We start from the raw sequence: 72,089 nt of genomic DNA, 5'->3' as shown, positions 1-72,089 counted from the left end.
TAGGTCGATCCTCGCTTGTACTTGGGCGGAAGTGGTAGTTGATGCTGTGTCTACTGTTAAATGACAACCTGTTTTATAGGGATAGACAAGATTGGTTTTTTTTTTTTCCAATAAGCGACTTTTTTTCTGGCACTTATGACAAATTATAAATATTGTGCAAAATATATGCGAAATGGGCCTTATCTCATGTAAAAATCCAACTCAGTGGCAAACCTCACATACCCTGTGCCTGGTCATGAAGGACACTGAACAAACAGAGATTAATGCCACAAAATGTCCAAGGCGCACCCCTGTCCTGTGGAATCCCCGTGTCTGATGATTTGAGAGAGTGTACACTGGGAGGGAACTGAGGTTCACACTTTCACCACTGTGACAATCAACTATCAACGGCATAATGCAAGTAATTCTAGAATACAAACGGTTTTTGAATTAAGCATTTACCTTTTACGATGGGAATGCATTCTGTGAAATCTGAAGCCAGAGATTTTTCTCAAACTTCTCATGATGTTTAACATGTTTACTTCATTTGTTTTTGTGTTCACCCATGACAAAATGAAGTCTCTTTTTTTCAGCTCATCTAGGTATATTTTTATACTTGAACAAGAAGAATATAATTGGGAATGCCACAAGTCTGGCAGTACCCAAAAATTAATTGTGCTTTCAGTCTTCACAACTACCTATTTGATAATTTCACGTGACAAAATTACATATACTAAATCATGGGTACTCGCAAATATTTTCCCTGTTAATCTGTGGTGTGACAGAGAGCCGCATTGATGCACCATGGTGGCGGTCGGGGGCTTGGTAGGAGTAAGGTGGGCGTATGGGAAGCAACACATGTACATCTAGTGGAATAGTTGCACCTGGGATCAATCCTAGCTTCCACACTTGACAAAACTGTGTGATTCTGGACAATTGTTTTATTTCACTTTGCCTGTTGACATTGTGTCAGGGTAGAGGGGGGAGACATGAATGCTTCTAAATTCATGCTTGAAAACTGTCACGCATTGCACTTTTATAATTTGATGTACTATGGTGAAACGCTTCTGTAGGTTAACAAAATACACTTTTTGTATTTCTGAAGGGACTTTACCTTATTTTTATACGTTTGTTGCAAGATGTCTTTAAAAATGAACGTTTTCTTAAAGTTAAATATGGCATGACAGCAGGACAGCTTCTGTACTTCTTTTGTTTTACTTAATTTCAAATGTAAATAAATGCTTCCTATATATTTTATATCTTTATGAGTATTAGTGATTTGTAAAGTAAACAGCAGTCTAGTGCTGCTGTTCAACGAGGGGCCACATGTAAAGGTCAGGAGGGCCATATGCAGCCCCCGGGCCGTGGCTTCGGTATCACTCTACTAAAAGATCAAACCTTGAGATTGGTGGAAACATGTTAGCATCATATATTATATAACTGTTTACCCCTGAGGTTTCAGTTAGTGTGAATAAAGCCAACTTCTTGATTGCCAGGCCCTTCTTCTGGATTGCCTGGCCAGGGAATTGGATTGTATAACTGTTTTCTTGACATTTCCCCTAATGCTATTTACAACACAAAAATCTGATGGCCCGAATTCAGACAGTCCTCTGTTTAAGGCTTATCATAATGTTCGACAGGATAATCTTTTACATTTTAGAGGAGACACCTCACTCATCGTTTGATGGTATGCTTCGTCATAGGTGTCTTCTCTTATTCGGGTAGGTGAGTACCATCTGCATGGGCTCAACCAAAATTGGGAGCTCGTGATACACATTCTTTTGGACATGTGCAGGGTTCTATCAAAATCGACTATGGGTAACTCATGGATTTCTCTATATTTAGCGGGTACCCATGTCACTATTAAAACCAAGTCTAGATGTAAAATGAAACACAATAGTTTGTTCATCCACAAATTATGTCACCTACATGTTTCAGCTGAAAACAACGTGCCCATATGGGTCACTGAGCTTTCATCAGGGCTAAACCTCCCTGTCTACCTACCCCTCATTCTAGAAGTGCACCTAAAAAGGAGGCATTACGCTATCCTATCTGTCAAAGACTCATTATAGATCCCTATTTGGTTTCTGGTCCAACCTCATCGGTTAAGAGGGAGTGGGTATTTTCCTGTAGTCAATCTTGCGTCAGGGTATAATACCTTCCTTGCCACACCTATGTTAGAGCTCATCTGCTACGCTTCAAACAGTGTTCTGTAAAGTGGCTGTGCTCTGCGAGGTGTAGAGCACCTGCAGGGGTTGGGTGCAGGGTCTGGCTGAAGGCCATGCACATTGGGTGGTTGAACACCAGTGGGGGGTTGGCTGCAGGCTCTGCCCCCAATCCCAAGCGCACACAGCAATGGATATCTTACCTTACATCAAAAAAAGACATTCACTGAATAAGCAAATGTTAAAGTGATCTGCTGTGGGAAATTGTAATTATATCTGACTTTAAAATAAGACAATCTTAGAAACTCACTGAAAAAACAGAGGTTAAAGGGAATGTTACACCTGTCAGCCTTAGCTTCCCCCAAACATTTTGCCTTTACTCCTCCTGTGTTGCTGAAATCATATTGTAGTAGTCAAGTGCATTTAGTAGTAGTCAAGTTAGGATTCACTTTAATACTACTTAAAGCTTTTTGTGAATACCTTAAGTTGTAAAGTTAGGATTTTGTCTCAGTTTAGTAGTAGTAAAGTTAGGAGTCCTAACTTTACTACTACTAAATGCCTTCTGTGAATACCAAAAGTAGTACGTTTAGGATTTTATCTCAGATTCGTTCTGTGAATCGGCCCCAAAAACTGTGGATGTTGGATGATGAACGATGTGTTCTTATCCACCTATATTTCTTTTTTTATATATATAGGTAGCTAAGATATTTCAGCCTTATTGTTGCCCCCATGGATCAAAATGGCTTCTTCAGGGCTTTAATGTATGCTCCATGTCTAACACACTCAGACAATGCTGCTAGCCAAGGCAAAGGCTCTCATACCATAATATTTTTTGAATAGATAACTGTAAAGATAAAACCAGTAAAAATTGTAGATAAAATGTATTTAAGGACCACACCCCGTATTCTTGTGGACACAGCAATCTTATATCATGCTGTAAAAGTGCTGTAAGTGCTTAATCGAGCATGACACACTGCAAAATTATTGGAAATCCAGAGAAGATTTTCATGCAGGTGTTACAATCATTTACTCTCTCAACAGACTCACCCATAATTTGAGTTAACCAGGTGTCTGGGCCATGGCATGATGAAAAAAACAGCATCATACTAATTATTAGTTGGAATGTGACATATATGGATCATTTCTCAAAAGGAACAAAGTTCTCTGTTGCCTATTCGCTGCCGAACCCCCACAGACTGACTATGTGATGTTGCAATATAAAAGGTGTTATTTTAATGAAGGCAAACTTACTGACTAAAGGGCCGTGGCACAAAACAAATGTCGGCCTTTTAGCTTTATCAAGTAGTGAGCATATCAACTTATATAAAGGAGATCTAGCATCTTTAGCCAAAAACACCAATAACTATAACAAAATATATATTTCACACAATGCAATGCTTAATAAAAGTGATTGTGGCAAGAAATGTTAAATAAAGTTTTATTTTAAAAAAATCAACATGTATCTGAGTCGGTTTTAAAACATTTTTTCAGCCCAAAAATGCAGTCATAAAGGACCCTATGCTCCAGCTGAATAACATAGAACTCCAGCTGGGATTGTTTTAGAAAAATATGATAAGCTCTCTTGGGGTAATGTTTTTAATGACCCGGGAGACGTACTTTTTTTTAATGCTGCTGAAGGGCTGCCACACTCCCTGCAGCCCCCCTCAACATTAGGAAATGTTTGGGGATGTACCTGACTCCTCTAGGGGCACCACCAGCAAGAAAGTATTTAGTAATAAAAGCCCTTGGGAATTATGGGCCTCTCCTTGCGGGAGCAGTGAATAATAAATCAGTGGCAAAGGCAATGAAAGAAATATGCAGAGACACAAGCCTCAAGCAGGAGAAAAAAATCACTAAGCAGAAAAAAGTACATAGCTAATGTATAATCAGAAAATACAGTAGAAAATAAAAATAAGATAAAGAAAGTGAAGAGGTTGTGAGTAGCAATCAAAAGATGGCCTTTTCATTATATTTATTCATTATGGGGCCTATGCATCAACAATGCCATTTGCGATTCCTTATTAGCGAAAAATAAGGAATCGCTAATAAGGAATAGCAAAAGGCTATGCATGTAGGAATCGCTATTCAAATAGCGATTCCTTAATATTCCTTATTACCGAATCGGTAATACCGAATCGGTAATAAGGAATACCTACCCATTCATTCCTATGGGCTTGGAGGCCCATAGGAATGAATGTAAAGCCAGTCTGTATTAGCGATTCGGTATTACCGAATCGCTAATAGCGGGAGCACTTTCAAGGGTGCCAGGGTGTCAAAAGGACACCCTGTTGCACCCCTGAAAATGATATGTGCACATATGTTGCACACACACATGCTCTAAGGGCATGTGTGTGCGCAACATGAAACTTTGAAAAATGCACAAAAGTGCATTTTTCAAAGTTTTTGCAAATTACCATGCAGTTCATCTTCATGGTAATTTGCTCCCCCTATTAGCGAAATCGCTAATTTTTTAACTTTGATGCATTGCATTTAAGGAATCTCACTTTGGGATTCCTTAAATGCAATCGCTATTTAAGGAATCGGTATTTAAGGAATCCCTATTTAAAGAATCGCTATTTAAGGATTCCTTAAATAGCGATTTCTGCTTTTGGGTTGATGCATTGGGATTGGGTATTTTTTACTTAATACCGGGAGCTATTACCGAATCGGTATTTTACCGACTGGATTTTGGGTTGATGCATGAGGCTGTAAGTTCCCTGACATCACTGCCTGTTTTGTGATGTCACATGCTGCTGGAACAGCAATTAAAGCAGTGATTAAAGTCTACTGTTAGGTACTGAGTTTCTGTAATTTAATATAAAAGGAAGCGTGCCAGCACTTCTCAGTAGGGCTTTAACAGTTAATGAGAGAGCATAAACACTTCTCTATGGTAAAAATGTACGCTGGGAAACTGAGTACCAGAGTTTTTATATTTCTGTTTCAAGCAGTGAATTAAAGGCGATATTGCAGCAAAATAATACCTCCTTGCATTGCCATAACATTTCCAAAATGTGACATGTATTTTCGCAGTCCCTCAAACACAAAATAATTAGAGGTGAGATGTGTCTACATATTTATTGTAGTAATTCGACTTATTTGGGGAATATCAGGGTTTTTCTCTCATGATATTTTATGAAATTCAATGCTAGATCTATTTCTGCACACCCTTGGTGTCGATACATATATGGATGAATGTCCTTCTCTGATTGTCTGTCAGGATTTCTCAGAAACAATTGAGTGGTATACTAATGGGCGAGTCTCCTGACTATTGAGTCCAGGATATCATGGCACATTAATATCATGGATAAAATATCGAGGGACAAAATATTGAAAGATAGATATGGATGTAAGAATAAGAAACCTATACTTCCCTCTGTGCTCTTACCTTTTGACATTTATATCTATAATATTAGTGTGCCACAATATTCTTATACTTGATTTTCAAGGGTACAATCATAGCATTGGAATATAATTGACAAAGTATCATTCAACAAAAATAGTGTTGCCAAAATATTGACTCTCAAAATATCATAAATATAAGTATATATAGGTAAGTATAGGTTTCCTATTCTTAACTCCACATAGATGTACTTTGATAATATATATACATAACTTCAAGGTACATGGATATTAAGTTAAAGAATAGTAACTCTATACTCACTTATTCAGAATATGTTGGTTCACAATATGTAGGCTATGAGATTATTTGGAAATATGTTAGTGCTTGGTGTTCAGACTTGCAGCCATATTAGTTTCATCACATTCAACCTAGCTCTAGGCTCATGCTGGTACAATAGCTTCAATGTGACAGGGAGTGCTAATGGAGTGTGAGTATATTACTAGTGGCAGGGGATGTGAAACATGTTAAACGGAAAACAGCATCAGACAGACAAACGATTAGGAAGAAAGGGAAATAGGGAGGTATATATTTCAGAGATTGAGATGCGAGCTGGAAATAGTCCACAGATATTAATTAGTTCAGAGAAAGCTAAGGGAATTATCAGTTGAAAGACAAAGTAAGAGACCAAAGAGCAGGGAGAGTGGAGAATGGAGACAGAGAAGCATTGAGCCAGAGGAAGGGAGAGACAGGTTAGAAGGAACACAGAGGACCAAGAGGTCAGGAAAGGGATAAAAAGGTGCAGTAAGACTGAAGGGACACAAGAAAGAGACATGAGAAGAAATAATCTCGTATTAGCTATAAAAAGGAGAGATAACACAAGGCAGGATAACAAAGGAGGAGGCTCATTGGGGTGGACAGAAAGAAGAGCAATGTGAAAGACAAAAGACATTAGAGACAGGATTGGGGATAAGGTGAATTAACACAACAAATCAGATACATTAGTGCTCAGGATGAAGTGTTTGAGGTGACAGGAGCACTAGGCTACAAGAGGGTTTTGGCAAAGAGGTGACAAGTTAGTAGAGTAGCAAAGAGTGGAAAGTGACATCAACACCCAGAGAAAGTGACAATATAATTCTGCTGTGTGGACTGAAGATAGATGGAATATTATTTACTGTACTATTCTTATGATGCTGTTGGGATCTTCTCCTGGAAGACGTTGGGCCCGATTCACAGAACTAACTTAAGACAAAATCCTAAACTTACTACCATTTTGGTATTCACAGAAGGCACTTACTCATTTTGGTATTCACAGAAGGCACTTACTCATTTCGTTATTCACAGAAGTTAGAAGTCCTAACTTTAGGACTCCTAAATGCCTTCTGTGAATACCGAAAATCTTAAAGTTAGGATTTTTCTCAGTTTAAGAGTAGTAAAGTTAGGACTCCTATTTTTAGGACTCCTAAACTGACTGAGAAAAATCCTAAATGTAAGACTTTCGGTAAAGGCATGCATTGTAAAATACTCAATGTAGAGGCATGCATGTTAAAAGTATGCTTTGTAATGTCAAACATTTCTCCAGGACAAATGGACTGGGCATGGGAGGTCACCTACCTAGTTGACCCTGGTACACTAAGACACCCCCACATGGTGATGTGATCCATGTCAACTGGGTAAACTCTCACTGTGACAGGGCAGATATGACTATGCTCAAGGTTACTGATGGAGGAGTGGAAGAGGAAAGTGAGCCTCTCCCAGGTTTCCTATCCCATAATGTCAAATATGATTCAGTGGAGGGAGTGGCCCTTGCTCAAAACTGACCGAACAACAACAGAAAGACTGTTTCCAGTTACTGGAGCAGATTGCTGGACTATTTTCACTGACACCTGGCATGACCAATTGGTGTGTCTGTGACATAGACTCTGGTGACAAATTATCTGTAAAAAAAAAAATCTATAAGAAGTCAGACAAAGTCAAGGCTATCATGCAGGCAGAATCTGCCACAGTTATAGACATTGGGGTGATTAAACTCCCCAGATGTCACTGGGCCAGGCCAATGGTACTAGTGCCCAAGGCCAACTCGAAAGGGAGGAACCCAGAGCTCAATTTCTATGTGGACTAGAGAGGGCTCAATGTCATCATGAAGACTGACACATACCCAGTCCCCAGAGCTGATGAGCTCATTAGCAGAATAGGGGCTGCCAAGTATTTTAGTACTTTTGATCTCACTTCTGGGTGCTAGCAGATTACCATAAGTAGGGGCGTCAAAGAGAGGTCAGTATTCTATACCACTTTTATATTAAAGTGATGGCCTTTGCTCTGAAGAATGTCCCTGACGCCTTTCACATGATGGTACTACCTGGGTTAAAGACCTTTAATGCAGCATATCAATTCAATTCAATTCAAAAACCTTTATTTCGATTGTTTAAAATCATAAAAGTACATAAATGAAACAATTCATAGTAATATATTCAATCAGTACAATACCCATGATAGAAATAAAGGTGACTAACTATTTTATCAACAAATAAAACCCCCCATTGAATTTATAGCAATCGATCAATCTGTATTGTTACATATCAGTTTCCTACGGATTAGCCACATTGCAAGTAGAAACCTGGAAACTGTTACCACGACAAGTGGATTTAGATCACTTCGCAAGACCCTGAAAAAGTCAAGGTAGCTCCTAATACCCAGATTCAAGCAAAGCTGAATAATCCATTTCTTCCGAATTCTAGCGTATGCTGGGCAAAAAAGCATAACATGAATCATAGTTTCCTGTTCAGATGAGCACCCCGGACAATTGTGCTCAAGGACACCCACCCATTTATCAGTAAATGAATATAAAGGAAGGGTCCCATATCTGAACTGTAGGAACAGCTTCTTTGCTAGGGTGGGCTGGATAACGTCGAGGTCAGATACAAAGGCGTAATTACACTTAACGTCCAAGAACTGATCAGTCAGGCTAGAAGGCCTAACTAGACGGTAAGCTTTAATGAGAAAGTAGTCTTTGAGTGTTAGGGCAAGACTTTTTTTGGAAATGCCTAAACAATTCTCTGGATTAGTCCAGAGATGGGCAAGGCCAATGTTGGATAGTGACTGCCTAACATACTGGAGCCAGGGAATCTTATCGGCCCCAAGTAAACCCAAGATTACCTTCAATTCGTCTCTGTAACATGCCAACTCTGGTGTGCTCCAAAGCCTTTTCCAATACATCACCGGACGTATGGCAATGACCTCAGAAATAGGACGGATATTAAGATCCAACCGCAATGGCATGAGCGGAGTATTGATTGGGAGTGATAATAGTTTCCGCAAAAAATTATTTTCAGTAATAGTCAGATCATTTGTGCTACTAGAACCCCATAGCTCAACCCCGTACAGTGTAGAGGATCTGGATTGGACACAGTAAATTTCTAGAGGGGCACTTATAATTTTTAAACAACAGTTCTTATGAACTTTAAGGATGCCCCCCACCGCCTGGTTGAGTTTTAAATTGGCTTTAGAAATTTGTGGGGACCAACCCATCTTGTCATTTAGGGTCAAGCCTAAATACTCAAAGATAGAAACCCGATCCAAAGCGACTCCTCCCATTTTAGGATGTGGGTAATTAGAGGATTTTACATTGAAGGCCATATACTTTGTTTTGCCAATATTGACCACCAAGTTCCTTTGTTTGCAAAAGCTTGTGAACTGGTCCAACACCCTCTGCATGCCCATCGGGGATTTGGACAGCAGCAGGGTGTCGTCAGCGAACATAAGGGCAGGGAATTTTCTGGAGGCCAATTTCGGTGCATCAATGTCAATAGCATCTAAAAGATCGGCAATAAGGCCATTGAGGAAGAGAGAAAACAAGGTTGGGGCAAGTACACAGCCTTGTCGAACTCCCTTAGCAACAGGAAATGGGCCAGTCAGATTTCCAACTTTTCCGTAGCGGACTCTAGCATAGGTCACGTCATGGAGAATCTTCAATTGATGACATAAATAAGGCGGGACTCCCATATCCAGCAGTAGGTGCCATAGCTGGTTACAATCCACCATATCAAAGGCGGATTTCAAATCCACAAAGGTCATATATAGGCTACCCCCGTCCAGAATAACATGTTTCCAATGGAGCAACTGGAGCCTAAATAGTTGGTCCATAGTGGACGTTTTGGCCCTGAATCCAGCTTGAAGTGGGGTTAGTATATTATTCTCTTCTATCCAACTCTGTAGGCGTTGGAGAAGAAGCCTAGAGTAGATTTTTTGGCTCACATCTATTAGGCTTATAGGCCTATAATTACCTGGATCAAGGGGGGATCCCTTTTTGTAAATAGGGATCATTTCCGCGCCCGTCCAGGTAGATGGAATCGGTGAGCCTTGTAGGATGGAATTGAAGAGAATTTGGAAATAAGGGGCCCAAACCTTTGGTTCGTCTTTGTAAAGGACCCCTGGAATACGATCCAACCCCGGAGCTTTATTAGCTTGAAGCAGGTCCAAAGCCAAGTCCACTTCTGATGGGGTCCAGGGGGGTGCCAGCCAGGAAGGATCCTTTGACATTATGGTGGCTGGGGGATCGATGCACCTACTAGTGTTAATCGAATATAGTTTTTCGAAATGGGAAGCCCAAGCATCCTCGGAAACATTTGGATCAATCATGGTGTTGCCCTCAGGGCTTCCAGAGTGGACAAGATTCCAGAATGTTCTTGGGTCCTTTGCCACGAGGGCTTGCCTCATTGCGACCCATCTTTGCTCTTCCCACTCAGACTTAGCTGCAGAAATTAGCTTTTTATAAACTCGCCTGGCTTCCCTGATAAGTAGAGGGTTACCTCCTCTAATGGCCTGAAGTAGTTCCTGTTTGGCTAACCTACATTTCTTGGTAAACCAAGAATTAGACTTGCCTGACATCTTTGTATTGGGCGGACCTGAGGTGTAAAAGGAACCGCCCAATATAGCTACTAGATCTTTATGAATTTTGTCCATATCTAGGATTTCATCATCTGCACTGCTATTAGTCTCACCCTTAAACACCCTATCAAGTAGGGGGAGAATATCGGAGTACAAGCTGGCTATTGCTGTTTCGGACTGTTTTATGGTTTGCCAGCGAATCCTCTTCCCCCCTTGTATAATTCTTAAATTACCCACTGGAGGAATAGCTGTATCTAGCCCTGAGTTCAATAAATAAAAGTTTAAAGCAACTGTCAGGGGGTCATGGTCACTCTCTGTGCGTCTAATTACTTTAAAATCCAGGATATTGGGCCATAAATCTAGGCTCACCAAAACGTAGTCGATCACAGATTCATGTCCCATTCCCCTATAAGTTGGTTGTCCTGGGGTATCACCGCCAAATCGACCATTACATGCTCTCATAGAGAAAGCATAAGTAAGGGAAGTTAGCTGAAGGGCCTTCGGAGTCCAGTTTTTAGCTGGATACATATTAAGGGGAGGTATAAGTCTAGCCTCATCTTCTACATTTGTCAGTGAAGTCACTCCGGACAAAGGCTCAAAGTGACAATTAAAATCCCCGCCAATCATCAACGCTACCTCGTCATGGAATGATTCCAAAAGTTGTGACAGGGAATCTATAGTGGTAGAACGACCACCTCCTTGGGTACTTCGCGAATAGATATTAATAAGTGCAATCTTAGGAATCTTTTTATGTAACAAAAGAATGCACAGTATATCGGAGCTTATTATATCAACCCTCTTGATATTAAAACCAAGATGAGTGCCTACCCAGACACACAAGCCCCCCGAAGGCCTCCCTCGATGTCCCTTTACAGCAGGAAGCATATAAGTTGTATAACCTAATCGATGGATGGGTTCAGTTGACCAGGTTTCCTGAAAGAGACAAATTCCAAAGGGGTCAATAAAGGAGCACCATTCTGGATTGCCAATGTTAGTAGCAAGACCCGCAATATTCCAGCTAAGAACTTTAAACTGGTTATCGAAATTTGGAACAGACTCTTCATAATTAAGATGGGCGGGTGGGGGGGCTATAAGAATTGGTTGTGTCTCAGTAACACCCCTCAGAGCTAAGGGTTCAGTACAAGCATCCCGCATAGGACCATTAGAATTAATGTAGTTGACTTCTGCTTCCAGGGAAGCTGGGCCCTCAACAGACATCACCAGTTGTTCACCATGATCTCTCTTGGCGTCAACATCATCATGAACAATGGAGGTGTCACGTTCAAAAGGGGGAACAAGACCAGCTACTTGTTTGCTGGGAGGATCAAAGCATAGTGGCTTCCCACTGATCACGCCCCCATCCTGGAGAGTCCTCAAACCCCTCGACTGCTGTAAACTTCAGTCGCACCCTTCCATGTCTGTTAACACATCGAACCTATTTACAGTCTCCAGCGGTGTAAATGGTCTTAGATGCTCCATTCCCCTTATGATGTTTAGATTGTGCCTGGGGGCAACAATATTCCACCCAAAGGGATCGGCAACAGATACTGGATGTTGAATCTGTGCAGGGCAACCCATATCAAGAGGAGCTAGGTAGTTCTGGTAAATAGGTCCTTGGCCTCTTGCATAAGATGTAGGGAAGACCAGTGATCTTGGATAGAAGTACGTAAGTGCACGGGGTATGATGGAATTCATTCCATTGCCCGAGGGCCAATTTAAAATATGGTCCACCACTCGAGGGTCTCTAAAGTTCACTACAACTACATCACCCTCAAGATCTTTGCTCCTACCACCCAGCCATGAGAGTCGTCTGACATGCACTATTCCTCCATTAATATTACTTTTAATAGGTCTAAAAATATTAAGCCAGTGCATGATTTTATTTTTTAGTTGGACGAACCCTTCCCTTTTATGATCTGTCAATGAGGGAACCCCAGTCAAAACAACCACATAAGGCACGGCTTCAGGGGGGAGTTCAACCATTGGACCTTTGTTCAATGGCATCCTTTTATATCTGGGGCTCCCCACCCCCTCCTGCTGTTTATTTGCAAATACGTTATCCGTTCCTCTCTTCGATTCATTATCAGATGTAGCTGCTGGTTTGTTTGCCACCTTAGGAGGAGGTAGCCTCTGTTGAAGGGGTTCTCCTAGATTAAAAGGTACTGATGCAGCTTTAGGGGTTTGACTATTCGATTGTGCACCCAGGTGTGGAGAGGGCATCACCGTGTTCGCAACATCCCTTATTGCAGCGTCCTTGCTCCTAATAGCACACTCAATGGTTTCGAGACGTTTCTCCACCCTCTTAAGCTCCTCTATGATTGGAGAAACAAGGGACCTAAATAGATGTTCTATACTGTCTAGTAGAGGAGAGGGGGGGCTATTTTCAATCCCAAATCAACAGAAGGGGCGGCAGGTACAGTAGTACTAACTTCCTTGTCTAGGAGAGTGGATTTGGGAAAATTAGCTGAAACAGCAGTAGTCGCCTGGTGTGGTCTAATGTCCAATTTGGCATGCCTACCAAAATCTTTATAACTAGTCTTACATTTTTGGTATTCGCCCCCTTTTCGCCTTCTTTTACCTGGAGGGGGGCCATGAGCCTTAGGCGGGATTGTTTTAATCACCTTGTGACGGACAGATTTACTCCTATTGGTAATAGGACTAGTTAGATTAGCAGTTATTATACTAGGGCTAGGAGGCATGTGGTGGCTGCCAATCTGGTCAGTTAGCGGGGTAGGAGTACATGTAGAGTCTCGTAGCAGAAAAGGGACGCTCGCAGAAGGTGTAAGGTCATCGATATCATTATGGCTGTCGCCACTCGGGAGAAGAGTCTGAGAAATCAGATCTGTAAGAAGCCGATTTCTCAGACTTTCGACCGAGCGACGACGCTCCAACCTTCGCTCTTCCAAGATTGACTCCCTGTCTAGTTCAGTGGGGACCCTTATAAAATAGCTGTCAATTGTACCATTGAGGACCCCCCCGACTTTTCTCCGATAACATTGGCCACACTCTGAGCCATAGCAGCAGCGCACAAGCACAGATCAGTACAACACAATGGGGGCGTTGGGGAATAGGCCCTGCCCGGCCTCTTGCGGCCTCTGAGGGCCTAAGAGGGCCCGCCCTTTGCCCGGGCTTCGCCCCGGGGTGCGCCCCGCACGCGTCCCGCTAGCGCGTGTGGGCGGAAGTTCATATAGCAATAGGCGTTACCGTGAGGAGGCGGGGCCGAGAAGAGCAACCAGGTGTGCTCAATGAAGTCCGCACAAGGAACCCTGGTCCTCGCAGTCCCGGCAGTCAAGCCCCCACAGCGTCCAGCGCAGTCCCAGCCTTCCCGCTGGTTTAGGTATTCCGGCAGGGGACAGTCCTCCTCCGATCAGCACAGAGTCTCAGCACACGAGCGGCACCCCGCGAAGCGGGGGCCGCGAGTCGTTTTGTTGTGGAGGGAGGCGGGGCCGAGAAGAGCAACCAGGTGTGCTCAATGAAGTCCGCACAAGGAACCCTGGTCCTCGCAGTCCCGGCAGTCAAGCCCCCACAGCGTCCAGCGCAGTCCCAGCCTTCCCGCTGGTTTAGGTATTCCGGCAGGGGACAGTCCTCCTCCGATCAGCACAGAGTCTCAGCACACGAGCGGCCCCCGTGAAGCGGGGGCCGCGAGTCGTTTTGTTGTGGAGGGAGGCGGGGCCGAGAAGAGCAACCAGGTGTGCTCAATGAAGTCCGCACAAGGAACCCTGGTCCTCGCAGTCCCGGTAGTCAAGCCCCCACAGCGTCCAGCGCAGTCCCAGCCTTCCCGCTGGTTTAGGTATTCCGGCAGGGGACAGTCCTCCTCCGATCAGCACAGAGTCTCAGCACACGAGCGGCACCCCGCGAAGCGGGGGCCGCGAGTCGTTTTGTTGTGGAGGGAGGCGGGGCCGAGAAGAGCAACCAGGTGTGCTCAATGAAGTCCGCACAAGGAACCCTGGTCCTCGCAGTCCCGGCAGTCAAGCCCCCACAGCGTCCAGCGCAGTCCCAGCCTTCCCGCTGGTTTAGGTATTCCGGCAGGGGACAGTCCTCCTCCGATCAGCAAAGAGTCTCAGCACACGAGCGGCACCCCGCGAAGCGGGGGCCGCGAGTCGTTTTGTTGTGGAGGGAGGCGGGGCCGAGAAGAGCAACCAGGTGTGCTCAATGAAGTCCGCACAAGGAACCCTGGTCCTCGCAGTCCCGGCAGTCAAGCCCCCACAGCGTCCAGCGCAGTCCCAGCCTTCCTGCTGGTTTAGGTATTCCGGCAGGGGACAGTCCTCCTCCGATCAGCACAGAGTCTCAGCACACGAGCGGCTTGTTTCCGGTCCAGGGAAGGCATGGCTTGGCAGTTCGGGCTGGACTGTCCCCATGAGGCACAGGGTCAGACTGATTTGCATTTGGCCATGTCTGAACTGGGGTGGCAGAGTGGGCTAAAGAACGGTGATGGATCAAACCCAGATCTGTTGACTGGGTGTGAGTGTTTGATTGATTCTGATGCTCCGTCCATCACCACCCCCTTTTGTACCGCCTTGCTCGCCATAAGTTGGCAGGGTATGCTCAGACGTGAGTCCCTTGCTCACTTTGCCACTGGATTCAAGCAAGCCTGGCTGAAGACGGCTGAAATGCCAGAAACCGGTCCTAGGAAGCTTGTTTCTGGTCCAGGGAAGGCATGGCTTGGCAGTTCAGGCTGGACTGTTCCCATGAGGCACAGGGTCAGACTGATTTGCACATGGCCATGTCTGAACTGGGGTGGAAGAGTGGGCTAAAGAACGGTGATGGATCACACCCAGATCTGTTGACTGGGTGTGAGTGTTTGATTGATTCTGATGCTCCGCCCATCACCACCCCCTTTTGTACCGCCTTGCTCGCCATAAGTTGGCAGGGTATGCTCAGACGTGAGTCCCTTGCTCACTTTGCCACTGGATTCAAGCAAGCCTGGCTAAAGACGGCTGAAATGCCAGAAACCGGTCCTAGGAAGCTTGTTTCCGGTCCAGGGAAGGCATGGCTTGGCAGTTCGGGCTGGACTGTTCCCATGAGGCACAGGGTCAGACTGATTTGCATATGGGCATGTCTGAACTGGGGTGGCAGAGTGGGCTAAAGAACGGTGATGGATCAAACCCAGATCTGTTGACTGGGTGTGAGTGTTTGATTGATTCTGATGCTCCGTCCATCACCACCCCCTTTTGTACCGCTTTGCTCGCCATAAGTTGGCAGGGTATGCTCAGACGTGAGTCCCTTGCTCACTTTGCCACTGGATTCAAGCAAGCCTGGCTGAAGACGGCTGAAATGCCAGAAACCGGTCCTAGGAAGCTTGTTTCCGGTCCAGGGAAGGCATGGCTTGGCAGTTCGGGCTGGACTGTTCCCATGAGGCACAGGGTCAGACTGATTTGCATATGGCCATGTCTGAACTGGGGTGGCAGAGTGGGCTAAAGAACGGTGATGGATCAAACCCAGATCTGTTGACTGGGTGTGAGTGTTTGATTGATTCTGATGCTCCGTCCATCACCACCCCCTTTTGTACCGCTTTGCTCGCCATAAGTTGGCAGGGTATGCTCAGACGTGAGTCCCTTGCTCACTTTGCCACTGGATTCAAGCAAGCCTGGCTGAAGACGGCTGAAATGCCAGAAACCGGTCCTAGGAAGCTTGTTTCCGGTCCAGGGAAGGCATGGCTTGGCAGTTCGGGCTGGACTGTTCCCATGAGGCACAGGGTCAGACTGATTTGCATATGGCCATGTCTGAACTGGGGTGGCAGAGTGGGCTAAAGAACGGTGATGGATCCCTTGCTCTGAACTGCTAAGAATAGAAAGACAGAAATGCCGCAATCTAGAAAGGCGCTGGCGAGTTAAATATGACAACAACGACACAGAAAGATACAAACAGGCGCTATCAGGCTACAGGAAGATGCTAAGACTTGAAAAAAGCAAATATTTCTGTGAACAGATAGAAAAAGCACAGAACTCCAGTAAGCAACTATACCAGGTAGTGGCTACACTAACAACTATACCAACAGCCAATACTACTGAGACTACCCAAGACTTCTGTAATCAAATGGCTGACTTTTTCAGAACCAAGGTCACAGAGATCTTTGATAAATTTAATAACATCAAGACTGGGGAACTTTCAGATAGCACCAAGAACGTACAACTCACATCCTCCTCTCTGAATGAATTTCTCCCTCCATCTCTATCAGAAATAAAAGATCTCATTAAAACAACTATGTCAGGTTCCCCTCTGGATCCTTGCCCACCAACCATCATCAAATTAACATCTGATGTGGTAGCACCAATCTTGGAGAACATCTGCAGTACCATCTGTGAATCAGGAAACTATCCTCAAAGTTGGAAAACTGCTATAATAAAGCCACTTCTAAAGAAACCAACCCTTAACACCATGGAATTAAAAAGTTATCGCCCTATAGCAGCCCTTCCTTATCCATCAAAAATACTTGAAAAAGTTATAAACAAACAGTTGGCTAGCTATATTGATCATAACAACCTGTTAGATAACACCCAGTTTGGGTTCAGGAAAGGACATGGAACGGAGACGGCGCTCATCAAGGCTTCTGAAGAGATCAGACAGATCATGGACCAGGGTGGCTCGGCTGTTCTGATCTTGCTTGATCTCTCGGCAGCCTTTGACACGGTCGATCATAACATCTTGATCGACCGTGTCACAGCCATGGGCATAAAGGGCAAGGCTGCGGAGCTTCTGGCTTCTTTCCTGGCTAACAGAGAACAGTCAGTAAAGATGGGGAATTTCTATTCACCAACGTTTGTGCTGCCTTGCGGAGTCCCCCAGGGATCCTCGCTGAGTCCGACACTTTTTAACATCTATGTGTCGGACTTGGCGAGGGTCATTAAAACCCACGGAATGGGAGTGACTTCGTACGCCGACGATACCCAGTTGGTGTTGGCAGTGCATAAAAACGGGACCGAAGTGGCAGCCAACTTTCAGACGGGCATGAGAGCCATCAGTCATTGGATGGACAGTAATTGTATAAAGCTGAACACCGATAAGACCGAGGTAATGGTGTTTGGAGACCTAAAACCATCTTGGTCTCCGATCTGGTGGCCACCGGAAATGGGCAACCCACCTATCCCAGTCTCAAAGGTCAGAAACCTAGGAGTGTTGTTTGACAACAAACTAAGTTTCACTAATCATGCCAATGCAGTAGTCTCCTCTTCCTTTTTTACGCTACGGAAAGTGAAAAAGTTACTACCTTACCTTCCCCTGTCTGCAGGGAAAACCCTGATGTCCTCCTTGGTGCTATCCAAGGTGGACTACTGTAATGGGATTCTGCTGAATGCTCAGGAGCAGGTCTTCAAAAAGTTACAAATGGTGCAGAACGCCGCTGCACGAATCTTGACCAAAACTCCCAAGTTCGCGCCTATTTCATCCGTCGTCTACCAACTGCACTGGCTCCCAGTAAAAAAAAGAACAAAATTCAAGGCTTTGTGTATTATATACAAGGCACTGAATAGCCAAGGACCCGACTTTTTTAGGGAATCACTGCAGCTGTATGTTCCCAAGAGAGCGTTAAGATCTGCCTCATCCGCATCCCTATGCATTCAACGAGTGAGAACAGTCACTTGGGGAGACAGACGTTTCTTGGTAGCTGCCTCGAGGCTCTGGAACTCCTTGCCCCATCACATAAAAAACAGTTCTTCACTGCTGCTCTTCAGAAAGCAAGTGAAGACTTGGTTATTCACTCAATAATGCACAGGAAGTGCCTCTCTGTCTGCCCAGCGCCGAGACACCATTCGTGGTATTTGTTCGCGCTCTAAAAGTTTAGAAAATAAATAAATAAATAAATAAACCCAGATCTGTTGACTGGGTGTGAGTGTTTGATTGATTCTGATGCTCCGTCCATCACCACCCCCTTTTGTACCGCTTTGCTCGCCATAAGTTGGCAGGGTATGCTCAAACGTGAGTCCCTTGCTCACTTTGCCACTGGATTCAAGCAAGCCTGGCTGAAGACGGCTGAAATGCCAGAAACCGGTCCTAGGAAGCTTGTTTCCGGTCCAGGGAAGGCATGGTTTGGCAGTTCGGGCTGGACTGTTCCCATGAGGCACAGGGTCAGATTGATTTGCATATGGCCATGTCTGAACTGGGGTGGCAGAGTGGGCTAAAGAACGGTGATGGATCAAACCCAGATCTGTTGACTGGGTGTGAGTGTTTGATTGATTCTGATGCTCCGTCCATCACCACCCCCTTTTGTACCGCTTTGCTCGCCATAAGTTGGCAGGGTATGCTCAGACGTGAGTCCCTTGCTCACTTTGCCACTGGATTCAAGCAAGCCTGGCTGAAGACGGCTGAAATGCCAGAAACCGGTCCTAGGAAGCTTGTTTCCGGTCCAGGGAAGGCATGGTTTGGCAGTTTGGGCTGGACTGTTCCCATGAGGCACAGGGTCAGACTGATTTGCATATGGCCATGTCTGAACTGGGGTGGCAGAGTGGGCTAAAGAACGGTGATGGATCAAACCCAGATCTGTTGACTGGGTGTGAGTGTTTGATTGATTCTGATGCTCCGTCCATCACCACCCCCTTTTGTACCGCTTTGCTCGCCATAAGTTGGCAGGGTATGCTCAGACGTGAGTCCCTTGCTCACTTTGCCACTGGATTCAAGCAAGCCTGGCTGAAGACGGCTGAAATGCCAGAAACCGGTCCTAGGAAGCTTGTTTCCGGTCCAGGGAAGGCATGGCTTGGCAGTTCGGGCTGGACTGTTCCCATGAGGCCCAGGGTCAGACTGATTTGCATATGGCCATGTCTGAACTGGGGTGGCAGAGTGGGCTAAAGAACGGTGATGGATCAAACCCAGATCTGTTGACTGGGTGTGAGTGTTTGATTGATTCTGATGCTCCGTCCATCACCACCCCCTTTTGTACCGCTTAGTAGGAACACCTGGCCCACCTCAGAGAAATAATTCAGGCCCTGCAACAGGAAAGGTGGACTATGAAGGCCAGCAAGTGCCAGATAGGGCAGGGATCCCTGGTGTACCTGGGCCACTTTGTTGGGAGAGGACATGTACAGCATCTCCAACTCAAGACCATAACCATCATAGCTTGAGAGCCTCCGAAAACGCAGACTCAGGCCAGAACTCCAGGCTTCCATCTGCCGACTGCGAGGCAAAAGAGGCGCAAGCGGCCACAGCGAGCAGAACGAGTGGAAGCTGAGCTGAGCCAGAGCCAGAACCAGAGCCCACACGGAGCCCGCAGTTGTTGCTGAGGTCGTCCGGTTCGGTTCGGCGGCTTAGTAGATTGGTGGCTTTGGCTCGGGCAGTGGCCTGGGCAGGAGACTGGGTGAGTTCAAAACCCTAGGTTGTGTTCCTGCACTCTTCCTGCTCTCTGGCGACAATTTTTTTTAACCAAGGCGCCTAGGCACGTCAGGCACCTCCCTAACAGCTTCACCCCCAGCCTCAGTCTAACCCACAGCCTAACCCACAGCTTACTGCTAATAGCCCAACCCACAGAGAGCTGCGCCAGCGGGAGGCGACAGCAGATTGCTCTCAGGACTGCTGCTGTGCTGGTCTGCCTTAGCCGGCGAGTGCAGTTGGACCTGTTGGACCTGTTAATCTGCTTGCTTTGTTTACCTTGACACAGTTGCAAGAAAGCAGCAGGCGGAGCAGGGGGTGCCACAGGAGCCACAAGCGAGCAGCGGGGGGCACGAGCAGGAACGAGTTGAATGAACACTGCCGAAACACACCGAAACACGGATTAGAGATCAAAAGGTGAGTGGTGAGGGGTCAGCGCCCAGGGAGTGAGAGCAGAGAATACCTGCGGAGCAAAACGCCAACCGCTAACCGCCGCCCCCTCCCCTCGTATTCCGACCCCATCTCCATTACGCTCTGTTAACCAATGCCAACCCCCTCCACCCCTTGCCAAAACACTCTCACTTGGTTACTTTGGAGAGGGTAGACTCTCGCCGGAAAGACTCTCGCCGGGGGTCACAGGGGATCACAGGAGCCTGCTACAGGGCATCTGGCCTTTTGGCATCTGGCTTCCCAGGGTGAGCTCAGTGGGTGCAAAAGCAACGAGACAACGGAGGGTGGTGGCAGGGGGGACTGCGGTTTGAGGCACACCACTTTTTGGCACAAGGTCTGTGGGGAGAGGAGAACAGCCCGAGCAGCACACATAGAAGAGAGTGCACAGGGACGGATTAAAAAGCAAAGGGAGCCAATTTCCCAATTCATTAATTCCCTAACACCCTCCTTTTGGCGTGGAATGAAAATGCTCAAGGTAAATCCGACCAATTTAAAGAGAATGGATCCTGATGAAAATATCCACAAATATCAAACAACAGAACTTATGACAAGAGTCAAACACAGCGAGCTCCCCTCTACAGCCCCTCCCAACAAGGACTCATTACTCATTAGTTTCGGGCACCGGGCTGCTTTCCACCCGAAGGACCGATGAGCCCACAGCGAGTAACCCCCAAACAATGGGGCCCGGCCAAGCACACATCGACCTACTACACAGTGAAAATCCCCCTCCTGGGGAAGGAAATCTCCTGCTGCCTGATGAAGGGGACCAGAACCTGGCACAGGAAGCATGGGTACAGAAAGGACTGAAACTGCCCCTTTCTAGTGAGTGTAAAGTGGGGGAGGTAGGGGATGTAGGGGAGAACAGTAAACTACATAAAGAAAGGATCGGTGATACTGACCACGGGAGGCACATAGCAGTCGCAGGAACCATTAGGGAGCCCACTGACGCGATATACAGCCTTTTACCGATCAAAGTATTGATTCAATGGCATCAGGAGGAGGACATGGTTACTGAGGGCAAAGTTCTGGCGCGTTCCAGCCCGCAAGTTATCTCGCGGTTAACAACAATGGCCTCATCAATTGAACGCGGACAATTTGATTCGTCAGAGACAGGAGACCTCACCAACTCCTTTCTACAAAAACTCAGAGCAAACAATAGAAAGGACTCTGGAGCTCCCCACCAACCTCATTGGGAGAAGGGGCATGGTAAAAACAGCAGGGATGCCACCATAAACAGGCCTAAAAGATCAAGTTGAGCAAGAAGACACCCCCCATTTGATAACCATCAGGGAAGCACAAAAGTCAACAGCTAAGGCTCTGATATGGCAATCAACCAAAATGGAGGTCCAAGTTGATATTCTTCAATCAATAGCCCAATGCCTAGTGGACCAGGGCCATAAGCTGGAAGAATTGGAGGCAACAATCAACTACAATCAGGTCATGATAGCTAGTACAAGCTCATGTGCCGATATAATAGAAAAGTGGGCTGAGATGCCGGAAATACTATGGGACATAGGGGCTATAACCAAGAGTAGAGGCGACTCATCAAAGACATCTGAAACAATTGAATCGCTGGCAAAGGCAAAGCACACAGTTGCGACCAATGGACAACACAGCCGAGCGAGGGACATGGAATCAAAAGCCAGAGAAAATGAGCGCAATAGCCCAGAGACTCTGGCATCCCCAACAAACGGTGGCATCAAGTAAACTCCGGCAGTCCCAGACACAAGGGAAGCCGGAGAGCAGAAAATGACCATGGAGGGAAAAGTAGGAGCCAGATCAGAAGCACCCCTGACAAGGAGGGTGAAGAAAAAGCTGACGAAACAGCTGAAAAGATCAAAAATGAAAGGAAGATCAATCCTGCCGGCAATACTGAACAGTCACAGAACCGGAGAGAAAAGCAACTCACTGCCACTTTACCCAATTTTCAATTTCAAACAGAAGATTCAGAGCCAGGGCACACCGGCAGACAAAGAAAAGGCTGAAGAAAGAGAAAGAGATGGTGTGATGCAACAGGGCAGGGACCATGTGGATCAGGCTGACCAGTTGGACCTACTACAACCAGCAGGGTCAACATCAATGACTGCCCAGGTGACAACAAACAGGGTAAGCGTGGGTAAAGAGGACGCCTCCACACAAATAAGGCTCTATGACCTACTAGAACTGGAGGGTCATAAAGGCCCAATGGAGCACACTACATCTCCTCTGATGGAGCAGAAACAAAAAGAAAGCTGGATGGGAAACAACAATAGGGCTGAAGGTGAACAACACTGGCAGATCTCGAACAACCCCTCCAAGTCTAAGATCAGGCATCCAGTGCATTGGGGGGGCTACGCAAACAAAATATCTTGAGGAAACACCCACATTATACGAGGTGGTGCTCTCCCCTAGGTACCACATGAAAGGCCCCCACAACATCCTAAACAGAACTGATATCCTCCGACGTTTTGGCCACGTCACGTCCCAGTCACAGATCCCTTCAGAAAACATACAGTGGGTAAAGTTCAAAAGATTACAAGGAGATAGCCATGGCGACTCAACCCTCCTGGGCTTTAGCGAACATTCTCTCCAACGGGCAGTCCTTGGAGAAGCCCAACAACTAGCAAGTTGGGGCATAGAAGTGACAGAACCCATTCAACCTAAATATCCCTCCATCCTCATACTTCAATAAGAGGGCCCTGGGGCTACATCAATCTTGAAAGGCACTAACCACAACAGAAATCGAGGGGAAAATATCAATGTTATCCCAATAAATATCTCTATCTTTCAAAGAGACAATCTGTGAAGAGTGCAAATAGGTCAAACTAAGCAGGCTAAAAGAGGCAAGATTTGGCAACAGCACCCCTAGCCAAAGTCAACTCTCTGTTAGAGCAGGAAGGGAAATGTCGGTGGGGGAAGATCAACACCAAGGTCACAACTCCAACCTCCATCAAGAACTAGTTCTCATATCATGGAACATTGCAGGGTTAAACAAAAGAGCAGGGAACAAGGAAGTACAGGACTACCTCGCAAAAGGGGATTTTATATGCTGTCAAGAAACCTGGTCAATGACATCAACACCCATAGCGGGCTTCCATGAACATCGGATAAATGCAACAAAAAAAACAATCACCGGACGTCCCTCCGGGGGTCTTTCAATTTTCATAAGCCATGTGCGCAAACTCAAATCTACTGAAATAAGAGTAAACTCCCCAGACCTGTAAGTAATGATAATTGCTGGGTTAAGGGAGGGCCGCCAGCCATTTAAGTTGCTGCTCATAAATTGCTATATCAACCCGGCACAGACTGCAGCTAGCATGGAATTATTCACCACCACGCTGGAAGAAATATTAATTAAACATGAGCATTACAATTTAATAATTGCAGGTGATTTTAATTTGAGAGGTTTGGAAAGGGCCCCTGGCAAGCAAAATAAAGGGCACAAGGCGGGCCCATTGCTCTCTCTTTTTGAAAATGCTAAACTTTACTCAACTCACTTCATGAAGAAACTACGACCACCATTGTGGAGCCCCAAGCCATCATTTAGGAACATATCTACTATCGACTATGTTTTAATCAATGAGAAATCGGCAGATAAGTTGAAAGACTTTACGGTCGACGATAGAGGGGAAAGGAATCACAGGCCTCTATGCACTACATTCAACCTAGGAATGGAATCAGCAGACCTCCAGAAAGTGATGGGAGAATCCATAGTGGATGAACGTTTCAGAGTCCTTAAAAGAATAAAATGGACAACCAAACTTGAAGGAAAGATCCAGGAGTGGGCACTAATATGGCAAGCTCGCGGATTGCGGCAGATCCATCCTGAGGTGATAGGTCTCCGGGATGCTCTGACAAATGACCTGTGGCGGAAGCTGGGCAAAAATTATTGTAAAAAAATATTTTCCCACAAGGTCCCCCCTTCAAAGAATCTACAGATACCGAAGAGCCTGATTCAATGTAAAAGTGCTCTTATGAAGGCACTCAGAAGAAGAAAGAAAAGAGGAACATTGGCAGAGGTGACCTCCATAGCAAAGTTGAGATCCGCCTACAGGAGGAAAGTAGGCGAGCACAAGAGGAAAGAAATGGCACAAAAATGGCTCACAGTATTCACCCTGTTAAAGGAAAAGAACAATGTCAAATTATGGAGGTATATCAACCGCCTGAGCTCCCAGTCTAGGAGCAAGGAGAATAACATCGCAAGCAATGCGTGGAAAGCGTACGTAAGGGATTTATACACCAGAGGTATACCAGCTGCCGAGTATGCCCTTCCTAAGCACACCTTGGAAACAGGCACTCATACTTACACTCTCCCCAAGTACATACATGAAGCAGGATTAACGACGATTGAGGGTAATGGCTTCACAGAAGTAGAAATAACAAGGGAGATTAGGAAAATGAGGAACGATGGAGCGCCAGGCCCAAATGGCATTCCAGCCCTGGCATTTAAATCAGTCCAACCATTTTTGCCTCAATTCTCAGCCCTTTATATAATTTTGCTTACTCAACGGAAATAATTTCACAATTATGGAAAGGATCAATCCTTTTTCCTATTCATATGAAAGGCGACCACTCCAAGCCTGCCAACTATAGGCTTGTGGCCCTGCTCGACGTTGAAGCCAAACCCTATGCTAAACTCTTATTGAGAGAAATAGAGGATTGGGCTAATAACAACGAAATACGATCATTCTACCAGACCGGTTTCCGGACAAATTGCTCAACAACGGAAAACATCATGGCCCTGACCTACCTCTCAAAATGAGCTGTGAAAGACAGGCACCTGCTGCTGTTTTGCTGTTTCATAGATTACAGCACAGCTTTTGATAGAGTTGATAGGGGCAAAATCTGGGGAAAATTGTCAGCCTGGGGGATTCCATCAAAGCTCTTGAATGCCATCATATCCCTTCAAGATGAGCCCTACAGTGCCATCAGCAAGAGTCGAAACTAACAACGGACTGAAGCAAGACCCCTATTATATAACCTCTATACAGTAGACCTGAGGGGAATTCTGAAAGAGGCAAGTCTGGTTCCACCAAGACTGGGCATGGTAGGATTGGCAATTCTTCAGTATGCAGACAATACTGTAGTGATGGATCACACAAGGGTGGGCCTCCAAAGAGCATTAAAAGAGCTGGGGAAGTATAATAAGGAAAAATACTTGACAGTCAACCAGAGTAGAACAAAGATAATGATATTCGGCAGATATCCCCACAAAAAACAAGCAGTCTGGAATCTGGGAGATCACCAAATTGGGACCACCTCAGACTATAATTACCTTGGGTATGGCTACACGAGAGGGCAACACCGGCAACTCACATAAAACACTTAATTGCCAAAACCAACAGTGTAATTCTAACAATGAGATGCTTAGGCCAACGCTTGTCCAGCCCAACAGCCGACTCCATGTTGAGGGTCCTTAAGGCAAAATTAATCACGGCCATTAACTATCCTGAGTACTGTTCACTTGGAGAGAAAGCTGATGCAGATGCGTGTGTGGGTGTGTGTGTGTGTGTGTGTGTGGGTGTGTGGGAGTGTGTGTAGGGGCGGGCGTGATTCATAAAGTCTTTATGCCTTAAATCAATTCAATTAAACAAGATTCCTGCTGGTGAATACTCTATTTGAGGGATTGTGTTCTTCACCAGCGTATCGTGTGTCATTTGTCACTTGAATTCTATGCATTCCTGATTTTCTCTGACTATTTTCAACTATTCAAACATATGGTGGAAAATTTGCTACAGAACTCACACCAGCTAGTTGGTAAAATTTTGGGTAGTAAATTTCCACCAGAAAATAAATGGGCAATTTTGATCAACTGTATAGTCATGAAAGGTCGAAATGTTTTGACTATTTTCCCAAGTGCACATTTACCTGGCTGTAAATGAAAGTGCACTTGTGATTTGTAGATACCACACATTGTACAGATAGCAGCCTTAAGAAGCTAATGAAGCATACACATCTACCCTCTGAATATTTGTTTAGCTTTTGGATGTGAATTTGTAGGTTGTGTTGACCAAATGTTCAGAAACCTAATTACTGTGCACTACAAAATCTGTAATAAAAAAGTGCAAGAACTTCCAGTTTCATACAAATATTCCAGTTTAGATTAAAAGATAGTTATTGCTAAAAGCTTATTACAATCCAGCATAAATCCAAAAGTATTAAGTCAGATTCCAGTTGTGAACTTTAGTGTGTTAGTAAATTTCATTAACAGAACCAAAAAGAATTGGAGCTAAATCGGAACCCAACATGATCGAAACAGATATTTCTTTAATTGCCATGGTTATAATATTAAATATTGCCCGGCATTGTGTAAAGAGTGTTCTACATGGAGAAATTTCAATCACTTTGATAAGAGGTGTAGAGCAGCCAAAAAGGAAAGAGACATCTGTGCTGAGACTTAAAAGCCTGGACAATTTAGTGTTAACTTTGAAAGATGGAAGTGTTGCTAAACTTAGTTTTGAGGTTACAATCCAGACTTGTTGCAAACAATGTTTAGTTGATTCAGGTTCAGATTTCCTGATAACTGTAACTTTCAGTGAATGATTTACTAAAAAAAAAAAAAAAAACACATCTGTGGGCATTAAGTTATAACCATGTGATTAGTGATGTGCATAAAGTGAGTCATTCCGTGCAGCGTAATCACTGGGAATTATCTTAAAATTCCACAAGATTACACAGATTTATGATAGAAGAGTAATTCTTCATTTAGCTTTACTTTCCTAGAACAAAAATGTCCCTTCGCGTCTACAATAGAAGTGAGGATGTCATTTGCGCTAAGAAATAACACTAAATTCAATGAATAGCAGAGCAAGCAGTGTGAGCAACCACCTTCACTAGCTAAATGTGCTCTTGGGGTAGGATTTTCCCTCAACGTACTCCTGGCATTTAACACTAGCTTCTTAGCTTAAAATGCACCCTTGCATCCCAAAATGGATGCGAGGATGATTTTGTGCTAAGACAATACCGCCTAATCAAAACTACATGAACAGCAGCAAACTTATATTGTTATCTAAGTACTAACTTTTCCAAATTACTCTTAATTAGGTGAACAGGCGTAATCCCAGAATTATTGGTAATTCCACATCAAAGAGTAATGTAGAATTCCGTAAATTACTCTGCGTACTACAGCATAATTAAAATTACTCCCAGGCCTACTAGTGATATCATCCATGGTGCATAAAATGAAAATAAATTGGATATGGATGTATACATTTTGATCACCATAAAGCTTCAAAAGACAACAATAAAAGGAAAGATTAGTGTGACAAGAAAATGTGATCTCATCCTTGAAAGGAGACATCAGGGTTAAAACAGAGTTACATCAAAGTACCTCACCGCAAGTGATGCGTGTTAAGGTGGATGACAGTTTTCAGAAGGTGCGATTTGAACTCAAAGCTGTGTTTATTTGAATGACAGGAAAGATCAGAGACTTTGAATGTAAACTGAAAGCCAAGAAACTGATGCCATCCAAGTTAATCCCAGAGTAAGGGTCATGCCATTGTCCATTAGAAAACATTTTGTAGGTGTTTTTCAAAAAAGTGTGAAGATGATCTTATAGAGCCGGCAGTATCAGCATTCAGAATGTATCCTGTTGATGTTGCTCATAAAAAGCGTAGGGGGTACAAAAGTGGTTGGATTTGAGATTGATAAAATTGACATTTGGGTGGACTGTAATTAATTTCTACACTCATTCTCAAATCAGCTTGCGGGCATGTACTTTTGCATGGAAATTTGTGGGATATTAAGGTGTATGTGACACTTGAAGAAGCTTTAAAAAAAATGGTATTTGGCCTCTCATCTGCTTCCTTGGTCTTTCAAAATGTAACACAGGAGCTGGTCAAGGGATCCTTAAAATGTTGGTTATGACAGCCTTGCTTCACTTTTGCACCACGTAGGTGGTGCATGCGTGACGCAGGTCTCGGAATCAATTTAATGAAGCCATGTGCAGCTATCATGCATGGCTTTAAGTGGCCTTATAAATCTTGAGTAAGGCAGCACAGCGCAGATCGCTCCATCGCCTTACTTTGCTCTCTGGAGTCATCCATGGGCATAGCGTTAGCTGTTTCCATGCAACACCTATGGATTTTGACACTGCTCCAGATTTACAAAATCACGTAAACCTGGGATAGCACTAAATCCTTACGCCACCCAAGGTGAGGCATAATGAGGAAATATATCTTTCTGCAGCACACATAGAAAGAGGAAAACGCCTCTATGGATTGTTTCTGTGCAGAAAGGGGCCCCTTATTATTATTATTATTATTATTATTTATTTTTATAAAGCGCGTAGTCACCCGGAAGTATCCCAGCGCTGAGGAACCTTAGAGACATGACTGAGGACTGAGTTACGGGCAGGGCATAAGGTCTAAGGGAAAAGATGTGTCTTTAATCGTTTCCTAAAACGGAGGTATTGGGGTTCCAAGCGAAGATCTCGCGGGAGGGAGTTCCAAAGACGGGCCGCATGGACCGAGAACCGTCTTCCTCCTGACCGTGCTTTCCTAAACCTTGGGGCATTGATAAGGTTTTCTGCATTAGAACGAAGGGATCTTGTGGCTCTATAAGGGGTAATGAAGTTTCGGAGAATTGGAGGGCCTTGGTTGTTCAGTGTTTTGTGCACCAAGCACAGGGCTTTGAATTTAATTCTCTCCCTTATGGGGAGCCAATGCAGGAATTTGAGGGCAGGCTTGGCCGATGATCTGGCCGGGGTGTTGGTAATGATCCGAGCAGCGGTATTCTGGATCCTCTGCAATTTAGTCAATGTTGCTTCCGGTGCACCCAAATAGATCGCATTACTATAGTCCAGTCTTGATAAAATAAGACCCTGGACTAAAAGTTTTTGCGATTTCGGAGGAAGAAGGGGCAGGACCTTCCTCAGGGATTTTAGCAGACCGAAACAGGTCCCTACGACCTTTTTTGCTTGTGGGGCGAAGGAGAGTTCCGAGTCGATCCAGACACCCAGACTTTTCACCTCTGTCTTTGGGTCTGGGGGGGGACCTAGACATGTTGGCCACATGTCCAAAGGAAGTAAGGATCCTTTTGGGCCGAGTACAAGGACCTCGGTTTTTGCCCCGTTTAATTTTAGCGCTGATGTGTTCATCCAGTGATGGACCTGAGTGAGGCAGTTAAGAAGATCGGCTTTCTGATGTTGAGGGTGGGACAAAGACACCACTAATTGTGTGTCATCAGCATAGTTGATGACACTCACTCCGAAAGGGGTGATGACTTCCTCCAATGTGGACATATATATGTTAAATAATGTAGGGCTAAGGGAGGAGCCCTGAGGCACACCACATTGGAGGGGCATTTCGGAGGAGCGGGCGTCTTTCTCCCAGATCTGATAAGATCGTTGTGACAAGAAGGATGAGAGCCAGGATATGGCTGTGCCTTCTAGACCAACTTTTGCCAGTCTTTCGATGAGGAGCTGGTGGTCCACGGTGTCGAACGCTGCACTGAGGTCAAGGAGGATCACTGCCACTGATCCTCCACCATCTAGCAGCGTTCTAGCTTCCTCTACCGCTGCCAGGAGGGCGATGTCCGTGCCCTGTCCTGGTCGAAAGCCCGTCTGGGAGTTTTTTAGCTTGTTGTTAGCTTCTAGATACTCGGAGAGTTTCTTGTTGACAAGTTTTTCCGCGATCTTACTTACTCCTGGGAGTAAGGAAATGGGCCGATAATTCGCCAAGTTATCAGGGTCCAGGGTGGGTTTCTTTAGTAAGGCCTTTACCACTGCCTTCTTCCAAGTCTGGGGCACAACTCCCTGTTGAAGTGAAGTATTGATCAACTGAGTGAGAGCGGGGATGATGGAGGGGGCTACCTCTTTAAGAATCCGGAGAGGTGCAGGATCTCTGGGGGAACCACTTTTCATAGAGTTAAGCGTTGTTCGCACTTCATCTGAGGTGAACTGGCCCCATGTGGATAGGCCGGTGGGAGAAGTCGGATGTGGAGAAACGGTTTCTTCCCTTGGGTGCAAGGGAGGAATTGAATCCAGGATTAATCGGATTTTGTCCTGAAAAAAGTTAGCCTTCCTGCACAAAGACAATCCTGCAAGCAATGGCGGTGCCTGCATTGGGTCTACACTGCCGAAACAGCTCCTGCACAGAGCAAAAGAGCAGGAATGCACCATATTGCATAAAGACAGTGTTAGACTTGGGGGTCTCTAGTTGGCACAGGTATGCACTTGTGACAAATAGGGACCCTCTCCTCTAGTCAGGGTAGGGGGGTACACTCCTAAAATAACCCCTGCTCACCCCCTTGGTAGCTTGGCACGAGCAGACAGGCTTATCTCAGAGGCAGTGTGTAAAGCATTTGTGAACACATACAGTAACCAAGTGACAACACTACAAATGGACACCACACAGGTTTTATATAAAAAATAAGTATTCTTTATATAGATTTACCACAAGACCATTAAACAACATAAATACACAATACTGTTACTTTAGATGGTAGAATTTTGCTTAGTTCTCTTTAGTTCTTAAATGCAACACTTTAAGTCAATGTACCTTTTAGATGCGACACGCAGGGCAACGAAAGTGTTGCAACGATGTTGATGCGATGAAGTTTTTGGTGCAAAGAAATAAAGACGTGAAGATCTTCCAGATGCGTTACGCTTCTCCGATGTTGCGAGAAGACTCGACTCGATGCTTCAGCTGCAGCGGCGACACACTTTACGCGATGCGAAGACAGCGGCCTTGGCAGCGACACTCTTCTCCGACGTTTGCGAGACGCTTCCGCTCGATGCGATGTTGCAGCGGCGACACCCTTTTACGCGATGCGACGACAGCAGCTCCAACGGCGGCACGCTTCTCCGTGGATGCGAGGCGCTTTTCTTGATGCGGTGCAATACGGCAATTATGATGGCTGCAATGGCGACACGCTTCTTCGTCGATGCGAGACTCTTCTCTTGATGCGGTGCAATGCGTCAGCTACGATGGCTGCGATGGCGACACGCTTCTTCGGCGTTGCAAGACACTTCCTGGATGATGCGAGACGCTTCCCCTCGATGCGATGCTGCAGCGGCAACACACTTTACGAGATGCGACGACAACAGCTCCGACGGCGGCACGCTTCTCCTTCTTGAGTCACGCTTCCAGCTCCTTGTGACACGCAGTCCCTCAGAAGGCCCAACAACAGCAGCAGGCACTTCCAAAGAACTCTGGGGAGCTGGGGGGGTGAAGTCTGTTGTTCCTGAGACTTCAGCAGGAGGCAAGCTCTTTTCCAAGCCCTTGGAGATCCTTCACAAGTTGAGAAAAGTACACACAAAGTTCCTTTCTCCTCTCTTTGGCAGTAAGGCAACCACTGGAGGCCAATCCCCCAGGTTCAGGGATAGTTTTCTCCTCAGCTCCTTCTGGTTCCTCCCTCAGCAGAGGTTCTTCTTGTTTTCCCAAAGTGATCTAAGTTCTTGGGATCAGGGTCCCAATATTTATACCCAGAAATCCTTTGTCCTCTGAAGGCAGAGGGGCCTGTGCCCAGTCCAAACCAGTTCCTGAACACTCTGTTTACCAGACTTTTCCTTTCCTTTCACAGTGCAGGGCAGAAACATTAGACGCCCCACAGGAGGTGGAGCCAGCATTGTGGAAGGCAAGTACAGCCCAGGAGCACTTTGTTGACAGGATTCCTTCTCTTCATTCACTGTGCAGGGCAGAGACATCAGCCGCTCCCCAGGAGGTGGAGCCAGCATTGTGGAAGGCAGGCACAGCCCTATTCAGGTCCCAGGTCCAACTCCTCCCACCCATCTAGAGGCAGATCTCTCTATTCACCACTGGGGCACCTCACCCTGTCTCCTGGAATTCCCCAGCCCTGTCACTCAAACTCCAGACAAAAGAATACACACAGCCTAGCAGAGGCAGGTTTGAATGGTTAGACAAGAAAATGCCTACTTTCTAAAAGTGGCATTTTCAAACACAGAATGTTAAAACCAACTTCACTAAAAGATGTATTTCATCATTCTGAGTTCAGACATACTAAATTCGAATTTCTACCATGTTCCCTGAGTCAGTCAGGATTATAAGATGTAATAACCAAACTGCCCATTCTGGCCTATGGAGAACAGGTAGCCTTGCAATAGTGAAAAACGAAAATGGCTGTAATTCACTATTAGAACATGCCACACACACCAGGGCATGTCATACCTTATCCTTACAATGCATCCTGCCCTTGGGCCTACCATAGGGGTGTCTGATATGAAGAAAAGGGAAGGTTTAGGGACTGGCAAGTGGGTGCACTTGCCCAGTCAGCATGACAGTACCAGACTGCATGCAGGCTCTGCAATGGCAGACCTTAGACACATGTTTACAGGCTGCTTCTGTGGGTGGCACAACCAGTGCTGCAAGCCCACCAGCAGTATTTGGATTACAAGCCCTGGGCACTCATGGTGCACTGTACTAGGGTCTGACAGGTAAACCAAACCAACCAATCACGGAATCACAAATTATACATTAATTTACAATAGGGAGCACTTGCACTGTGGCACTGGACAGCAGTGGCACAGTGCCATGAGCAACTAACACCAGCAAAAATACATGAGGCACAGCGAAAAAATGGAAGGGAGACTCATGCCAATGTGCCAGGTCTAACACCTGTCCCCTCCAGCTGAAATGTGGGGCGAACTACTCTACCTCCTGGGAGTTCTCATCACTAAGGTGGAAAAATCTGGACAGACCATCAGCATTGGCATGTTCTGTACTGGGACGATGTTCCACCGTGAAATCCATCCCCTGTAGGGAAATGGACCACCATAAAAGCTTTGGATTCTCACCCCTCATCTGCATCAACCATCTGAGGGGCCTGTGGTCTGTCTGAACCTGGAAGTGATTCCCAAACAGGTAGGGTCTCAGCTTCTTCAGTGCCCAGACCACAGCAAAAGCCTCACGCTCAATAGCACTCCACCTCTGTTCCCGTGGAAGTAACCTCCTACTGATGAAGGCTACCGGTTGATCTAGGCCCTCCTCATTCATCTGTGATAGAACAGCCCCCACACCATGCTCTGAAGCATCTGTTTGCACTATAAACTCCTTGGAGAAATTGGGTGCCAAGAGAACGGGCGCTGTGCACATAGCAGTTTTTAAGGCCTCAAAAGCTTCCTGACAGGTGTCAGTCCAAATCACTTTCCTTGGCTGCTTCCTGGAAGTCAGCACTGTCAAGGGGGCAACAATGTTCCCCTTGACAAACCTCCTGTAGTAACCTGTGAGTCCTAAGAAGGCTCTCACCTCTGTCTAGGTTTTGGGCGGCTCCCAGGCCAGGATGGTTTCAATCTTGGGCTGTAGGGGTGCCACCTGGCCGCTCCCTACCTGGTGTCCCAAGTACACCACGGAACCCTGCCCGATCTGGCACTTACTTGCCTTGATTGTGAGGCCTGCCCTCCGCAGTGCCATCAACACTTCCCAGAGGTGGCGCAGATGTTCTTCCTAACTGGCGCTGAACACTGCAATGTCATCCAGGTAGGCGGCACTGAACGAGTCCAGTACAGCCAATACCTGGTTGACCAACCTCTGAAAGGTGGCAGGGGCATTCTTCATGCCAAAGGGCATCACCCTGGTAGTACCCATCTAGGGGTGGAGAATGCCGACCTCTCCTTTGCCCCATCGGTCAAGGCGATCTGCCAGTACCCAGACATTAAGTCAAACGTGCTGAGGTACCGCGCAGCCCCTAGCCGATCTATGAGCTCATCAGCTCTGGGGATGGGGTGTGCATCAGTCCTGGTGACTGCATTGAGCCCTCGGTTGTCCACACAGAACCGGAGTTCGGGTGTGGCACCCGGCGCGGCAGCCTTTGGGAACAAGACCACTGGGCTGGCCCAAGGACTGCTAGAGGACTCAATTACCCCTAGCGCAAGCATCTTTGAGACCTCCTCTTTGATGCAAGCCCTTACCCTGTCAGTCACTCTGTAGGCCTTGTGCCTCACAGGTATACTGTCCCCAGTGTCCACCTCATGGACACACCAATCAGTGACACCAGGAACCAGGGAGAACAGATCAGAAAACTGTCCCAGCAACTGGTGAGAATCATTCTGTTGCTCAGGGGTCAGGGTGGAAGAGAGGTTGACACCATCCACTGACCCATCTTGCTCTCGGGCTGACAGGAGGTCAGGAAGAGGCTCGGTCTCCTACTCCATCCCAGCATCTGTTGCCAATAGCATGCCCACTTGAGACCTCTCCAAGTGGGGCTTCAGGCAGTTGACATGCAGGACCCTCAAGGGGTTCCTGGGAGACTGCAAGTCCACCAAGTAGGTAACCGGACTCTTGCGCTCCACAACCTCAAAGGGGCCGGTCCACTTATCCTGGAGCGCACAGGGCTCCACTGGGGCCATGACCCACACCTTCTGTCCAGGCTGAAGCTCAACCAGAGTGGCATTCTGGTCATACCGCCGCTTCATCTCCTCCTGGCTGGCTTCCAGATTCGCCTCAGCGAGTTGTCTGAAACGCCTAGTCTGATTCCTAAAGGTCAGCATGTAGCTATATACATCCTGGGGAGGTTTCCTGGGAGATTGCTCCCAGCCTTCTTTGACCAGTCTTAGAGGTCCTCTTACGGGGTGTCCATAGAGAAGCTCAAAGGGACTGAACCCTAGAGATTTCTGTGGCACCTCACGGTAAGCAAAGAGCAGGCATGGTAAGAGGACGTCCCACTTACGCCTCATGGGTTCCTCAAGACCCATTATCATGCCTTTAAGGGTTCGGTTGAATCTCTCAACCAACCCATTTCCTTGGGGGTGGTAAGGAGTGGTGAACTTATAGGTTTGAGTTTGAGTTTGAGTTTGAGTTTAAAAGCACTTATAAAGCGCACGTATACCGGCGGTTTCTTGGCGCTGTAGCTAGAGGGGACTGAGGGTTAAGAGCAGGGAGAGAGGGATGGGCATTTATTCATACGATTTAGTGAATAGGTAGGTTTTAAGACTTTTACGGAATTGGGGATAGAGGGTGATGGCACGGAGATGAAGGGGAAGGGAATTCCAAAGGATTGGTGCTAGAATGGCAAATTTGGAGCCGCCCCACTTCTTTCTCCGGAAGCGAGGGATGATGAGGAGGGACTGAGAAGAAGAACGTAGGTCCCTAGAGGGGACATAGGGAACAATCTCAGAGGAGATGAAGGCAGGTGCCAGGTCCAATCGGGCCAGGAAAGTGATGGATGCGAGTTTGAATTGAATTCTAGCCCGAACTGGGAGCCAGTGGAGAGATTTCAGGAGTGGGGTGGAGTGATGGAATTTGGAAAGGTTGAAGGCTAGGCGGGCCGCCTGGTTTTGGATCTGTTGTAGGCGGCGCAAACTGTATGCAGGAATACCGGCATACAGAGCGTTCCCGTAGTCCAGGCGGGACACCACCATGGCCAGAATAATAAGTTTGAGAGCGGAAAAAGTAAAGAAGCGGGACACCTTGCGGATAGTACGCAGTGAAAGGAAAGAGGAAGATACCACAGAGCTAACCTGGGAGTGGAGGGTGAGTTGGGAATTGAGCTTGATGCCTAGTGTTTTAACAGAGGAGGAGGGGACAGGAGGAGAACCGAGAGAGGGAGGCCAGCAAAGGGGGGACCAGGGGCTGGATGAGCCGCCCGTCAAAACCAACTCGGTTTTGTCTGGGTTAAGTTTGAGGTGATTGTGGCCCATCCAGTCCCTGATGTAAAGCATGACAGTTTGAAAGTTGAGGGCAGCAAAAGGAGAGGAGAGATCAAAGACCAGCTGGAGGTCATCCGCATAGTTAAATACGGCGACCTCCATCTGTTGGAGAGAGAAGATAAGAGGGGCGATATATAGATTAAACAAAAGAGGGGAGAGAGATGAACCTTGAGGAACCCCGCACTGGACTTTCCGGAAGTCCGCTGTAAAGTCACCCAGGCGAACCGCCTGGGTGCGGTCGCTCAGGAAGGAGGACAACCAGACCAAGGCAGACCCCTCGATCCCCGCCGCCCTGACACGGGAAAGAAGGATGTTGTGGTCCACCGTATCAAAGGCGGCTGAGAGGTCGAGGAGCACAAGGGCCTGGTGATGGTTGGTGTCCATACCCTCCCTGAGGGTGTCGAGGACCGACATGACCACGGACTCCGTGGAGTGTGCGGGGCGGAAACCAGCTTGGCGGGGGGCAAGGGCTCCATGTTTCTCCACAAAGGAGCTCAGAGCGTAGGTGACGTGGCGCTCAAGCACCTTAGCTAGAAATGGCAGGAGGGAGATGGGGCGGAAATTGGCAGGGACAGAAGGATCTGCCCCAGGTTTTTTCAAGATGGGCACAATTACCGCAGACTTCAATGGGCTAGGAACTATGCCTTGCGCGAGGGAGCAATTGAGGAGGTGAAGGGGGGGATCTGGACAGGAAACAAAGATGTGGCGGAGGATATGGGCAGGACAGGGATCAAGAGGGGAGCCAGATTTGATCAGAGGCACCAATGTAGTCAAGTTTTCCCGGGTGATGGGGGGAAAGGTGATTAGTTTGCCTTTGGGAGGGGGACATTGGGGATCCACAAAAGAAGGGGGAGGTGGGGGGATGTTGGCCTTAATGGTGATAATTTTCTGGATGAAATAATTATTAAGAGAAAGACAGAGATCATTTGACGGGGCAGGATTAAGCGTAGTTCTGTCCGAGAATGCCAGGTTGTGAACGATGGAGAAGATCTCCTTAGACTGGTTCTCCGCTGCTAGGATTTTGGAGGAGAAATAAGCTGTTTTGGCCTCCAGGATGCTTTTTTTGTACTGGTTAAGGATATTGATATATTCCAGTTTCAAGGTGGGGCAGTAGTTTCTCCTCCAAGCCCGCTCTGCGCGGCGAACTATAAGTTTGGTGGCTTTAAGCTCTTGGTTAAACCACCGGTTGGCGTCTTTGTCGCGTTTAGAGGTGATGCGCTTGAGCGGGGCAACGGAGTCGCAGCTGCGGGAGAGCCACTGGTCTATAGCGTCAGCCTGGGAGACGGTGGTGAGGCCCTGAAGAGGCGGGAGAGAATCAGCAAGGAGAGAGGAGAGATTCTCAAGATTGACCCGGCCCCATGATCGGACCCAGGTGTTTTTGGGTCGGGGGGGTATAGCTGGGGGAAGGATAGGAAGGAGAAATGAAATCAGATGATGGTCGGACCAGGTGCAAGGGGAGATAGATAAGGATTCCACAGGGCAGTTCAGGGACCAGATTTGGTCAAGCTGGTGACCCTTGATGTGAGTGGGAGAGTGAACATGGGGAGTGAAGTTAAGGGAGAGGAGGGTTTCGGAAAAATCCTTAGATGACAGACATTCGGCAGGATCGGAAGGCCAGAAGTTAAAGTCGCCGAGGAGCAGGATGGAGGAGTTGTTGATTGCAATGGTGGCCAAGACCTCCAAAAAATCTGGGAGAAACTGCAGGGGGGACTGAGGAGGACGATAAGTAAGGAAACAGGTGAGAGGAGGGGAGGTGGATGCTGTGCGAATCACCAGGAATTCGGTGGTAGCAATGTTAGGTAGAGGGAGAATTTGAAAAGGGAAATCGGTGCGTGCGATAACTGCCACGCCGCCCCCGGCTCTGCCCGAAGGGCGGTCAGCCCTGAGTGCGTAGTAGGAGGCTGGAAGGGTGGATAGGAGTGCAGGGAGGGAGTCATCGCAGAACCAGGTCTCGGTTAAGAAGAGGAGGTCTGGGGCCTGTAAGTCCAGCAAAACCGAGAGCTCATGCGAGTGGGCAACAGCAGAACGGGTGTTGAGGTAGAAAGCTGTAATGGTTTTAAGGATTGGTGGAGAAGCAGGCCTACAGGTCGTAGGCAGGGTGTCCAGAATAGGAGGAGGGTGAGGGAGGGGAGAGAGGGAGGCTATGCCAAGAGCAGAGATGCGAGAGCTGGTACTGATCGTGATGGGCCAGGGGCCCTGGTAGCTGCGAAGTAGGTCCGGGCTATAGGTGATAAGTGGGGCAGAGTGTAAGGCCCCTAGTCCCGGCCGGTCGCGGACGGGCGCAGACGGGCTTGCCTTAGGCGCGCCTCCGGCGCGCAATCGTCGCGCCCGCTGCGCTCGTCCGCTGCGCTTCCTACAAAGACACATCTTTATGGTCGTGAGGCGGGGGGTTGAAAGGGGCGTGGCCAACAGAGTGGGCGTGTCTGTGGCGCGCCTCGCGCTCGAGAATGGCGTCTGGGGGTGAGGGGTCGTAGCAGCGAGGAGCGCTGTTCAAGAGAAGCCCAGGAGTGCAGGTAGGAGGGGAGGTGATAAAAACACGTTATCACAGTTCTAAAATGTTTAAAAGACAAAGTTACGCATTCTCCCGGCTTCCGCCTCAGGAGTCCAATAGCTAATGGTTACACCACACTCCTGCCACAGGGACTTCATATACTTGGATATGAAGTTGGGACCCCGGTCAGGCACTACCTCGCGAGGGAATCCTACTCGGGAGAAAATTCCCATCAGTGCTCGTCCCACCACGGGGGCCGTCACTGTCCTCAGAGGTATGGCTTCCGGGTACCGGGTGGCATGGTCCATCAAGACCAGGATGAACCTGTTGCCCATGGCTGTCTTGGGGTCCAGTGTCCCCACAATGTCAATACCCACCCGTTCAAAGGGGGTGCTGACTACAGGGAAGGGATGGAGAGGAGCCTTGCACTTCCTCCCACTCTTACCACTTGCCTGGCAAGTCTGACATGTCCTGCAGTGAGTGTCTGAACTCCTGCGCATTTGGGGCCAATACAAATGGGTGACAAGCCTTTCAAAGGTCTTGTCCTGCCCAAATGTCCTGCCAATGGAACATCATGAGCCAGCCCCAGTAGGAAGGCTCTGAAGCGCTGGGGTACCACCAGCATACGGGCTGACCCAGGCTCAGCAACCTTAGTCTCAGTATACAGGAGGTCATTCTCCCAGTAGATCCAATGTGATCCAGACTGAGCACCTGCTGCCTGGTCTGCAGCCTGTTGCTGCAGTCCCACAAGAGAAGGGCTACCTGTTCCCCTGTAGGCTCCAGGGCATCCCCCTCAGGGTCTGCTCCCTCCTGGACCGTGGGAACTTCGGGGGCCGGTTTTCCGCGCCCCCTGCCTCTACTCTTGATGGCAGGTACCTGGGCCTCCCTCTCAGGCTCCAGGTCTTCTTGAGCACCTTTACTTGCTGCCATTGACCGGGTGGTCACACACGCCCAGTCAGGCATACCCAACATTTCTAAATGTGCATTCCGCTCCACCTTCGCCCAAGGTGAGCTCTCTAAGTCATTCCCTAACAAACAGTCAACAGGCATGGCGGGCCTCACAGTTACCTGAAGAGTACCAGAGACCCCACTCAAAGGGAACCTGAGCCACCTTGCAGTGACTCTCTGTGTTGTCAGTGGCAACAACTGGGTAGAATGCTCCAGGGACAACCTGCTCTTGAGACACCAGGTGACACTTGACAGCTGTCACACTGGCCCCTGTGTCTCTCAGAGCCTCCACTCTATGGCCATTGATGGTCACCCACTGCCTGTATTTTTTAGTGTTATCAGGCAGCTGGGTCCTAGGGACCACCTCACAGTCTCCTAATGAGAGAAGGGACATCTCTGCAGGACCCCACCCACCTTGGACACCCATCTCCTCATCCAGGGCTACACTAGCCATCTGCCGGGGGACTGCACCAGTGGGTGCTGGTTTTCCAAACAGGCGACACTTGGTATCATTGGCAAAATGACCCAGTTCTCCACATTTGTAGCATCTCGGGGGCCCTCTTTGAACAGGTGGACCTGTCAGGCCCCTGACGGTTTCTGGGGGGAGGCTGAGAACCTTTCCCTTGGTTCCCTTGGGGATTACTTTGGGGCCTCTTATGGATCTCCCTCTGTTTACACTTGTCCCCCCCACTCTTCTGCTGGGGACCCTGCCCACTTTGGCTGAGTCTCCCATGTGACCCTTGTGGACCCTGGTACTGACCCAGCAGTCCGCCTCCTCAGCAAGCTTCCTAGGATTTGTCAGCCTACTATCAATCAGGTGCTGGCGTAGCTCAGGAAAACAGGTATTTGACAAGTGCTCCCATGCAATTAAATCAAGCAGTCCCTGAAAATCATTGACTTTGCTACCCTTCACCCAACCATCCAATGCTCTTGAGAAAAAAGTGACATATTCAACATAGGTACTGTTTGCTATCTTTGTGTAACCCCTGAACCTCTGTCTGTACATCTCAGGGGTCAAACCATATCTAGACATCAAAGCATCTTTCATGTGGGGATAGGAATTATGGACATAAAAAAGGCAAGTCTAGCAGTGTGTCCCGCCCCTCACTGAGGAACCGCACCCACAACCACACTCCCCAATCCTTCTCAGGGACCCGGTGGGAAGACATGGCTACCTCATAGGCCTTGAACCACTGCCCAATATCATCATTTTAAAAAAATTCCTTCACTACATCTTTAGGGATGTATACTCTAGATTCCACAGGCATTGACGGTGTGCTGTTATCAGAGGGAGTACTCCCTAAGCTCTGGGCTTTCAACTCCAACTCCCTAAAAATCTGTTCATGTTCAAACTGTAGCTTCTTTTCTTCTAGGGCTAACTTTCTACTTTGCATTTCAAATTCTAACTGCCCACTTAACTTGAGCTTGGTCAACTCAATTTCATGCATCCTACACTCTTTTCTATCTGCCAACTCCTCTGGAGATAGACTTTTACCAGAAACACTGCTACCGGCAGGGGAAGGGGTTCTCCTTCCTCTTGGACCCACTGGCCCTTCCAGCTGCTCCTCTGCATTATTATTATCAGTGGCATTCCTTGCTTCTACCCAGGCCCTCAGCGCCTTGTAAAACTCTGCCTTATGTTTGCATCCAGTAGTAGAAACATTAAATTGCTTGCAGAAGATTTTTTGCTGCTTTGCTGTGTAACTGTCCATTTTCTCTTCTTCCCACTCAAATTCAGTATTAACAGAGACTATGGATGCTGCTTTCTCCATGGTGGTTAAACTTGGCAGTTCTCAAAAATAGAAAGTCCCAAAAAGAAATCTACCAACAAGTATTGGTTGACTTAAGGTCTGCACTCACTAAGTAGTGTTCACCAATCACTATACATGAGTCACAAATGCAAGTCAAGAATCCCCACTGCTGACCCCCAATGTTAGACTTGGGGGTCTCTAGTTGGCACAGGTATGCACTTGTGACAAATAAGGACCCTCGCCTCTAGTCAGGGTAGAGGGTACACTCCTAAAATAACCCTTGCTCACCCCCTTGGTAGCTTGGCACGAGCAGACAGGCTTATCTCAGAGGCAGTGTGTAAAGCATTTGTGAACACATACAGTAACCAAGTGACAACACTACAAATGGACACCACACAGGTTTTATATCAAAAATAAGTATTCTTTATATAGATTTACCACAAGACCATTAAACGACAAAAATACACAATGCTGTTACTTTAGATGGTAGAATTTTGCTTAGTTCTCTTTAGTTCTTAAATGCAACACATTAAGTCAATGTACCTTTTAGATGTGACACGCAGGGCAACAAAAGTGTCGCAACGATGTTGATGCGATGAAGTTTTTGGTGCAAAGAAATAAAGACGTGAAGATCTTCCAGATGCGTTACGCTTCTCCGATGTTGCGAGAATACTCGACTCGATGCTTCAGCTACAGCGGCGACACACTTTACGCGATGCGACGACAGCGGCCTTGGCAGCGACACTCTTCTCCGACATTTGCAAGACGCTTCCGCTCGATGCGATGTTGCAGCGGCGACACCCCTTTACGCGATGCGACGACAGCAGCTCCAACGGCGGCACGCTTCTCCGTGGATGCGAGGCGCTTTTCTTGATGCGGTGCACTGCGACAACTACGATGGCTGCGATGGTGACACGCTTCTTCCTCGATGCGAGAATCTTCTCTTGATGCAGTGCAATGCGTAAGCTACGATGGCTGCGATGGCGACACGCTTCTTCGGCGTTGCGAGACGCTTCCGCTCAATGCGATGCTGCAGCGGCGACACACTTTACGAGATGCGACGACCACAGCTCCGACGGCGGCACGCTTCTTCTTCTTGAGTGGCGCTTCCAGCTCCTTGCGACACGCAGTCCCTCAGAAGGCCCAACAACAGCAGCAGGCACTTCCAAAGAACTCTAGGGAGCTGGGGGGTGAAGTCTGTTGTTCCTGAGACTTCAGCAAGAGGCAAGCTCTTTTCCAAGCCCTTGGAGATCTTTCACAAGTTGAGCAAAAGTACACACAAAGTTCCTTTCTCCTCTCTTTGGCAGTAAGGCAACCACTGCAGGCCAATCCCCCAGGCTCACGGAAAGTTTCCTCCTCAGCTTCTTCTGGTTCTTCCCTCAGCAGAGGTTCTTCTTGTTTTCCCAAAGTGATATAAGTTCTTGGGATCAGGGTCCCAATATTTATACCCAGAAATCCTTTATCCTCTGAAGGCAGAGGGGCCTTTGCCCAGTCCAAACCAGTTCCTGAGGACCAGACTTCTTTCCTTTCACAGTGCAGGGCAGAAACATTAGACGCCCCACAGGAGGTGGAGCCAGCATTGTGGAAGGCAAGTACAGCCCTGAAGCATTTTGTTGACAGGATTCCTTCTCTTCATTCACTGTGCAGGGCAGAGACATCAGCCGCTCCCCAGGAGGTGGAGCCAGCATTGTGGAAGGCAGGCACAGCCCTATTCAGGTCCCAGGTGCAACTCCTCCCACCCATCTAGAGGCAGATCTCTCTATTCACCACTGGGGCATCTCACCCTGTCTCCTGAAATTCCCCAGCCTGTCACTCAATCTCCAGACAAAGGAATACACACAGCCTAGCAGAGGCAGGTTTGAATGGTTAGACAAGAAAATGCCTACTTTCTAAAAGTGGAATTTTCAAACACAGAATGTTAAAACCAACTTCACTAAAAGATGTATTTTATCATTCTGAGTTCAGGCATACTAAATTCGAATTTCTACCATGTTCCCTGAGTCAGTCAGGATTATAAGATGTAATAACCAAACTGCCCATTCTGGCCTATGGAGAACAGGTGGCCTTGCAATAGTGAAAAACGAAAATGGCTGTAATTCACTATTAGAACATGCCACACACACCAGGGCATGTCATACCTTATCCTTACAATGCACCCTGGCCTTGGGCCTACCATAGGGGTGTCTGATATGAAGAAAAGGGAAGGTTTAGGAACTGGCAAGTGGGTGCACTTGCCCAGTCAGCATGACAGTACCAGACTGCACGCAGGCTCTACAATGGCAGACCCCAGACACATGTTTACAGGCTGCTTCTGCGGGTGGCACAACCAGTGCTGCAAGCCCACCAGCATTATTTGGATTACAAACCCTGGGCACTCCAGGTGCACTGTACTAGGGTCTGACAGGTAAACCAAACCAACCAATCATGGAATCACAAGTTATACATTAATTTACAATAGGGAGCACTTGCACTGTGGCACTGGACAGCAGTGGCACAGTGCCCTGAGCAACTAACACCAACAAATGTGCCAGGTCTAACATACAGTGTATCCCTGCCCTTTCACTTTGGTTTAGGGCAGTGCCACAAGGTGACATGCTGTGCTGCTCTAAACCAAAGCCCCATAAATGAGGGCCTTGGTTTAAAGAGTTACTAAAAGAGATGACAATGACACTCTGGACAAGGTATTGAACATTATTTGGAAGTGTGGTATGAATTTACATCAAGAAAAATGTATATTTAAGCTCAAAGAAGTCTCTTATTTGCAGCGCCCTACCACAGATGAGTGACACAGATTAAAACATCATTGATTGCACATTACATACATTGAAGACCTCCGAACGTAGCTATTTTGTCATTGAGAGAGAAACTTTCATGTGTATGTGAACAGTAAAACATGTGTAAGCAATTCTTCTGAGGTAGTCCATTCATTCTGAAATCTGATCATAAACCTCTGTTACAGATATTACTGCCTGCAAGATCCAATAGACTTTCTACACATCTGACTAGACTAGTAGCCGTAATTCAAAAGTACCATTTCAATGTTAAGTATATACCTGGTGATAAAAAATATCCACACTGACTGAATGTCGAAGGTTCCACTAAATGAAAAGGAGGACACTCTGAAACTTAATGAAGGGATGGCTGTTTGGGAGCTAAGTGGACATTTCCATGAGTTGGGATGAGTAGGGGGTGTTGTGTATGCGAGGATGAATAGAGGTTGTCTTGAAACATTGACAATGAAATTACTGAAGCAGTCACTTCTGCCCCAAGTGGTTGCCCAAGACAAAGCACACATTCAATCAATATTCCGATTTTTGTTAAAGTAAAACATTTATTGTCTATATGGGATGTATTATTTTGTTGACGGTCTTAATTAGTTCCAGAAATGAGAAAGAGATTATGACCTTGGCACCCTATAGTCATTTGGGTAGAACGTGCATCAAATGAAAACCAAGACCATATTTTTAGTGACATGGAATAGACACAGAGTTGATGGGCTGCTAATGGGTTGTGTTATTTGTTGCAGTGCAGCTAAATCTGGGAGAGTCTTTTCACGATGTACCACTTGGCTAATTATGTGTCATCCCATTTATTAATTGTTTTCTGAAGTGGGTTGAAGCAAAACTTTTTAAATATCCCAAAACTCAAAACTCAATTGCTTACTTGAAAGAGGTATTTAGTAGAGAGCGCTTGTCTACATGTTTACATAATAACAACAGTGTGCAATATGTTCTCTTTCAAATGATTTACTTCCTCCCTCTTTTAAATATTGAATACATTTTCGCATCTTTATGTATTTCCCAACCCAATAGACAGGCAGAAAAAACTAATCAAATGGTGAAAGACTATCCAGTGCATAGGGCTTCTCCACCAGCCAGTATATGAGGTTTGGGCAATAACGCTGTGGTCACATTGCACAATACCACACTAAGTGACAAATGTTAGTCAGTTTATGTTGCTCAGATATACAGAGAAAAAAATCAGTATTAACTCCTGTATGGATGAAATGCAAACCAGTACCGCATCTGGTGCCTGATGCCAGTGTAGTTCACAAAAGGACTAATGAAGTGCATTTTTTTGCCAAATATGGATGTGAGAGGTATGTGTATGTGAGTGATAGGAATAGGGTAAAGAGATTGGATTCTGTGAGAAAGGGTGAGTCTAAGTACGTTGCACACTGTCCAATGCAACATGTCACCAGAAATTCCATTTGGCTGTGGGACAACAAGTTGTGAAATGTGCCCACTGTGGTCAATTTGGATCCTAGGGATGTAGGAAAAGTTGCACTGAAGACTGCCGATGCTGTACAGAGCAATCTTAGAATTTTGGAATTACTTGGATTCTGATGCATCTGTTCAATGTTCACCGCTTGGGGTTCCTAAGTTGAGTTTTATGCAGGGCCACTGGAATTATGCGATTGAGCAGCTGTGGCAATTTTAGCAAAAAAGAGATTTGCCGCATTGGCACATAATCCATCATCTGCTGCATAATCTGTAGATTTTAACAAAAGCATGTTTTTCTAGCTCAAACAGCTCAAAGTTTACTAAAAATGCAGCAACATGTGTTGTTGCACAGTGAAAGGCCCTTTACAAGGCTGGACTTGTCACCTTTTTGCTGCTTATTGGTATATTTGAGTATTAAAAAAGGCACTAATTAGGTGCAACCAATGCCCAGACAGTGTTACCAAGTTTAAAAATGACAAAAGGATAGAGTAATGCTATAACAAAATGTGCCACATTATGCAACATAATTTGCCTTTTCCTGCCACATAATTTACGTAACCCTGCTGTATAATTTGGTCCGCTCCTGCCACACAATTACTGTGGCCATGGTTATATGATATGCATCCCACAGAGATTTTTTCCACAGATGTGCCCTCTATTTCTTTAAAGTCAACCAAGAGAGAGATCCTATTAATGTGAGAAGTCAAGATGTGGGAAACAAAATGGAGCCCTTTATAAAAACGTGCAGTATTTCTGTATTTAAATAAGGTTGTCTGTGTTGGCGCTTGGCTGTAATTATCTGTGCTAGCGCAGGTGAAAACACATGGGGTGCACCGTATCCTTGTGAACTGCTTTCCTGTTTGTGGAATGACGCACTGTGGTGCATGTACAGTGCTTGCACCACAGTGTTGTGCCATTTCTACGTGAATATGCCCCTCGATAAGCATGTCACCATTCCCAGCACTACTACCATCTAGGGTGCTGCCTGGCACGTCACTCTATAAAAGCCTGCCATGTCAGTCCATTGGATATGGTCACGCATAATGTAAGTGTCTTATGCACATGATAGTCAATGCATGATCAGGGTGCCATCACTGTATGGCATTAATTTGGCTGCCAGGACCAAATATAGAACAGCCAGAGGAGGCATGTACACATACAAGTGCATGGGTCTGATGAAAATGATGTGTGACCCCCTGAAGATAACCAACTATGGTCCTGATGAGGTGGCTTGGACATAAGTGATCGTAATCTGACTACTATGACTGGGCCCTTCCACTCAGAGTAGGCACACAGTGGTAGTGTCAGCAATGCTGAGATCCAGTCATCTGAAAGGGAAATAAGGTGCTATTTGCAATCCATATCCTTGCCTAACGACTGTCCTATGCATCATTGATGATCTTAAAGTGTAATGTATCGAACTTTGATTGTCAGCTGCATTACTCATGTCAATATTTAAGAGACATAAGCAATAACATTTTCCCATCTCATTGCAGAGAATGAACCCTCACCTCCTGGCCAGCACCATGTCTTGGACTTCAGAGTTGAAGGGGATGAGGACATCCTGCAAAAGATCGACTAGGACACCCTCCAAGAACTCCTGGACTTTATCGGGACACCATCTCCGGACATGGAGAGGGTCACCAGCATCGTGGTGTCTCTACATACCCCGTCTAGCAACCCACAGGCAGCACCTTCCACCCCATGCAGACGCCATGACTCTGAGGACCCACAGATTACCTTCCAACATCCTGTGGTAGGAGTCCAACAGGAGTTGGTAGAGCAGGTATATCAATACCTGTATCCACATGTCAAATCCATTAGATAATCTCATATCACACAAACAAATGCTACACACTATAATTTGCCAGTGCAACAGTGTTGCATGTGAACACCTACTCTTATGCACAAGCAACACCTCTTTGATGCCGATCATAGTTATCATAATTACCAACCCTTACTATCAGCAATATGTAAGAGGTCATGCCAAGGCATGCATGGTGATCTGCCATAGCACAATCAGCATGACTGAGGTCCATGGTGGTCACTAATGATGACACTGTAACTCTCCTGTTGGGTATTTCCCTTAGATATGAATGGCAAATTATCCAAAAATCTAATGGCCCAATCCATACATCCCCTTTCAGGTGGGTGTGTTATGTTTCCTAACCTAGGCCTTAGTAGAAAAGCAACCTTTTACCTACATTTGTCCTACCTTGCTCTACATAAAGGTCCTAGAAATGAACTTTTACCCAGTTATGTGCTGAATAAATGTTGATTGGTTTCCTTGAAACAAGTCTCATTTATTATACATGAGGATTATTAACATCATATCTTAATCTCCTGCACATGACGTATGTAACAGTATTAACATACTCCATACAAAAAGTCATCGCTATCTTCATCCTCGGGCTACAGGGCTAGTTTGCCTAATTACAGTTCTTGATGAAGGTTTATCTACATAATCATATTCAGAACATATTGTTTGTGGTAGAACCCCTGAGGTTACCTTTTTGGTATAAAAGAACTGCACTTTGACTAGGTAGAAGGAGGATATGCTTCTACGGTGACTCTGACACAGAGGTCTCTGCATGCTGAGGCTTCAACACGCAGCAGTCTCACATCCCTTACAGGGTGTCCATCTTGTGACCAAGACAGGGTCCTTCATTCTCTCCCATCAGGTAATGGGGTTGGCTCTATCCTAGGGGATTCTTGGCTTCACACCCACATACATGTTAAGGTACACTTAGGTTGGGTACGTCTAATGGGAGTACGCTGAAAATACTGTTTTTATATATGCCTGCCAATATTCGTTTCTTAGCACCATGGTTGAAATGTAGCTATCTTTTACTCTGTTTGTGCTTGTAATCTCTTACATGTGCTTCTGTCTATTGATTGTCACAGCAAACATGTTTTATGCTAGAATGCTGCTGGTTCAATAAATGCTTATTGAATACATCTCCAACGTTTATTCTGTGTATCTCTCTGAGACTAAGTGACCACGATTGACTGAGCGAAAAGTATTGTACTGTTTCCACTATCCCTGAAGGGTCATGGGTTGTCATGTTCCATGGTTGCCAGATACTATTCGCTCCTTGGTAGGGTTCGGGGGCTTATAGTGGCACTGTGAGCTAGCTGGTGTACAGGCTGACATATCCTGTGGGGGTGTCCGGAATCAGTCTAGGCACCAATCCTTCAGTTTATGTTGTCCAACAAATGCACAGATCCTATGTATTTATAGGAACTTCACAACATGGCATCGCCAATGTTGGTTTGGTTCTTATTTAACGGTCAAATCTGAGTAGTTTAGTCGTGCTTTCTCAGAGACCCCTCCTCACATTTAACAGAGATGTCTGTAGTGAGAAGGGATATCTGCCTCAGCTAAGTAGGTAAAACCTATGTATTGGCTGTATGTTATGCAAGGTTGAAGGATTACAATTTCCAACACTCTGCAAAAACCTTATCTCTATTCCTTACTACTTCCCCCCGCAATGTCTGTCAATGGAGATGGCGTTGTGTGTACAGGGGAAGAAGAGCAGGAAGTTGCTCTTAACATTACAGAAAACTGCAGCCATGCAGTTACTATGAAGTTATTGCAAAACGGCCTCCCGGCAAGGGGTTACATTTGTGACTGAGGCACATGGGGCATTCAGAGCAAGGTATTCTATTATTGGGTCAGATTCCCACCTGCACGCACAAAATTGTTTCATACTTACATTGAAGATTACACACCTAAAGAATACTTTCCATACGTGGACATAGAAGTCCCGTTAACGTACCAAGAGCATATTAATTGGTTGTAAGGCACCCTCCCACACACCACAACAAATGTGAGACTTGGTCCGCTCAGCAGAGAAGAAGTGACCTGCCGGTCCAAGCTGCTTACACACCGCATCCAGACATTGATACATTGTCAGCAGCAAAAGTACGTACACTTTAAAGAGACGTAGTAAAACTAACCAGAAACCTTACACAGTTCATAATGCGAACACTTACAATTCAACCTGTGTGGATTCCTCAAGCTGGTCAACCTCAATTAACTACACCAACTATCAGCTGAACACGGTTATGGGAAGAATGCCCTCCAAGCTGGAGCAAATTCCGTTTTGGATAGCACAGAAAATAGCACAGCTTGAAGCAGTATTTCCCCATATGAGCCAGCAGAAAAAATTCGGAATACTAACAATTTGCTTTCCAATGGGGATGACTCCCCCCTATAGAGGATTGTACCACTTGGGGTACAGTTTTCGCTGCCATTTGTACCAGAACTCATGGCACCCCCTCAGTAACAGTTTTCCAGATGTATTGAAACAAATACAGAATGAGTATGAGGAAGAACCTGCCCTGGACTTGGGGATGAAACTGATGGGCAATTTTGCCCAGGTATCAGCAACTATGTTTAGTGACATAAAAAGGGAGGCAGCAGAGGTGGCTATACGCCAACGCCTGAGGGAATTCACTACTGCACAACAGGAGCAAGAACTATCTAAGATTATCTAAGAAATCTATGCGTCGCTGGGTAGAGATCACTCGGGAGCCAGACCTGGGAAACCACAAGTGGCAGTAATTCTGAAAAGGATAACTCGAAGCATGCACCCAATTCTTCTAAAAAGAAATGGGATAACAAACAAACAAATAATAGTAAACAGAATGCGTCACGATCACGGGGTGGGTCTCCTCAACAGGAGCCCTCTGAAAAAAGATACAATCTTAGAAACCATGATAATATTAAAAAATCTGACAGGTAACAGGATACTGATACACCTTCCTCTCGTTCCTTTCAGAGTTCATCAAAACACTCGGAGAGGGAAGGACGGTCAGAACACGGATCAGAAGAGCGAGTCAAGCTGAAAAAGGAGACACATCGCACTTTAGACTACATTATCAAACAAGAAGATAAACTCAAAACTTAACCTCCATTTAAAAAGAAGAAGGTAGCTGGCCTCACATTAAGAAATGCCCAGGCTACTGAGGACTTTGCTTCTGAACGGGATGGGCTCTGATGATGCTAGACAGTGCAGCAGAAGTAACAATAGCTCATCAGAACCTGATAGAATTTCTGGTGACAGCAGCGTTGCATGAACATATCAAGGTGTAGACACCGGATACAAGGGTAAGTATCCCACATGGTTTATATGAAATAGTACCCCAAATGGAGGGGGACATACCCAGAAAAGTGAAAGGTTTCTTTTGGGAGCACCTGACATATGGATATGACATCCTTTTGGCTGAAAGGGATTGGCCGCCTGAGTTCGTTATGGAGTGCCCTAGGGGGAAAGATGTAATCTAACCAGCTTTCTCTGACCTTGTTCCAGAGTTACTTAAAAATGCATATGTGCAGGAGTGGGCATTAGTGCTAGCTCCCGCACTTTACCGGAATCATGTTGGGTGGGTTGCTGAGTCACCTCACCATAAAATCCGATTAAAATCTACTCCTATTCCACAAAGGCAGTACCCAATCAAACCTGGCACAAAGAGACAAATCAGGGAGATCTTAGATCAACTTGCTTGAGTACCAAGGTGTGATTGAAGACTGCACCTCTTCAATGAATAATCCTTTGTTTCCCATAATGAAATCCGACAATTCATACCATCTAGTTTTAGACTACAGGCATTTCAACACATGCACACGAACATTTGCAGTACAAAATGCAAACAGTGCTGCATTAATGAATAACATTGTGCAGAAAAAATGAAAAAAAAAACACGAGATATCTTGAATGCTTTTTTCTGCCAAAATATAGAGCCTGGAAGCAGATATTTGACAGCATTTTCAGCTCTAAGCACTTAACGCCAATTCTGTAGACGTGAAGATCTTCCAGATGCGTTACGCTTCTCCGATGTTGCGAGAATACTCGACTCGATGCTTCAGCTACAGCGGCGACACACTTTACGCGATGCGACGACAGCGGCCTTGGCAGCGACACTCTTCTCCGACATTTGCAAGACGCTTCCGCTCGATGCGATGTTGCAGCGGCGACACCCCTTTACGCGATGCGACGACAGCAGCTCCAACGGCGGCACGCTTCTCCGTGGATGCGAGGCGCTTTTCTTGATGCGGTGCACTGCGACAACTACGATGGCTGCGATGGTGACACGCTTCTTCCTCGATGCGAGAATCTTCTCTTGATGCAGTGCAATGCGTAAGCTACGATGGCTGCGATGGCGACACGCTTCTTCGGCGTTGCGAGACGCTTCCGCTCAATGCGATGCTGCAGCGGCGACACACTTTACGAGATGCGACGACCACAGCTCCGACGGCGGCACGCTTCTTCTTCTTGAGTGGCGCTTCCAGCTCCTTGCGACACGCAGTCCCTCAGAAGGCCCAACAACAGCAGCAGGCACTTCCAAAGAACTCTAGGGAGCTGGGGGGTGAAGTCTGTTGTTCCTGAGACTTCAGCAAGAGGCAAGCTCTTTTCCAAGCCCTTGGAGATCTTTCACAAGTTGAGCAAAAGTACACACAAAGTTCCTTTCTCCTCTCTTTGGCAGTAAGGCAACCACTGCAGGCCAATCCCCCAGGCTCACGGAAAGTTTCCTCCTCAGCTTCTTCTGGTTCTTCCCTCAGCAGAGGTTCTTCTTGTTTTCCCAAAGTGATATAAGTTCTTGGGATCAGGGTCCCAATATTTATACCCAGAAATCCTTTATCCTCTGAAGGCAGAGGGGCCTTTGCCCAGTCCAAACCAGTTCCTGAGGACCAGACTTCTTTCCTTTCACAGTGCAGGGCAGAAACATTAGACGCCCCACAGGAGGTGGAGCCAGCATTGTGGAAGGCAAGTACAGCCCTGAAGCATTTTGTTGACAGGATTCCTTCTCTTCATTCACTGTGCAGGGCAGAGACATCAGCCGCTCCCCAGGAGGTGGAGCCAGCATTGTGGAAGGCAGGCACAGCCCTATTCAGGTCCCAGGTGCAACTCCTCCCACCCATCTAGAGGCAGATCTCTCTATTCACCACTGGGGCATCTCACCCTGTCTCCTGAAATTCCCCAGCCTGTCACTCAATCTCCAGACAAAGGAATACACACAGCCTAGCAGAGGCAGGTTTGAATGGTTAGACAAGAAAATGCCTACTTTCTAAAAGTGGAATTTTCAAACACAGAATGTTAAAACCAACTTCACTAAAAGATGTATTTTATCATTCTGAGTTCAGGCATACTAAATTCGAATTTCTACCATGTTCCCTGAGTCAGTCAGGATTATAAGATGTAATAACCAAACTGCCCATTCTGGCCTATGGAGAACAGGTGGCCTTGCAATAGTGAAAAACGAAAATGGCTGTAATTCACTATTAGAACATGCCACACACACCAGGGCATGTCATACCTTATCCTTACAATGCACCCTGGCCTTGGGCCTACCATAGGGGTGTCTGATATGAAGAAAAGGGAAGGTTTAGGAACTGGCAAGTGGGTGCACTTGCCCAGTCAGCATGACAGTACCAGACTGCACGCAGGCTCTACAATGGCAGACCCCAGACACATGTTTACAGGCTGCTTCTGCGGGTGGCACAACCAGTGCTGCAAGCCCACCAGCATTATTTGGATTACAAACCCTGGGCACTCCAGGTGCACTGTACTAGGGTCTGACAGGTAAACCAAACCAACCAATCATGGAATCACAAGTTATACATTAATTTACAATAGGGAGCACTTGCACTGTGGCACTGGACAGCAGTGGCACAGTGCCCTGAGCAACTAACACCAACAAATGTGCCAGGTCTAACATACAGTGTATCCCTGCCCTTTCACTTTGGTTTAGGGCAGTGCCACAAGGTGACATGCTGTGCTGCTCTAAACCAAAGCCCCATAAATGAGGGCCTTGGTTTAAAGAGTTACTAAAAGAGATGACAATGACACTCTGGACAAGGTATTGAACATTATTTGGAAGTGTGGTATGAATTTACATCAAGAAAAATGTATATTTAAGCTCAAAGAAGTCTCTTATTTGCAGCGCCCTACCACAGATGAGTGACACAGATTAAAACATCATTGATTGCACATTACATACATTGAAGACCTCCGAACGTAGCTATTTTGTCATTGAGAGAGAAACTTTCATGTGTATGTGAACAGTAAAACATGTGTAAGCAATTCTTCTGAGGTAGTCCATTCATTCTGAAATCTGATCATAAACCTCTGTTACAGATATTACTGCCTGCAAGATCCAATAGACTTTCTACACATCTGACTAGACTAGTAGCCGTAATTCAAAAGTACCATTTCAATGTTAAGTATATACCTGGTGATAAAAAATATCCACACTGACTGAATGTCGAAGGTTCCACTAAATGAAAAGGAGGACACTCTGAAACTTAATGAAGGGATGGCTGTTTGGGAGCTAAGTGGACATTTCCATGAGTTGGGATGAGTAGGGGGTGTTGTGTATGCGAGGATGAATAGAGGTTGTCTTGAAACATTGACAATGAAATTACTGAAGCAGTCACTTCTGCCCCAAGTGGTTGCCCAAGACAAAGCACACATTCAATCAATATTCCGATTTTTGTTAAAGTAAAACATTTATTGTCTATATGGGATGTATTATTTTGTTGACGGTCTTAATTAGTTCCAGAAATGAGAAAGAGATTATGACCTTGGCACCCTATAGTCATTTGGGTAGAACGTGCATCAAATGAAAACCAAGACCATATTTTTAGTGACATGGAATAGACACAGAGTTGATGGGCTGCTAATGGGTTGTGTTATTTGTTGCAGTGCAGCTAAATCTGGGAGAGTCTTTTCACGATGTACCACTTGGCTAATTATGTGTCATCCCATTTATTAATTGTTTTCTGAAGTGGGTTGAAGCAAAACTTTTTAAATATCCCAAAACTCAAAACTCAATTGCTTACTTGAAAGAGGTATTTAGTAGAGAGCGCTTGTCTACATGTTTACATAATAACAACAGTGTGCAATATGTTCTCTTTCAAATGATTTACTTCCTCCCTCTTTTAAATATTGAATACATTTTCGCATCTTTATGTATTTCCCAACCCAATAGACAGGCAGAAAAAACTAATCAAATGGTGAAAGACTATCCAGTGCATAGGGCTTCTCCACCAGCCAGTATATGAGGTTTGGGCAATAACGCTGTGGTCACATTGCACAATACCACACTAAGTGACAAATGTTAGTCAGTTTATGTTGCTCAGATATACAGAGAAAAAAATCAGTATTAACTCCTGTATGGATGAAATGCAAACCAGTACCGCATCTGGTGCCTGATGCCAGTGTAGTTCACAAAAGGACTAATGAAGTGCATTTTTTTGCCAAATATGGATGTGAGAGGTATGTGTATGTGAGTGATAGGAATAGGGTAAAGAGATTGGATTCTGTGAGAAAGGGTGAGTCTAAGTACGTTGCACACTGTCCAATGCAACATGTCACCAGAAATTCCATTTGGCTGTGGGACAACAAGTTGTGAAATGTGCCCACTGTGGTCAATTTGGATCCTAGGGATGTAGGAAAAGTTGCACTGAAGACTGCCGATGCTGTACAGAGCAATCTTAGAATTTTGGAATTACTTGGATTCTGATGCATCTGTTCAATGTTCACCGCTTGGGGTTCCTAAGTTGAGTTTTATGCAGGGCCACTGGAATTATGCGATTGAGCAGCTGTGGCAATTTTAGCAAAAAAGAGATTTGCCGCATTGGCACATAATCCATCATCTGCTGCATAATCTGTAGATTTTAACAAAAGCATGTTTTTCTAGCTCAAACAGCTCAAAGTTTACTAAAAATGCAGCAACATGTGTTGTTGCACAGTGAAAGGCCCTTTACAAGGCTGGACTTGTCACCTTTTTGCTGCTTATTGGTATATTTGAGTATTAAAAAAGGCACTAATTAGGTGCAACCAATGCCCAGACAGTGTTACCAAGTTTAAAAATGACAAAAGGATAGAGTAATGCTATAACAAAATGTGCCACATTATGCAACATAATTTGCCTTTTCCTGCCACATAATTTACGTAACCCTGCTGTATAATTTGGTCCGCTCCTGCCACACAATTACTGTGGCCATGGTTATATGATATGCATCCCACAGAGATTTTTTCCACAGATGTGCCCTCTATTTCTTTAAAGTCAACCAAGAGAGAGATCCTATTAATGTGAGAAGTCAAGATGTGGGAAACAAAATGGAGCCCTTTATAAAAACGTGCAGTATTTCTGTATTTAAATAAGGTTGTCTGTGTTGGCGCTTGGCTGTAATTATCTGTGCTAGCGCAGGTGAAAACACATGGGGTGCACCGTATCCTTGTGAACTGCTTTCCTGTTTGTGGAATGACGCACTGTGGTGCATGTACAGTGCTTGCACCACAGTGTTGTGCCATTTCTACGTGAATATGCCCCTCGATAAGCATGTCACCATTCCCAGCACTACTACCATCTAGGGTGCTGCCTGGCACGTCACTCTATAAAAGCCTGCCATGTCAGTCCATTGGATATGGTCACGCATAATGTAAGTGTCTTATGCACATGATAGTCAATGCATGATCAGGGTGCCATCACTGTATGGCATTAATTTGGCTGCCAGGACCAAATATAGAACAGCCAGAGGAGGCATGTACACATACAAGTGCATGGGTCTGATGAAAATGATGTGTGACCCCCTGAAGATAACCAACTATGGTCCTGATGAGGTGGCTTGGACATAAGTGATCGTAATCTGACTACTATGACTGGGCCCTTCCACTCAGAGTAGGCACACAGTGGTAGTGTCAGCAATGCTGAGATCCAGTCATCTGAAAGGGAAATAAGGTGCTATTTGCAATCCATATCCTTGCCTAACGACTGTCCTATGCATCATTGATGATCTTAAAGTGTAATGTATCGAACTTTGATTGTCAGCTGCATTACTCATGTCAATATTTAAGAGACATAAGCAATAACATTTTCCCATCTCATTGCAGAGAATGAACCCTCACCTCCTGGCCAGCACCATGTCTTGGACTTCAGAGTTGAAGGGGATGAGGACATCCTGCAAAAGATCGACTAGGACACCCTCCAAGAACTCCTGGACTTTATCGGGACACCATCTCCGGACATGGAGAGGGTCACCAGCATCGTGGTGTCTCTACATACCCCGTCTAGCAACCCACAGGCAGCACCTTCCACCCCATGCAGACGCCATGACTCTGAGGACCCACAGATTACCTTCCAACATCCTGTGGTAGGAGTCCAACAGGAGTTGGTAGAGCAGGTATATCAATACCTGTATCCACATGTCAAATCCATTAGATAATCTCATATCACACAAACAAATGCTACACACTATAATTTGCCAGTGCAACAGTGTTGCATGTGAACACCTACTCTTATGCACAAGCAACACCTCTTTGATGCCGATCATAGTTATCATAATTACCAACCCTTACTATCAGCAATATGTAAGAGGTCATGCCAAGGCATGCATGGTGATCTGCCATAGCACAATCAGCATGACTGAGGTCCATGGTGGTCACTAATGATGACACTGTAACTCTCCTGTTGGGTATTTCCCTTAGATATGAATGGCAAATTATCCAAAAATCTAATGGCCCAATCCATACATCCCCTTTCAGGTGGGTGTGTTATGTTTCCTAACCTAGGCCTTAGTAGAAAAGCAACCTTTTACCTACATTTGTCCTACCTTGCTCTACATAAAGGTCCTAGAAATGAACTTTTACCCAGTTATGTGCTGAATAAATGTTGATTGGTTTCCTTGAAACAAGTCTCATTTATTATACATGAGGATTATTAACATCATATCTTAATCTCCTGCACATGACGTATGTAACAGTATTAACATACTCCATACAAAAAGTCATCGCTATCTTCATCCTCGGGCTACAGGGCTAGTTTGCCTAATTACAGTTCTTGATGAAGGTTTATCTACATAATCATATTCAGAACATATTGTTTGTGGTAGAACCCCTGAGGTTACCTTTTTGGTATAAAAGAACTGCACTTTGACTAGGTAGAAGGAGGATATGCTTCTACGGTGACTCTGACACAGAGGTCTCTGCATGCTGAGGCTTCAACACGCAGCAGTCTCACATCCCTTACAGGGTGTCCATCTTGTGACCAAGACAGGGTCCTTCATTCTCTCCCATCAGGTAATGGGGTTGGCTCTATCCTAGGGGATTCTTGGCTTCACACCCACATACATGTTAAGGTACACTTAGGTTGGGTACGTCTAATGGGAGTACGCTGAAAATACTGTTTTTATATATGCCTGCCAATATTCGTTTCTTAGCACCATGGTTGAAATGTAGCTATCTTTTACTCTGTTTGTGCTTGTAATCTCTTACATGTGCTTCTGTCTATTGATTGTCACAGCAAACATGTTTTATGCTAGAATGCTGCTGGTTCAATAAATGCTTATTGAATACATCTCCAACGTTTATTCTGTGTATCTCTCTGAGACTAAGTGACCACGATTGACTGAGCGAAAAGTATTGTACTGTTTCCACTATCCCTGAAGGGTCATGGGTTGTCATGTTCCATGGTTGCCAGATACTATTCGCTCCTTGGTAGGGTTCGGGGGCTTATAGTGGCACTGTGAGCTAGCTGGTGTACAGGCTGACATATCCTGTGGGGGTGTCCGGAATCAGTCTAGGCACCAATCCTTCAGTTTATGTTGTCCAACAAATGCACAGATCCTATGTATTTATAGGAACTTCACAACATGGCATCGCCAATGTTGGTTTGGTTCTTATTTAACGGTCAAATCTGAGTAGTTTAGTCGTGCTTTCTCAGAGACCCCTCCTCACATTTAACAGAGATGTCTGTAGTGAGAAGGGATATCTGCCTCAGCTAAGTAGGTAAAACCTATGTATTGGCTGTATGTTATGCAAGGTTGAAGGATTACAATTTCCAACACTCTGCAAAAACCTTATCTCTATTCCTTACTACTTCCCCCCGCAATGTCTGTCAATGGAGATGGCGTTGTGTGTACAGGGGAAGAAGAGCAGGAAGTTGCTCTTAACATTACAGAAAACTGCAGCCATGCAGTTACTATGAAGTTATTGCAAAACGGCCTCCCGGCAAGGGGTTACATTTGTGACTGAGGCACATGGGGCATTCAGAGCAAGGTATTCTATTATTGGGTCAGATTCCCACCTGCACGCACAAAATTGTTTCATACTTACATTGAAGATTACACACCTAAAGAATACTTTCCATACGTGGACATAGAAGTCCCGTTAACGTACCAAGAGCATATTAATTGGTTGTAAGGCACCCTCCCACACACCACAACAAATGTGAGACTTGGTCCGCTCAGCAGAGAAGAAGTGACCTGCCGGTCCAAGCTGCTTACACACCGCATCCAGACATTGATACATTGTCAGCAGCAAAAGTACGTACACTTTAAAGAGACGTAGTAAAACTAACCAGAAACCTTACACAGTTCATAATGCGAACACTTACAATTCAACCTGTGTGGATTCCTCAAGCTGGTCAACCTCAATTAACTACACCAACTATCAGCTGAACACGGTTATGGGAAGAATGCCCTCCAAGCTGGAGCAAATTCCGTTTTGGATAGCACAGAAAATAGCACAGCTTGAAGCAGTATTTCCCCATATGAGCCAGCAGAAAAAATTCGGAATACTAACAATTTGCTTTCCAATGGGGATGACTCCCCCCTATAGAGGATTGTACCACTTGGGGTACAGTTTTCGCTGCCATTTGTACCAGAACTCATGGCACCCCCTCAGTAACAGTTTTCCAGATGTATTGAAACAAATACAGAATGAGTATGAGGAAGAACCTGCCCTGGACTTGGGGATGAAACTGATGGGCAATTTTGCCCAGGTATCAGCAACTATGTTTAGTGACATAAAAAGGGAGGCAGCAGAGGTGGCTATACGCCAACGCCTGAGGGAATTCACTACTGCACAACAGGAGCAAGAACTATCTAAGATTATCTAAGAAATCTATGCGTCGCTGGGTAGAGATCACTCGGGAGCCAGACCTGGGAAACCACAAGTGGCAGTAATTCTGAAAAGGATAACTCGAAGCATGCACCCAATTCTTCTAAAAAGAAATGGGATAACAAACAAACAAATAATAGTAAACAGAATGCGTCACGATCACGGGGTGGGTCTCCTCAACAGGAGCCCTCTGAAAAAAGATACAATCTTAGAAACCATGATAATATTAAAAAATCTGACAGGTAACAGGATACTGATACACCTTCCTCTCGTTCCTTTCAGAGTTCATCAAAACACTCGGAGAGGGAAGGACGGTCAGAACACGGATCAGAAGAGCGAGTCAAGCTGAAAAAGGAGACACATCGCACTTTAGACTACATTATCAAACAAGAAGATAAACTCAAAACTTAACCTCCATTTAAAAAGAAGAAGGTAGCTGGCCTCACATTAAGAAATGCCCAGGCTACTGAGGACTTTGCTTCTGAACGGGATGGGCTCTGATGATGCTAGACAGTGCAGCAGAAGTAACAATAGCTCATCAGAACCTGATAGAATTTCTGGTGACAGCAGCGTTGCATGAACATATCAAGGTGTAGACACCGGATACAAGGGTAAGTATCCCACATGGTTTATATGAAATAGTACCCCAAATGGAGGGGGACATACCCAGAAAAGTGAAAGGTTTCTTTTGGGAGCACCTGACATATGGATATGACATCCTTTTGGCTGAAAGGGATTGGCCGCCTGAGTTCGTTATGGAGTGCCCTAGGGGGAAAGATGTAATCTAACCAGCTTTCTCTGACCTTGTTCCAGAGTTACTTAAAAATGCATATGTGCAGGAGTGGGCATTAGTGCTAGCTCCCGCACTTTACCGGAATCATGTTGGGTGGGTTGCTGAGTCACCTCACCATAAAATCCGATTAAAATCTACTCCTATTCCACAAAGGCAGTACCCAATCAAACCTGGCACAAAGAGACAAATCAGGGAGATCTTAGATCAACTTGCTTGAGTACCAAGGTGTGATTGAAGACTGCACCTCTTCAATGAATAATCCTTTGTTTCCCATAATGAAATCCGACAATTCATACCATCTAGTTTTAGACTACAGGCATTTCAACACATGCACACGAACATTTGCAGTACAAAATGCAAACAGTGCTGCATTAATGAATAACATTGTGCAGAAAAAATGAAAAAAAAAACACGAGATATCTTGAATGCTTTTTTCTGCCAAAATATAGAGCCTGGAAGCAGATATTTGACAGCATTTTCAGCTCTAAGCACTTAACGCCAATTCTGTAGATTGCCCCAAGGGTATAAGAATAGCCGTGGTTTGTTCTCAGCAAGAGTAACAGAGTTACTTCAAAATTGCTGAACACTTCCGAAATTCCCCACAGGCTGATGCCTCCACTGTGGGACACGGTGTTGTTTGGCAGTAGGCTGAGCTGTCATACATGTGGGTGAACTGACCGCATACCAGTGGTAGTCAGTCGCATCCCTGAGGGAAGCTAATACAATGTCAATTGGTGCTAAGACATATTTAGCAAACAGGGCACCTCTGGTAAGGAGTGCCCTTGTGCTACCACAGTGGGGCATATGTAGAATGGAATGGGGCAGTGTGGTAAAGAGGCAGATTTTGCAACGCCACACTGTGGTATGTCCAAAATGCAGGAATTTGCTATAATTACAAGAATATGGTGCACCACTGTGTTTTACCTAGTGCAGGTAAAAGAAATCACGGCCTAGTGCCAATACAGACACCTGTGTGCCATAGTACAGGGATGATTGTTTATGTGCAGGAAGGTGTCCCTTCCTGCACAAAAACCATAATTATTGACTTCTTGGCCTTCCTAGGTGCGCTGCACAATGCAGCATGCATAAAAATAGCAAAAAGAAGGAGATATTAAGTATTGTATTGTATTGTAATTGCTTTTATATAGACCTCACTACCGCTGATGAGGCATCGAAGAGCTTTTTCGGCGAGTAGCACGCTAAGTATGTCTCCTCACTGTGCAAATCAAACATCTGCCTTTGCATTGTGTTAGTTATTTTGCGCTGCCTCAGATTTACACATCATTGTAAATCTGGAGCAGCATAAAAATGTAATGGGTGGAACCCCCACAGCAACACCCATTGCATGGCTCTTTCACGCAGAAAGGGTACCACATTGACAAAGCATTATTAAGCCATGCTAAGTGGCTTAACACCGCTTTGTAAACATGGTGCAGGGTGTTGCACCACCTGAACGTTGGCAAAAGTAAGGATCCGGTGGTGCTATCCCCTTCTACATATGCTCCAGTGCTTGGGCACTGTGCGCAGTATGAACAGCATTAACTCACATACATTTTCACTGTCAACACACATAGTAAACACATGCAAAGGAGAGGAGTTGGCCTAATGGCTAGGGCGGTCGACCTCAAACATGGGGAACTGGGTTCGAGTCTCAGCAATGACGCTGAACATCCTGTGATTCTGGGCAAATCGCTTAATCTCCCCGTGCCTAAGAAAAATGAATTTGTCCTCATGTAACGCAACTGGTGCTATGTGAAGCGCTCTGATACCCGATACCGGGTCAAGTTTGTGCTAAATAAAACTCGGTAAAAACAAGTTTAAAAAAAGACTTTAAACAGGTCCACTCCACTACACACACCCAGCACTGCAATCCCTGTACATTATTATATGCATTTCACATCCCTATACATAAAAAAAATACTTTTTACCTATTGCGTCCAAAAAATATGAAGCATGACCATAAAACGTGATTTTTTCCATCCTCCACGTTAGTCAAAAATTACGCTTTCCAGGCGACGCGTACTAAAAGCAGCATTGTGCCTTGTTAGGGCTTGTGTGAAATCTAGGCATTGACTGCTAGCATTAAGAAATTCAGCGATTAGGCTGAAAACATTACCCATCCACCCAGGAAGTGAAGTAATGGATAAAGGGAAGTGATGTAATTGATCCTGCATGCTGCAAACCAGGAGCTGGTGAGTTACTTTCATTTTCATTTTAAGTCACAGTTTTTCTGTCTGCTGCTGAGTGGTTGTTTGTGGATTGTGCAGGGGCTTTTTTGGTGTATATTGAGTTCTTGAGTCATGTCCACTGTCCCTGATATGTTTGTAAAGTCCTTGTTTTGTGTATTTGATGTGTATTGTTGGTTTTTGTCTTGTGTCCTGTCAGGTGTTTGTCTACTGAGGTATTTTTGTATTAGGGGTAGTTGTGGGTGTTTGGTGGGATTCCTTTTTGTTTTGGCAGAACTTTGTCCATTTGGGATCATGCCTGGGAAGGGTAGTGTGTGTCGCATGTCAGAAGTTGCGTTTGAGGGCTTCCTGTGGCTCATCAACTTTTATCTACCACAAATAGTGGCCAGTGGGAGTCGTGTCCTCCAGGGCTATCTAGTGGCTGTGAGGAAGCAACTCTGGCAGAAGGTGTCTACAGGTGCTGCACATATTTAACATCAACAGGACAGTATCCAAACTCAAACATCGCTGGGTAGATGTAGTTGGCAGGGAGTCGGACAACATAGGCGTTGAACTTGGCGGACAAGTTAGTAAGTAGGCAATACTGTCACTTTTCGTTGTGTGTCACATCGACATAACAATGATAATTATTAACACGGAGAGGTATACTTACTATGAAATGGCACAGTGTTGTGCTGCAGTAATATTGCTGCACTGTGTTGAGTCATCTCAAACACGAAGGGATATGCCGTAGTCACAATAATATGATGCACCACTGTGTGTACACTTGCAGCAGCACAGACTGTAGCTGCCTAGCACAAGCGCAGACACCCTTGCACCATTTTGCAAGTCTGCCTGGGTAGTACAGACAGTAGTTAGGCCTGCGGAGATATGTTGGTGCAGTGCTGTGATGTTGGCTGCAGCCTTGATGCAATCAGGTGCTCTCTCCTGAGCCTGTAATGGGGGATGTATGATGTTACAACGCATACTTTTACAACGCATGCACTTACAACGCAATTTTTACATCGCAACATCCACTACAACGCATTCCATTACATCGCATGACACTACAACGCATTTTAAAAACTACCTTTACAACGCATTCCATTACATCGCATACTACCTTTACAACGCATACCATTACAACGCATACTGTTACATTGCATTTAAGGTAAGTATTGGATAGTATAGGGGTAAAAATTACTATTCTAACTCCAGGGGGTGCAACAGTAGGGTAAGTGTTGGATAGTGTAGGGGTTAAAAATTACTATTCTAACTCCAATGGTATGCATTGTAATGGTATGCGTTGTAATGCCTGCGTTGTAGTGACATGCGATGCAGTGTCATTCGCTGTAATGGTATGCGTTGTAATGGTATGCGTTGTAGTGTCATGCGTTGTAAAGGATGTTCCGTTGTAATGCCTGCGTTGTAAGTGTAGTGCGATGTAATAGTTGCGTTGTAAAGGTTGTTTCCCATAATGGGCAACGGCCTCCTCCTCCCTGAGGTCAATAAGGGTTATCCTCCGGCGGTATGCCCCTCACTTCTCCTATGCTGCGTCTGTGGTGGTCCCTTCAGTGCTCCAAGCTGCAATAGTAGTAGATTCATGGTGTAGTTGAGCTTCTCAAATTGATTTGGGTATGTTTAGCTATTTTGCCAGTGTGCATGCGTCATTTGTAAGACCTGCTTTTCCTTAGCAGTAAAAAATTGCCGCTAATGGGACTCAGCACCTGTTTTTCAAAAGAAGCACCATTTCTGAAAGACCTTGGGGAAGATTTGAGCCCCTTGCGCCTCATTTACGCCGCCGTTGCGTCACTTTTATGACGCAGCAGCGGCGCAAATCCTGCGCTATGGTGCGGGGTACTTACAACGTGACGCATCTGAGAGATGCATCACGTTGTAAAGCCCTGTGCCAGAAGTAGGCGTTCCTGCGCAGGGGGGGGCGTTCCGTCACAGGAACGCCTCCTAAAAGTGGCTGAGTGAAATCTACAAGATTTCACTCAGTCACTTTTAGGCCCATGCTGCGTCAAAACCCTGCGCCTGCCTGAAGCAGGCGTAAGGATTGACGCAGCATTCACAAGATAGGGTCCCCCAGAGCATTGCTGGAGCTGCGTCGCGCTTGCGACGCAACTCCAGCAATGCGCCACTTTTACGGCACAGATGCGTCACGCATCTGTGCCGTTTTTGCCCCATGGTGCGCCGCATTGTAAATGCGGCGCATCCATGGTGGCGGAGCTGTGGCCCACAATAACTGGCGCATCCCTGCTGATATGCAGGGATGCGCCAGTTATTGTAAATATGCCCCCTTGTATTTATGAGAGAGTCAGTTTTGGGATGGTTCTTCCGAGGGAACACATACCTTGCATATCATTACCGAAAACTGACGCTAGCAGATCTGGCATTAACAAAAATGGATGCTAGCACTGGAAAAGTGATGCTAAGGGGCTCTAGAATCACTTTGTAGATATGGTGCTAAAAAAATTGCAGCGTCAAAAAAGTGGCGCTGAGGCGGCATTAGCTCCTTGTAAATATGCCCCTTTGTTTGATGAGAAATATTATTCAGAAATTATTTGCCGGATATTTTAAATGAAAAGCGTGTTTCATTTCGAGGATACCAATCTAATGGTCAAATCACATAATTGCCATCTATAAACTTCCTAAGGTATAGATAAATGGCTCAAATGAATCTGGCAATGCAGAGCTCGACTCCGGAGCTGCAGTGCGTTTGACGACGACTGCAGGAGACTTCTTCTGATAGATTTAAAATGAGCTTTTACATTAATTTCGAGAAAAAAGACTATTGATGTGATGCTTCTGGGTTGTAATGTAATTCTGTCCTACAAATTAGATCAGCCTCTAATACCTTTGAAATGTAATGTGTTAAAAACGATGCACACAGGTTAAAAGATAGAGATTCAGAACATTGGGATTTACATGAAATTATCACATGTGCTTTGATATAGTGCTAGACCCATTCAAACGAGCAAGTTTCAAACGAAGCTGTCTCATTTACTTTGATCGCCACCTTGATCCCCACGCAGTCATCTATTAATTATATTTCAGGTAAAGTAAATAAAAGAGTTGAAATACTCAGATCATAGCCTCCTCTGCCTGTGTGAAGACGAAAGGTACGCGCTTGTGAAGTCGCTGAGCAATGGGGAGGATAAAGGTATTTTCTGCTGTCACAAACTACATTTCTGACGTGTGACTGATATGTTTAAAGTTCAGTGGCTAGGAGTGTACAAGAAAGGGCGGCCTTCCGTTTGACACGGGATGAAGTAGCCGTCAGACACACTGCAAGCAGCGGGGCTCGGGTATCTGCTGAAGCACGTGCGCCTTCAGATGATAGACACTCTCATTATTTTACAGCATGTGGCGGCAGGGCAGCTTCTGGTCTTTTTTTTTTTTAATTCGCAGCATTTTGTAATTTAAGGTGCACTTGAGTTTCACATGAACTCTGGCTCTCGTAGGATGTCAGAGGATTTGGCGCGCGCTTAGATGTGTTCTGTGGTATTGAAAGTTTCTCTCTTGGAAAACGGAAACATTTGGGCTGCACATGTCGAAGCACATAAGGATGGAAGTGGATTTATCTCCAGAGGCCAGGCAATACAAAATAATTACGAACAGCCTGCTAGAGCTGGCCAAAAGGCAAGTGAGTGAGTACACAAGAGAATGAGTGAGTTAGACTGTGACTGAAAGAGTGTGCGAGTGAAAGAGTGCATATGTGAGTGTGCAAGTGAGTGTGTGAACATGCGAGGGTGGGTGACTGTGAGTGAGTCTGTGAGAAAAAAGTGTGTAGGTTCACGATTGCGTGTGAGTGTGGGTGAGTGCATGTGAGTGTGTGTGTGGATGTGTGGATGAGTGAGTGTGAAAGTGAGGGACTGCATGATTTTGTGAGGGAGTAGATGAGTGAGTAAATGGGAACGTGTGTGAGTGAATGGGTGGACGAATGGTAGAATAAATAAGACATTAGGGGACGATTCACTAAAGAGAAATTAGACCAAAAGTCTTACTTAAACCAAGAGTCTAACTTTACTCCTTTGTGGTATTCACAAAGGTAAGTTACTACTAGTAACTTCACTACTAGCAATTTTACTATTAGTAACTTTACTAGCAATGTTTATTAGTCGTAAAGTTCCTAGTAGTATCTTACCTTTGTGAATATTGAAAAGTAGTAATGTTAACCTTTTGGTTTAACGTAGACGTTTGGTCTAACTTTACCTTAGTGAATTTGGCCCATAGCTTCGAAACCCTGATGGAAAAGATTCAGTCAGAGGGTCCTTTTCCTGTGTGCTATCCGGTTCTGGGGGGCTTATAAATGTATTTTTCTGGATATATAAGAACAATTTTACAGATCAATTTCTGGCTTTATAAATGCCGCTTTGTTGCTGTATGTCTATCCTAAATATGCGAGGGCCATGTTCTGGTTAGGCTGAGTTGTATTTTGCTGTGCTCAGCTATGTTATGTTATATTTTGGTAGGTTACGTTATATTATATTGTGTTATTGCTAACTGTTTATATTAATTTATGGTGTGGTATTAGCATATAATTATTTATTTTTTACTTTTTTGTAAAGGGCAGAAAAATCAAAACAGTTTCAGTGTGCTTTGCAATGTACCGACAAGCTTAGAGCAGAGTTCTCTCACAACAATTCATGTTACAACAGGAAGGCCAAAATTGAGCTCAGGGTGTCATAGCGATATAGAGGTTCTAGTTCCGTACACTGTGGGCATATCTTTCAAGGAGTTGTGTCACTTTTGCACCCTGCAACGTGGTTCAAAAGTGATGCTACCCCTAAGATGCAATTTATGAAGCCACACAAGGCCCAAATGCGTGGCCTGAATGGCTGCATTGCGCTACCATGCCCCAGGGAGGCATTCCATGGGTGATGCATGGGTGTTCCCACGCAAAACCGATGGGTTTTAACGCATTCCCAGATTCTACATTACTGGTAGACCTTGGAATCACCAAAATGCTACGCCTTCCCAGAGGAGTCATAACAAGGAAAAATATGTTTATTTCTCCTACATTTTTCCTCTTTCTGTGCATGCTGTATTCTGTGACATGCTCCATCATTGGGGTCCTCCCAGTCTTCTACGGACTGAGGCGTGCTGCGACTTGCGAATTACGTAGGAGCACTAAAATCAGACTATGTGTAGTGCAAGTGAAAGGGTGGAGTGGAATTTAAAATTAATCAGCTAGTGGGCCAAATAAACTTTATTAATGCTCTAAGCTGAAAAAATTAAAAATGGGGTGATATGCTAAAGTCCCTAGTTATAATGAATAGGTGTACCTAGCATATGGTCTGGTCAACTAGTTTCGAGCTTCCCCAGCTCTTCGTCAGGACAACACCGGGACCAGCCCAGTGAGACAGTGCCACTCCTAGTCAACCTTAATAAGGTGCAAAATGTGAGACGCTGCAACTGTAAGGCATGCGTAATTTATGATACATACGTAATGTACGTCAGACGATATCTGTAGGATATAATAAGACACATATTATTTGGAAAACGGTAATTCATAAGTACTGTTATCCTTAATAATTGTGAGCACACTACACCTAAGTGATCAATCACTTCAGTCTGTGATGTGCCTCGTTGTGGGTTCTTTATAAAAAAGAAGGAAACAGATGAATGTTAATTCGCTCTCTCCATGCCGGCGTTTTGTGCTGAAAAGTGATTGTGATTCAATAAAAATAACATGTCTGACACAACACGAAACACACATACACAAACATATAGATGACATAAATAAGCGTTTTACATACTTTTTACAAGACATTAATATGCCTCATGGTCAACGGAGGGGCAATGGCGATCTTGTACATCTAAAGAGACAATGTAGAGGTTGCCGTTAAAGCTGTGGTGTGCTTCGTGGTCAATATGCGCCCTTTTTGGAAACAGAAACGGAAAGAATCGATGTTCTCCGTAAAGCGGGTGGGATGAAATGAAAAAACTATCCCAGAGCGTTCACTTACGTGTACACGGACAGCCACGCTTCTGAACACCTACTTGGGCCAACACCTACCGGACCGCATTCTGGCGTGTCTCCGGTGTGGTGTTGTTTATGTAGATCAATGCAGTGGAAAGTGAAGGAGGGACTCGTACTCAGAGCAACGTCCGGGTGCGGCCATCTTGGATTGGGACCGTATATGTGTAGATGAATAACATGACGGTTTCTTGCAAACAATATTTGAGGTTAAATGTAAATTTACCAGAGGAAATAAGGAATTGTAGGGAAATATAATGGACAAAAAACGGGAAATCCAATGGATCTAGACAGCAGAGTATGCTAGAGAGAGAGAGCGCGCCGCAATAGTGAGAAGGATGTAAAAGTACTGTGTTAGGCTTACATCCATTATTAGGCTGCTCAAAAATACAAATTTGTTGTTAGATAATTACAAAAATGTTGTTACGACGAGATCTGTAGAGGGTATGATGTTTAAAAAAATTAGAATTATTCGGATCTCAAGTAATGGAAAAAAGAAAGAAATGGAAAAAAGACCATGACGGTGCCAATGATACAGTTTAAGACTATCGCAATGGGTATCAATTTTATGTGAATTGTCCCCAGGGTATATCGTCATTCAAACCATGGCTATCAGAACGTAGCTTAAAAACCCCTCGCTGTTCCTTCTCGTGTAGTTTATTCTCAATATTTGGCTGATTGTTTACGTGTTCCAGAATGACCCAATTAAGGTCATTAGGTGTGTGCTGTTTTTCCAGAAAATGGGTTGTCATTTTGGTGTTTTTGCGTTTACATCTGAAATTGCTCCGATGTTCGATTATCCTGGTATTTACCTTCCTTGTGGTCATCCCCACATAGTGAAGGTTGCAGACACAGGTGATCAGGTATACCACCCCTGTCGTGTTGCAGTTGGTAAAGGATCGGAGGTCCCATGTCTTACCGTTGTTGTAGGTTACTGTTTTTGTCACTTTGGTTAAATGACATACACTGCAGTTGCTGCATGGGTAGTGGCCCTGAGGCAGTGGATGTAACAAACGTAAAGGGCCCATGGTACTTGTGGGGTTGGGGCGAGTGTGGACTAAAAAGTCCCTCAAGTTCTTAGCTTTCCGATTTAACGTTGCACACCTCTTATATGAGGAGCCAAAAGCGTCAACTCATATCCCGTTAAACGAGCACTGGTCAAATGCTGCGTCTTTGTCTGATTAAGCAAGGCATCAACAGCATGGGGAACTAATACCAACAGCTTATGAGATAACACAATTCCCTCGCTTTGGCGTATTGACACAGCTGTTGCCGCAACCGAGCGAAAACAACCAGGCAATGCTCGGGCAACAGCATCAAGTACAGCCGAAAAATATGCACAAGGGCGCTGCTTGTCGCCGTGCAACTGCACTAAAACTGATAATGCACATCCATTTTTCTCATGTACATACAATGTAAAGGGTTTCGTATAATCAGGGGTCCCTAACACTGGTGCTGAACAAAGGGCTTGTCGCAATTTCTGGAAGGCAATTTCACACTCATTCGACCAGGGAAGAGGAATTGGGGTATCTTTTGTCAGAAGTGCTAACAATGGCTTAGCTATGTGTGAGAACCCCAATATCCATTGCCTACAAAAAGAGGCAAGACCCAAAAATGCACGCACGTCCTTCTGTGTGGAAGGTACTGGCGTGTCCAAAATTGCTTGAATACGATCTGGTGTGAGTGCCCGCCCCTCCTTAGACAAAAGGTGACCTAAATAAGTCACCTTTGGTCTACAGAATTGCAATTTCTTCCTCGACACTTTGTGATTGTGAGATGCCAAAAAGGAAAGCAAGGATAACGTGTACTTCTCAAACAGCTCAGGAGTGTCGGCCGCCAACAAGATGTCGTCGACATATTGTATAAGGGCGACACCATCAGGCAGAACAAAGGAATCCAATTGTCTTTTCAATGCTTGACTGTAAATACTAGGACTCTCTGTATAACCCTGAGGGACTCTACAAAATCTATAAGACCTATTATTCAAAGTAAAGCCGAAGAGGTACCGGCTATCAGGATGAATAGGAATCGAAAAGAAAGCATTTTTCAAATCGATAACTGAAAATGTGGTCGCCGTTGGTGGGACCAGAGTAAGTAACGTCGTGATATCAGAAACCACTGGATACTGAGGTATCACTATCTTATTCACTTCCCTTAAGTCAATAATAAAACGATAAACCCTAGTATCGGTATCTTTCTTCAAAATGGGTAAAATAGGACTGTTGCAGACGTTGTAGGGAACTTCCTCCACTACTCCCACCTTAATCAAATCCTGCACAATCTGTATGAGTGCCTCCTCCCCCTCCTGGGAAATACGATACTGAGGGAGGCGTGGTAACACCGCACCCTCCTGGACACTTAACGTGGACAGGCGGAATCACCATCTGTCCCACATCAGTATCCGAAGTGGCCCACAAAGTACGAGGGAGAGAAGCTAATACAGTATCCTCTGCAACCACACACATCCGTCCTGTCCTAGGGTAATTAGATCACACATACTCCAGTAGGGGAGCAGCGGATCGTAGCTCTGAAGTGCTTAAGCATATCAAGACCCATAATGTTGTCAGGCGTGTTTGGAGCAAGCAAAAACGGACAGGGTGCAGAAAGGTGTTCAACACGAAATGCAAGGGGTCAGGATAGAGGGCTTCGAGAGAGTGTACCATCAAACCCTACCGATGTAACCATTAAGCCAGATGGGGGAGCCCTCGGAACCAATTGTTTGGACAGCGCACTGCGAGTAGCTCCTGTATCAACTAGGAACTGATCAGTAGAACCCAGAACATTTGCTGAAACATAAGGACCCCTCTGATCAACCGGCACTTCAACTGATTCCAACCCCCACCCAACGCAATCCTATGCATGCTGCTAATCATGGTACCCAGGGTGATCGTTCCCAGACATTTGATACTGATTTTGCCGATCAAATACATTAGGGTGCCGATTACGATCCGGTAAAAAAATAGCCCGTACGACTCGTATCCGGTCTTTTTACCGTACGAATCGTACAAGTGCCGTACAAACTGGCAATCACGATTCGCATGGTAAAAAGTCCATACGAACCGCAATCGGAATATTTCCCCACACGTCCTCGGGTCGGAAAATGTGTCCGACGCGTCCTCGGACGATTTACCGTACAAATGTGAAAAGTCAAGTCCGACCGAGGAATCACGATCCAACCCGTGCGTCCGATCTCACAACCGTATGGTAAAAACACCGTCCGCACCGAACTCCCATTGCAACCATGAAGACATGTCCCCGCATACGCGCCCAACACTCCCCCAGCACCCATACGTTCGAGTCGCACTCCCCGTCAATGTACACAACCCCCCCTGTATGTACACCCGTGTACGTGTCGAACCCCCACCCGTGCATGTACACCCCAGTACGTTCGCGTCGTACCCCCACCCCTGTACGTGTCCTACCCCTGTGCATGTACACCCCAGTACGTTTGCGTCGTACCCCCACCCCTGTACGTGTCCTACCCCCGTGTATGTACACCCCAGTACGTCCGAGTCGTACCCCAACCCCTGTACGTGTCGTACCACCGTGTATGTACACCCCTGTACGTTCGCGCCGTACCCACACCCCTGTACGTGTCGTACCACCATGTATGTACACCCCAGTACGTCAGAGTCGTACCCCCACCCCTGTACGTGTCGTACCACCGTGTATGTACACCCCAGTACGTCCGAGTCGTACCCCCACCCCTGTACGTGTCGTACCACCGTGTATGTACACCCCCGTACATCAGAGTCGTACCCCCACCCCTGTACGTGTCGTACCACCGTGTATGTACACCCCAGTACGTTCGCGTCGTACCCACACCCCTGTACGTGTCGTACCACCGTGTATGTACACCCCAGTACGTCCGAGTCGTACCCCCACCCCTGTACGTGTCGTACCACCGTGTATGTACACCCCAGTACGTCAGAGTCGTACCCCCACCCCTGTACGTGTCGTACCACCGTGCATGTACACCCCAGTACGTGTCCTACCCCCGTGTATGTACACCCCAGTACGTCTGAGTCGTACCCCCACCCCTGTACGTGTCGTACCACCGTGTATGTACACCCCAGTACGTCAGAGTCGTACCCCCACCCCTGTACGTGTCGTACCACCGTGTATGT

The sequence above is a fragment of the Triturus cristatus genome, chromosome 5_1 (assembly GCF_964204655.1).
Source record: "Triturus cristatus chromosome 5_1, aTriCri1.1, whole genome shotgun sequence".
Lineage (NCBI taxonomy): Eukaryota > Metazoa > Chordata > Amphibia > Caudata > Salamandridae > Triturus > Triturus cristatus.
The sequence above is the reverse complement of the archived record's forward strand: the minus strand, read 5'-3'. Positions refer to the sequence as shown.